The 68,210-nt window shown below is 34.5% G+C and overlaps 10 protein-coding genes across 16 annotated transcripts in view; 5 read left to right on the top strand and 5 right to left on the bottom strand.

Moving 5' to 3' along the window:
• Window positions 1-3,914, bottom strand: part of LOC102613063 (uncharacterized methyltransferase At2g41040, chloroplastic) — a 3,983-nt gene extending 69 nt beyond the window's left edge. The window contains exons 1-9 of one of the 2 annotated variants that reach the window (XM_015529101.3): window positions 3,604-3,914; window positions 3,358-3,461; window positions 2,882-3,022; window positions 2,614-2,695; window positions 2,141-2,334; window positions 1,905-2,016; window positions 1,009-1,113; window positions 119-253; window positions 1-30 (exon numbers count right to left, since the gene is read on the bottom strand). The exon at window positions 1-30 is cut by the window's left edge and continues 69 nt beyond it. In XM_015529101.3, the coding sequence (XP_015384587.2) occupies window positions 125-253; window positions 1,009-1,113; window positions 1,905-2,016; window positions 2,141-2,334; window positions 2,614-2,695; window positions 2,882-3,022; window positions 3,358-3,461; window positions 3,604-3,738 (1,002 nt within the window). In that variant the 5' untranslated portion in view covers window positions 3,739-3,914 and the 3' untranslated portion in view covers window positions 1-30; window positions 119-124. Of the gene's footprint in view, window positions 254-1,008; window positions 1,114-1,904; window positions 2,017-2,140; window positions 2,335-2,613; window positions 2,696-2,881; window positions 3,023-3,357; window positions 3,462-3,603 lie in introns of both variants that reach the window. The other variant, XM_052434394.1, reaches the window with a different exon arrangement.
• Window positions 3,915-11,128: 7,214 nt separating this feature from the next.
• On the top strand, window positions 11,129-12,724 carry LOC102614430 (protein CHLORORESPIRATORY REDUCTION 6, chloroplastic). Of its 2 annotated transcripts, none has more exons than XM_025097222.2 (4): window positions 11,129-11,442; window positions 11,748-11,934; window positions 12,062-12,270; window positions 12,403-12,724. In XM_025097222.2, the coding sequence occupies exons 1-4, from the start codon at window positions 11,434-11,436 to the stop codon at window positions 12,598-12,600; spliced, it is 603 nt and encodes a 200-aa protein (XP_024952990.2). In that variant the 5' UTR covers window positions 11,129-11,433; the 3' UTR covers window positions 12,601-12,724. The 2 variants fall into 2 exon arrangements, with proteins under 2 accessions (XP_024952990.2, XP_006473934.2); XM_006473871.4 differs by having other exon boundaries at window positions 11,133-11,442; window positions 11,803-11,934.
• A 4,663-nt stretch (window positions 12,725-17,387) lies between these two features.
• On the top strand, window positions 17,388-19,459 carry LOC102614714 (uncharacterized). The gene is made up of 5 exons (XM_006473872.4): window positions 17,388-17,743; window positions 17,890-17,951; window positions 18,071-18,158; window positions 18,730-18,800; window positions 18,938-19,459. The coding sequence occupies exons 1-5, from the start codon at window positions 17,674-17,676 to the stop codon at window positions 19,124-19,126; spliced, it is 480 nt and encodes a 159-aa protein (XP_006473935.2). The 5' UTR covers window positions 17,388-17,673; the 3' UTR covers window positions 19,127-19,459.
• Window positions 19,460-26,266: 6,807 nt separating this feature from the next.
• LOC102615017 (ubiquitin-like domain-containing protein CIP73) lies at window positions 26,267-34,577 on the top strand. Of its 4 annotated transcripts, none has more exons than XM_006473873.4 (16): window positions 26,267-26,534; window positions 27,417-27,552; window positions 27,796-27,913; window positions 28,282-28,362; window positions 29,357-29,457; window positions 29,567-29,638; window positions 29,981-30,142; window positions 30,290-30,359; window positions 30,448-30,620; window positions 30,817-30,981; window positions 31,070-31,141; window positions 31,224-31,353; window positions 31,750-32,169; window positions 33,028-33,455; window positions 33,659-33,736; window positions 34,190-34,577. In XM_006473873.4, exons 2-16 carry the CDS (start codon window positions 27,439-27,441, stop codon window positions 34,196-34,198), a joined length of 2,193 nt encoding a protein of 730 aa, XP_006473936.2. In that variant the 5' UTR covers window positions 26,267-26,534; window positions 27,417-27,438; the 3' UTR covers window positions 34,199-34,577. The 4 variants fall into 4 exon arrangements, with proteins under 4 accessions (XP_006473936.2, XP_052289437.1, XP_052289438.1 ...); XM_052433477.1 differs by having other exon boundaries at window positions 26,277-26,534; window positions 30,523-30,620; XM_052433478.1 differs by lacking the exon at window positions 27,417-27,552 and having other exon boundaries at window positions 26,278-26,534.
• A 4,611-nt stretch (window positions 34,578-39,188) lies between these two features.
• LOC102616092 (probable protein phosphatase 2C 27) lies at window positions 39,189-42,303 on the top strand. The gene is made up of 4 exons (XM_006473876.4): window positions 39,189-39,621; window positions 40,497-40,703; window positions 40,899-41,110; window positions 41,337-42,303. Exons 1-4 carry the CDS (start codon window positions 39,451-39,453, stop codon window positions 41,896-41,898), a joined length of 1,152 nt encoding a protein of 383 aa, XP_006473939.2. The 5' UTR covers window positions 39,189-39,450; the 3' UTR covers window positions 41,899-42,303.
• Window positions 42,304-42,386: 83 nt separating this feature from the next.
• Window positions 42,387-45,136, bottom strand: LOC102615792 (putative glycerol-3-phosphate transporter 5). Its single transcript, XM_006473875.4, has 2 exons — window positions 43,645-45,136; window positions 42,387-43,155 (listed from the first exon to the last, which is right to left on the bottom strand). Exons 1-2 carry the CDS (start codon window positions 44,591-44,593, stop codon window positions 42,611-42,613), a joined length of 1,494 nt encoding a protein of 497 aa, XP_006473938.2. The 5' UTR covers window positions 44,594-45,136; the 3' UTR covers window positions 42,387-42,610.
• A 135-nt stretch (window positions 45,137-45,271) lies between these two features.
• LOC102615488 (110 kDa U5 small nuclear ribonucleoprotein component CLO) lies at window positions 45,272-50,990 on the bottom strand. 2 transcript variants are annotated; one of them, XM_006473874.3, is made up of 11 exons: window positions 50,741-50,988; window positions 49,718-50,478; window positions 49,255-49,323; window positions 47,947-49,140; window positions 47,739-47,837; window positions 47,478-47,636; window positions 47,269-47,354; window positions 46,968-47,166; window positions 46,650-46,760; window positions 46,270-46,476; window positions 45,272-45,633 (listed from the first exon to the last, which is right to left on the bottom strand). In XM_006473874.3, exons 2-11 carry the CDS (start codon window positions 50,462-50,464, stop codon window positions 45,535-45,537), a joined length of 2,970 nt encoding a protein of 989 aa, XP_006473937.2. In that variant the 5' UTR covers window positions 50,465-50,478; window positions 50,741-50,988; the 3' UTR covers window positions 45,272-45,534. The 2 variants fall into 2 exon arrangements, with proteins under 2 accessions (XP_006473937.2, XP_052289118.1); XM_052433158.1 differs by lacking the exon at window positions 45,272-45,633 and adding an exon at window positions 45,664-45,810 and having other exon boundaries at window positions 50,741-50,990.
• A 6,834-nt stretch (window positions 50,991-57,824) lies between these two features.
• LOC102616381 (uncharacterized) lies at window positions 57,825-62,023 on the top strand. The gene is made up of 6 exons (XM_006473877.4): window positions 57,825-58,038; window positions 59,149-60,132; window positions 60,572-60,742; window positions 61,284-61,426; window positions 61,566-61,676; window positions 61,822-62,023. Exons 1-6 carry the CDS (start codon window positions 57,919-57,921, stop codon window positions 61,895-61,897), a joined length of 1,605 nt encoding a protein of 534 aa, XP_006473940.2. The 5' UTR covers window positions 57,825-57,918; the 3' UTR covers window positions 61,898-62,023.
• Window positions 62,024-62,169: 146 nt separating this feature from the next.
• Window positions 62,170-65,211, bottom strand: LOC102616671 (uncharacterized). The gene is made up of 5 exons (XM_006473878.4): window positions 64,320-65,211; window positions 63,366-64,181; window positions 63,193-63,272; window positions 63,036-63,107; window positions 62,170-62,780 (listed from the first exon to the last, which is right to left on the bottom strand). The coding sequence occupies exons 1-5, from the start codon at window positions 64,641-64,643 to the stop codon at window positions 62,396-62,398; spliced, it is 1,677 nt and encodes a 558-aa protein (XP_006473941.2). The 5' UTR covers window positions 64,644-65,211; the 3' UTR covers window positions 62,170-62,395.
• A 539-nt stretch (window positions 65,212-65,750) lies between these two features.
• On the bottom strand, window positions 65,751-67,183 carry LOC102616965 (probable E3 ubiquitin-protein ligase RHY1A). The gene is made up of 4 exons (XM_006473879.4): window positions 67,026-67,183; window positions 66,561-66,761; window positions 66,281-66,399; window positions 65,751-66,161 (listed from the first exon to the last, which is right to left on the bottom strand). Exons 2-4 carry the CDS (start codon window positions 66,753-66,755, stop codon window positions 65,852-65,854), a joined length of 624 nt encoding a protein of 207 aa, XP_006473942.2. The 5' UTR covers window positions 66,756-66,761; window positions 67,026-67,183; the 3' UTR covers window positions 65,751-65,851.
• Window positions 67,184-68,210: the final 1,027 nt, after the last annotated feature.

Raw genomic sequence — 68,210 nt, 5'->3', positions numbered from 1 at the left:
GGAATTGCTTATTTTGTAAGGTCTATTAAACTGTAATAGATTATAAAAACAAATCAATGCCGACCATGACATAATAACAAAGCCAAGTATGGAGAAAATATAATTCAAATGAGCAAACCTATTTTCAAGGTTTCTGAGCAGCAAACATTATGAAAGATTGTTGAACTTTGCTTGTGTAGTTGGTAAGACCGCATGATGTGCACAAGTCTTCAATCTCTTCTTCTGTCAAATAATTATAGTTCTGCAGAATCCTCTACAATGCAAATTGGTGTATAAAAACAGTATAATCAGTCACAAGATCCCTTAGAAAATTAAGTTGACAAACTCATAACCATGGAAGCTGAGAGAGTAGCGAGTAACTGGGGTGGGTCCGAAATTTATTTCGATTTTCGATTTAGTTCAGTTTGACCCTAAAAACCAATTGAGTTGATAATTGAAACCCGATTGGATTTAAATACGGTTTAAATTTAAACTAAACTGAACATCAAACCCGATTGAGTTCCATTTAAAAAAAAAAAAAACTCTAAATCTAATTAAAAAAAAAAAAGCTCATTCCTCCAATTGCAACCCAAACCGAATTTTGACCCGAAGTTATAACTTGAACCCGAGTCGATTTTGAATGTAAACCAAATCGAATTGAATTTGAGCAGTGAGCACGAACCAACCTGATCTGATCTAAACTAGTTTTTGAATCCGTTTAGGTTGAATTTTCAAAACCGAACGGGCTCCAACCCAAACCAAAACCTATAAAACTTGAACTGAAACCCAAAATGCCCACCCCTACCTAGTAATAATGGAAGCTGAGAGAGCTATACTTCAACCAAAAAATAAAACAAATGATTCCAGATGTTTGGGTAGCAGATCACTCCATATAATCACTAGTGAAAAAAACCTAGTCTTTATCTCTACATTTATTCTTTCAGTGCATTATTAATCTTAATATGAGCAGAGTGGCAAATAGAGTGTACATTTGGATAGCAAGTGGCTTTTAATACGAATCAGCATTACCTCTCTCAAAACCCGTCCTGTCAAAGAAGTGGAAGAAGTATATCGAAGAAAAGTGGTACCAACAAAAACGCCACCACTTCGCAATATTCGACTGATTTCAGCCACCTGACAAATAGATGAGTGCACAATGTCACTAGTAGAACAGTTATTAGTATTATTATTATTTTGATAGAAGAACAGTTATTACCATCTATTCAACTAGTGCAATTGACACATGAAAATATTATTCCAGTTGCATGAATCAAGTATTGATCATTCTAATTTGAGAGAGAGAGAGAGACAGAGAGGTGCTGCAAAACATCATTTTGAGCACAGCAAATGTCGCTAACTATCTTTAAGGCCTACCCTAATTCTTGCAATTTTCCCAAAACATCCAAAAAGAGAAAAAGAAAAAGAAGAACAAACAAATCAGATGAAATTAGAGCAAGAAAATTTAATAAAAGAACACAAAAGAATCAGATGAATCAAAGCAAGAAAATCAAATATCCCCTATCGGAACTAATGAATTAAAGTTCCCAGCAACTGCAATTTGCCACATGATCTGCCTTGTCCCATGCGGATCAATGTTCTTCTCCTCACCACCGGCTCAGCCACCAAACACAGTTGTGTAGACTTCTAACGATATTATTGCAGTCCAGACATAATTTTATAAAAGAGTTATGCCCCACTGAATTATCTATCGAGACCTCGGACAACCGTTTCCACTAAGAATATGTTTCTAACACAACTCTCTCGAAAAAGACAGCAGTTCCGGGCTCCTGCCCACTGTTATTTACTTGGCCTCGCCGTGGATGGAGGATTAGATTATCATTATCCAACTCAATAATTTTAGTATATCTAAACTGCAGTAGATAACAAATTGACAGAAGAGAATAAGAGGATGAGAAAACACTTGCAGCATTTGACGGGGATGGCCAACAGTGTAAGGCTGCACCAGCATGAACAGCATCAACAAAACCAGATGCAAAGGGAAGCCTGCAAACATCTGCCCGAACAAGAGCAAGATTGCTACAAATTACCAATGAAATGTGAATCAGTTAATCAGAAACAGCAACTAAAACTGTAAAGCATTGTAAATTTGATTTTATAACAACTTTGTTTTTGGGAATCTGATTGAGACGAAAAAACTTACGACGTCAAAATGGTATTATCTTGCTTGATGAAATCATAACATTGGCGAAGCATATTTTCCGAAAAATCAAGAGCAACAACTCCAGAATATGTCCCTGATTTTGCAAATTTCCTGGAAAACAAACCACTTCCACAGCTAACATCAACTAAAAGGCCACCCTGTGCAGATTTGAAGTATTCCTGAGCCATTTTGAACTGCATCAGATTAAAAAAAAAAATCACAATACTTGTCAATAGAAATATATTTTGTTAACTCCCTAAAATAATCCAGCAAGTTGAGGAAGGATAAGGCTCTACATCTGGAAAATGCCAGAAGAATGGACCATCTTTTCGTGTTATAAACAAATTAAGAACATGAAGTCAAGATTTAATAATAAACTAGAGATGTTTTCACAAAGAGACTTGTTCTTCTATAATTACATTGGTAAAGTTCCTCTCATATACAAGTTACTATCAGTGCTTAAGAAAACATACCTCTTCATCAGGACCAGGAAAGCCACTTCGATTAAAATTCTGACGCCAGCCCCTTTCATACAAAAACGATACAAATGGACTCCTACCAAATTTGAAAGCAGAAAAGCAAGACATCATCAATTCCATCAAATCATAAACTCCCAAAATCGAAATCATCGTTTACTGTATACTTCCTCATGACCCAATGGGGTCCTGTTGATTAACAGAAGGCATAAGATTCTCGAAATCAAATTTTTCATGGAAGAAAGCAAGGATAGCCAATACACACCGGAATAACTCAGTCGAAGCTGGTTTGACTTCAGTGTAGTCCTTCAATCCAGAAATAACAGTGAGATCAAGGTAGTTATCTTTACTGGAGTAGGTCTTGTTACATTTTCTACACTTGAAACCAGACCTATAGATTGCTCCCCTGCAAGTTTACCATATAATCAGATGAAAAACTTGAATATAAATGTCAAAGGGAGCACATTTCTGCAATCCAGATATGAATTATCACTTTTGAAACAATTGATAAAATGAATATCGAAAATAAAGAAAAATGGAGTCTTTTGGAGATTTTCATAAAATCATATCAAAACAATTGCAAAGAAGAAACCCAAAAACAATTGCATATTCTTTTTTTTTTCCTTATAAAAAAGAAATTTATGGGTGAAAAGAGGAATCAAAATAGCGCTAACAACGTTTTTAGATTGTAAATTTAAAAAAAAAATGAAAAAGATATTGAAAATAAGTTTAGACACATACAAAGTAAGGCCAGTAGGTCCTTTTCTTATGAGTGGCTCGTAACATATCGGACAAGAAAATAAGTCTCCTTCTAATTCCAGTGTTTGATTCCTCTCACTCTTTGCCTGCCGTATGTAAATAAAAAATTATACAATTTAACGACATTCATGCTCAAATTAAAGAAGCAATTTGGAGGTTGAAAATTAGTTAAGCAATTCAACAGCAACAAGATGAAGAGAGAATAATGAGAGATGTTATTATTATTACCGGCTGCAAAGTAACAGCGCGAATGGTAGAAGAGAACCGGAGAGATTGAGGCAAACGAGGAGAATTACGAGAAAGGCAGGGGTATTTTGGGAATAAAGACGAGGAAGAAGAAGCTGCAGCAGCAGCTATGGCCATGTTCGATTGATCGATTGATAGTTCGTTCGTTAATTCTGCTCTTCTCCGTGTGAATGTCTGTGCTGTTTATTGGTTACAATTAATTACGGGGAGTCGATATGTCCGTTTCGTTTGTCTGTCGATTTCTGATTTTGTGTATGGAACTGCCTACTCGAACGCGCGCACATTCTCTCCTTGTATTTTTTTATTCAATTAATTACATCAGCCATCTCCTTTACTTTTTTTTTTTTGAGGTGATTATTGATCATAATATTTATAATTATATAATTATTAAAATTAATTTATATTAATTTAATATGATATCACTTAAATTTTAATTCTCTTAAATATTTAATTTTAATATGACACCGCTCAAATTTTAAACCTCTCAAATATTTAAGGGACCTTCACTCAAATTTTTTTTAAAAAAAATTAAATTAAACTTCTGTAATATGTCTGCGGAAGTTCGAACTACTTCTCTTATAAGTGTAAGGGAGTGACTCTAATTACTGAGTCAAGCTCTAGTGTTCATCTCCTTTCCTTCATTAACTTACCTATTAATTACAAAAACAAAAACATGAGTAAATGTTACTTACCCCGCATGTGAAAACCAGATAGATAAATGAAAACAATATTTATAATTGTTCTCATAATTATCCATTATTAATTTGGAACTAGTATTTTAAGTTTATTAATGATAATAAAATAAATGAAGGTGCTAGCTTAAGTATCAGAGAACAATTATTTTGTGCTGACTGATTTGAGATACGTCTGCGCCAAACATGAATCTGGTTAAAATGAGCTTTGCTTAGTTAATCAGACCCACTTATCCCTTGGGCTGAAGCGGGTCGAGTCATTTTCTTTATTTCTTTGTTATTTTATTTAATCAAATAATATTATAATAAAATTTTTATTATAATTAATTAACTAATAGTTGGTATTATTTCTGGTAAGTCCTTCTCCTTGGATGCTTCTAACCAACCACCAATGGCCGTGATCGCCGTCACCGACCGCCCAGCTCCACTGCCTGTCATTATTTTTCTAATATTAGTTGACATCAAGTTTTAATATTTTCAAAGTTCTCATCACGAGCTCTACATAATGGTACTAATATATCTAGTAATGAAGCGTTCATTTGCCACAAATCTGTAATCAAAATTTTGAAATTTCAAAAATCATAAAAGTTCTGTTATCAAAGATATTAGTATACATATCTTAGAGGCAAAAACATGAATTCCAACTATTCTAAACACAATTTAATCAGATAACATTTATAGTTTTTTGGCTGGTTGTTGGTGGTGGTTGCAAAGATTTTAGTAATATTGTATTTTTAAAAAAATAAATTATAATAAACACATAATACAATCTATTCTACTCTAAATATAATACTCGATTAAAATTATTATTCCATAATACAATACAACACAATCCAATACAATTCAATATAACGCATCATTTCAAACGCACCCTAAATGCGTTCTATTTAGCAATATGTTATATTATATGATCATGATTTTGATGCTAAGGGGTAGCTTCAGATGAATTATTTTTAAAAAATAGGATTTGGTAATTTACTAATGATGACTAGAATTAAAAAAATGGTTTAGTTTAAGTACTGTTAATTTTGAGAATAACACTTATAATAACACCGATATCAATATATTGAGAATGATAAGATTTGGAAATTTGTTGAAAGTAGTGAGATTTGAGAATTTGCTGAGAGTAATATTGGTTTGATTGATCATTTGTTGAGAGTATTTGAACTCATCAAAATATTTATTAAACCATTTTACCATATATTTAATAAACCTATAAACATAATTTAAAAATTTATCTTTTACTTTATAAACCCACCCAAATACTTAATGTACCCTTATTAAAAAATAATTTTTTTAAAGATATTAAAATATAATTGAAAAGTGAAACCATCAATTATTTAGGTACTGTTAATTTTTGAATAATTCATGAAAATAAAACGGATCCCCCTATACATCTTCTCACATTAACAGTATATGGACTCCACACATGCATTGTTTATATGTGAGGGTGTATGAGGGTGTATCTTACATTACAGGTAAGATAACAATTGCCAAAACACAAAAGAAATTTCTTTTACTGCAAATTCATGACATGAACGTACTTTTATTTTCGTCAGTTCCGATACCTGTACTTCTGAGCCCATGAGCAAGAAGTTGAAAGATTTGATGATTTGCCTGACCATCTATTAATAGGAAAACATTGATAATTACAATAATTAAATTTGGAAATATGCTTAGTAGACGAGATGAAAATCTATAACCGCTCATGAATTAGAGTTATTTTCTTTTAGAGAAGATAATTCGAGTTTGTAAGTGTCAACATTATACTATCTCCAATAAATAACTTGATTGCATAAATCAAGCACTTGATTACTAGCGTAATCTTGGGGTTAGCTGTATACTTATTGTAAAATACCCAAATTATTGGGATTGATTATTCTACTTACCTTGTACAGAATTATTTTACAACTATAAGAACTGGTATGTCTCAACAAATGGGAGAACCGGTTTTCCAAAAATTATTTGTCTCTTTTGTTCTCTATTATTTGATATGGTATCAGAGCCATGCATGTATAAGAGAAAATCTTGAAATTTCTTATAACATCATAGCAAATTGTTGTGTTGTTCGCGGATAGAGATATCAACGTTCATTCGTGGAAATTGAGATCTTATTGTTGCAATCTTGATTGAGAGTTTCAATCGTGTCGGTGGGACATCTTGGGTAAGTGAACATTTTCTTTATTCTAGTGTTTAAAATGTCACAATCAGAAACCTTGGCTATCAAATTAGATGGGAAAAACTATTTCTCTTGGGAATTTCAATTTCACATGTTTGTGAAAGGAAAAGACTTGTGGGGTTATGTTGATGGATCTGATTCTAGGCCCCAAGAAGGAACTGATAGTGTGAAAATAAAGGAATGGGATTCAAATGATGCTAAAATAATTAGTTGGATCTTGAGTTCTGTTGATGCTCGTATTGCTCTTAGTTTGAGGCCTTTTCGTTGTTCTAAGGATATGTGGAATTATTTAAAAAAAATTTACAATCAAGAAAACTCTGCTAGACGTTTTCAACTTGAATTAGAGTTATCTGAATATAGTCAAGGGAACTTGTCAATACAAGATTATTATTCTGGTTTTTTAAATCTATGGGCTGAATACCAAGAATTGGTTTATGCTACTGTTTCACAAGAGGGGCTGTCTACTTTGCAACAAGTGCATGAAGTGTCTAAACGAGATCAGTTTCTTATGAAATTAAGGCGTGATTTTGAACCTATTCGTGCCAATCTAATGTCCAGAATTCCTTCTCCATCTTTGGATATATGTCTTGCTGAACTTCTTCGTGAAGAACAACGATGTATAACTCAATATGTCCTTGAAGTAAAGAATAATCAGGTATATAATCCAATAGAGGTGGCATTTGCATCGCAAGCACATGCAAGGGACATTAGCAAAGTGCAATGCTATAGTTGCAAAGAATTTGGACATATAGCCAAGCAATGCAAAAAGAAATTTTGTAACTATTGCAAGAAACCTGGACATGTGATTGATGAATGTCGACGACGGCCTCAAAATAAAAGTCCTCACGCCTTACAAACTACTAGCTCAAATTCACATTCAGAACCTAGTTCCACAAGCCTTACTCCTGAAGTGGTACAACAGATGATTTTTTCAGCATTATCAGCTCTTGGTGTTTCAGGTAAAAATGCTTCTTCATCTCATTGTTACATTGATTCTGGTGCTTCCAACCATATGACACCTTCATCCACATCTCTTGTCAATGTGAAACCATCCTTGGGAAATTTAGAAATTCAAACAGCAAATGGAGAAAGTGTTCCTGTTAAATCAATTGGTGATATTCCACATACTTTGCCTTTAACTAATGTATTTCATGTGCCTTGTTTAACTTCGAGTCTTATTTCTGTTGGGCAATTGGTTGAAGATAATTGTACAATCTTTTTTTCAAAATCTGGTTGTATTGTACAGGATCAAGAAACGAGGAAAGTGATCGGGAAGGGACCTAAATGTGGAAGATTGTTTACTCTAAGCTTGCCTGGCTATCTCAAGAATAAAGCCTTGTTCTCTTCACATGATTCTACTTTCAATTCTCTTTTTCAATTGTGGCATAAACGTTTGGGTCATCCAAATACCAAAACTTTGTTATCGTTGATAAAGAGTCGATTGATTTCTAATAAAGATTTTGTTAATTCTTCAGATGTGGTATTTAATTGTGATACCTGTAAACTTGGTAAAAGTAAAACACTACCTTTTCCAGTACATCAAAATAATGTAAAAAATTGTTTTGATTTGATTCATACAGATGTTTGGGGACCATCTCCTTTTCCTTCTCATTCTCGTAAGAAATATTTTGTTTCCTTCATTGATGACTATAGCCGTCACACATGGATTTATTTTTTACATAATAAATCTGATGTATTTGATGCCTTTAAACGTTTTCTTGCATATACAAAAAATCAATTTTCCACTTCTATCAAAATCTTAAGATCTGATTCTGGAGGGGAATACATGTCTAATGATTTTCAAATTTTTCTTCAAAATGAAGGAATAATATCTCAAAAAACTTGCCCAGACACTCCTCAGCAAAATGGAATAGCTGAAAGAAAAAATCGACATCTCTTGGATGTTACTCGTGCTTTGCTTCTTGATGCATCTATACCTTCTCATTTTTGGGTGGAAGCCTTGTCTACAGCTGTACACTTGATTAATTGTATGCCATCATTTAACCTTTATAATGAGTCTCCATATTTCCGTTTGCATAATAAACATCCTGATTACACTCAATTACGTGTTTTTGGCTGTCTTTGTTATTGTCATCTTCATGCATCAGATAGAAATAAATTGACTGCACAATCTGCAAGATGTGCATTTCTTGGGTATGCATCTGATCGCAAAGGTTTCCTTTGTTATGATCCCAAAGCTCGTCGTACTCGTATATCTCGGAATGTTATTTTTGTTGAAAATATTTATTTTTTTCAAAATACCCATGTCACTACTTCTTTATCTCCATGTTCTAATCTTCATGAATTTGATAGTGATATTCTTAACAAGGCAAGGTTTAATCTTGGGATAGAAAGTGAGCAACGAGACAAAACTAACAGTCAAGAAACAGAGGGTCCTCAGCGAGAATCTTCCTTATCTCTTGATCCAAGCCCTGAAACACATGATCCAAGTCTTGAAACACATGAGTCAAACACAATATCCACTGCACCTTCATTACGAAGATCTAGTAGACAAATCAAACCACCTGACCGCTTGTCTCTTATGGCCACATTGTCACCTATGAGTATTCCAAACTCTTATTCCCAAGCCAAACAATATTCACATTGGCAGGTTGCAATAGATGAAGAGCTAGAAGCATTAAAAAGAAATCATACATGGGATATTGTCTCTTGTCCCGCTGGTTGTACACCAATTCGGTGCAAATGGGTTTACTCTATCAAACAAAAAGCTGATGGTTCTTTGGATCGTTATAAAGCTCGTTTGGTTGCTCTTGGGAATTGGCAAGAATATGGTATAAACTATCATGAGACCTTTGCTCCAGTGGCCAAAATGACCACAATTCGCATTTTGTTAGCGATTGCGGGTTCACAAGCATGGCCTCTTTTTCAAATGGATGTAAAAAATGCATTCTTGCATGGAGATCTACAAGAAGAAGTCTACATGAAGCTTCCGCCTAGAGTAAGCTCTAATTCAAAAGCTCAAGTATGTCGTCTACGACGTTCTCTTTATGGGCTTAAACAAGCACCACGTTCATGGTTTACAAAGTTTGGTCAAATACTGCATCAGTTGGGTTTTCACCAGAGCTCTAATGATCCTTCTATGTTTATTCGACGTTCAGCTGCTGGTATCATTATTCTTCTTGTTTATGTAGATGATATAATTATTACGGGGACTGACACATCTGGTATCCAGCAATTTAAGGAGTCTTTGCATTCATATTTTCAAATGAAAGATCTTGGCAATCTCACTTATTTTCTTGGCCTTGAGGTATATCATTCAAGTGAAGGCATCTACGTCCATCAGCATAAATACACAAAAGATTTAATTGCTTTGGCAAGACTTGAAGATTCAACGGTCATAAACACTCCACTTGAGATCAATGTGAAATATTCGAAAGATGATGGCGACTTGAATTCTGATCCTACACTATATCGGAAACTAGTCGGGAGTTTAATTTATTTGACGATTACCCGACCAGACATCTCTTATGCAGTGAACTTAATGAGCCAATTTATGCATGAGCCTCAACATTTACATCTTTCAGCAGTTAAAAGAATAATCCGTTATTTGCTTGGGACTCCTAATCGTGGACTATTTTACAAGGCTGGCTCCCCTCTTGTTCTCAAAGCTTATAGTGATGCTGATTGGGCTGGGTGTTCAGACTCTCGTCGATCAACTACAGGTTGGTGTATGTATCTTGGGGACAGTCTTGTCTCTTGGAAATGCAAAAAACAAGAGAGGGTGTCTAAATCCTCTACTGAAGCAGAGTATAGAGCTATGTCGGGTGCTTGTTCTGAAATCGTATGGCTACGACGACTTGTATCTGAATTGGGTTTTCCTCAAGCGTCTCCAACGCTATTGCATGATGATAACAAGAGTGCCATACAAATTGCTGAAAATCCTGTGTTTCATAAAAGAACTAAACATATTGAGGTTGACTGCCACTATATTCGAGATGCTTATGCTGATGGTACCATTCAATTACCTCATGTGTCCACAACATTTCAAATTGCAGATATATTTACAAAGTCCCTGACCAAGATACGGCATCAGTTCTTGGTTGGCAAATTGAAGCTTGTTGATTCACCAGCATCAATTTGAGGGAGGCTGTCAACATTATACTATCTCCAATAAATAACTTGATTGCATAAATCAAGCACTTGATTACTAGCGTAATCTTGGGGTTAGCTATATACTTATTGTAAAATACCCAAATTATTGGGATTGATTATTCTACTTACCTTGTACAGAATTATTTTACAACTATAAGAACTGGTATGTCTCAACAAATGGGAGAACCGGTTTTCCAAAAATTATTTGTCTCTTTTGTTCTCTATTATTTGATAGTAAGATAGGGTTTTTTTTTTTTTCCAAATTCTTATCCTTTGAAGTAATTTTACTTTAGGGTATTTGAGTAACAATATTTTAAATTAAAAAATGGGTTTAGAAAGTATATTTGGGATTTAAATACTCTCACCCAAAAATTAGATATTTCATTAGTTATGATAGAAAAAATTTAACGGATTAATTTTGAAAAAACCAAAAATATTTAGGCATAGTTTTGTAAATTTTCCCAACACATAGCAAGAGTAGTGAGTGGATAAACTGGAAAAACAGAACCAAACACATATTGTATTATATCTATTAACCGTCACATGCTTAATTACGGTAGATAAACCGTTTACTCCTCTGCTCATGCTCATCCTTATCCATGCCCATGGCTGCCACTACTACCATTAAACCCTTACTTCCACTCTCTCTTTCACCAAACAAAAGTTGCAGTTACAGTATACCCTCCTCATCTTCCTTCATTTCCTGCAATCCCATCTCAGATTCCACTGCTACTTTCTCCCTTTTACACAGCAATAGACCAAGAGGACAAATTTCAGTGTCAGTTGCATTCAATCCTCAAGGGAATTTTGACATCCCTATGTTCGAAGATGAAGGCAGTAAGTTATATCTTTTTCACTTTTTTAGTAGATATCAAATTCCATTTAATTCGCCACTCAATATCAGTTCCTCAAGGGAAATTATATTTATCAGATATAGTATCAAATTCCAGCCGAGATTTTCCTTTTTAGTTCTTTCTACAGGAAATAACTTATAGGATTTTGTTTAACAACCAAAAATTGTGATGATCAAATGTGAAAATATATAGGTGAAAAACAAACTGTTATGTGTTATATTATTGTACTGTATCATACTTGTCAATATTACCAATTCGTTTCTGTTTGAAGTTGCTTAGTTTATACAGTCAAAGAAGAGGGATTTTCAATCTGCTATAAACGGTGTCATGTCATTATCGACAGATTCATCTAAGCTTGAACCTCCAATGCCCCCAACTGAAGGCAGATTCGACGTAGTTCTTGATAACGATGCTATTCGCAGCCTTGATTTATCCCCATTTCACAGTGCCACTGGGATTACTTCACCTACATTAGGTAATTAATAATTAAACATGATATGAAAAAGCGAAGCTAAATTCTTTTGAATTTTCTACGCATATATATATATATCTATATATATTGCAAGTATTCCGGATAAGAAATTTTCTTTTAACTGGTGTAGCTGAGCCAAAGGAGTTTCTTGAACGTACAATCGGATTTACAATTAACTACACGAGAGAAGATCCACGCGATCCTCGAGAACTATCAGAATTCCCTGATATAAGACTTTGGTTTGTGAGGCTGGATGCTGCTTATCCATGGATCCCTGTTTTGTTGGATTGGCGAGCTGGTGAGCTTGCTCGTTATGCTGCCATGTTAGTTCCTCACCAGGTATTGTAATATACAACTATTATGTATAATAGGACATTTGTATTAATTAGTTCTAGTGGCTCGTAAACTGAACTAATCAAGGTTCAAAGAAGGTTTTATTAACATGTTCATTATTCTGTTTGGCTTTGGCAGATGAGTATGAAAATGGGGATTGTGTTTAATCCTGAGGCCCTGGAACTCTTTATCATGAATAAAGTGTTCGTTGTGTACACTTGGTTTAAGCAGCATAATGTTCAAAAGCCTAGATTGAAGACAAGTGACATGGCTCGTATGCTTGGATTTGGAATCGAAGATCGACTTTTTGATTTGGTTGATAGAGAGTCCTCTTGAGTCATCATAAAAAATGCCAGCCTGACCTAAACCCTGGATAAATTCTTTGCAATAGGACTCCAAAAGAGTATCAATGTACAACAATGACTCGCCGAATTCCGAAATAAATTTTCATATTTAATTACTAGTATCATGTCTGTAAGTTTAGAGCGAAGGGGGAAAAAAAAAGAGAGACAGATAAGACTTTTCGAAAACAAATAAGAAAAAATTCTGTGCATGCCCTGAATCTGCTGCTATTTTACTCATTCTATCCCTCTATATAATATATTATAAGCATAAGAAATAGGAGGGTGAATACCTGGGAGATAGTGCAATATACTTTCTGAGAAATAAGAATTGCTTTCCTATCATTGTCGGCAAACAATAATGAACATGTTTTATCGTCATTGTGGCCTCTGTTTCTCAGTAGCCAAGGCCCAAGGGCAAGGAGTTCCTAATGAAGGTCGTCAAGAGTTAAAGACAAACATATGCATGGAAAGTTTGAACATGCTGCTCATGTATAAGTAGAGTGGTTTAACTACTGCAGCTGCAAATGCAATGAATAAGTGACTGAAAACTGATGAGATCGAGAATTGATTCTTGAATATAATAACAATGACAATCCCTGAACCCCTGGGCCCTGGCACACATAACGATGAGCCTGAGCTGCTAACTTGGTGGGCGTACAGGTACTACAATGCAGCCGAGGGCAGGCTACAGGACCAAAGCCCAGTAGCTTATGGCTAAGATTGGTTATGATTTACAAGAACCAACAACCGAATGCTAAAATAAGGGAAAAATAACTAAGATTGGCTGCGTCTGCCAATTAAGGGAAAAATAAACGAAGAAATCAGCTGCATTGCTTAAGCTAAACTGTAAGTGTTGGCAGTGCTGTTGCCAAAATGCTAAAATAAACGGAGCCCAAGTCTCTGTATGTAACAAACAACTACAATATAATTCAAGTGTTTGGTATAATAACTCATCAAATATTTGACACTTGAATAATACAATCCCTTTACCTGTTGGTGATCGTGTCATTTGACAAGTACAGTTGCCTGTGAGTCATAATTTATAATCATCTATATCTATCTAGCTCATATATATGCACTTAGAGGTGTGACGCGCCTGCATGGTCGGTGAGTTTAGCAGCAAATTTGCCGGACAGTACATAAATCCAAAGACACCACAGAAGTCTAAAGAAATGTGTCGAGAAACCGGTAGCTGTATATAGGGCCTGTATATATGTGTGGGTGTGTGGCAGGGCTCACCACACCATGTGAAAATGCACCAGATAACATGTGAGATTAACTCATAGATATGACAGAAGACATTTAAAGGGAAACAAGAAAGGGACACGGAGTTAAAGCACATCGATCTATATATCTTCTATTTCTCAATATATATATATATATATATATATATATATATATATTAAAATGTCGTTGAACTTTTCAGTGTCTTTGCCACCAATTTTGTTTTCTTTTGTGTGAACAAACTGGATTCCTAATTTAATTGCTATATCAGATTAAAATTCTTTGTTCTTGGTTATTTGTGATTTGCACCAGATCATTAGTTGACATTATTGATTAACACAACTAAAAAAATTAACATATCAGGTGAAAGGATTAACCTTACTAAAAGCTCTAGTGATTCTCTTTTACAAATTGATGAGAGACAACTTAACAATCTAAAGTAATAATATTAATATGCTTGTTTTTATTAGCTTAATATATAGTGCGTTAATAAAAGAAAACGTAACTATTTGGGAAGAAATATAAGCTTGATAGAACAACACGTGTCGATGTGAAGTTTTATAACCATAAGAAATTACTTGGAAATATCTGGCCTATACGACATATACCTAATAGTCGAGCTAATACACGAGTTACCCCATGTCAGAAGCAAAGTGGACAAAGAAATTATCTAGAATATTAGCCGCATAAAATATCTTCATCGCCTAAAAGAGAATATTTGATTTGGCAGAATCAAATAAGTAATATCTTACTGGAAAAGAAGGGACAACTGTTTGTCACACCTGCAAAAAGTAAAGGACAGCACACTAAGGACAATGGTCCTTCAAACAGCCTCTATTGAGGTATCCAGGACCACCATACAGAATGTGCCAAATGTAAAAGAGAACAAACCAATCAAATAATGCCCTACTTGCTCTCCAAGCATGCTCCCAATACTCCAAATGAATAAATAGGCCAAAGGAATGGCATATTCTTTATAAATGACCAATAAAAATTCTCCAAGTGGCAAGCGACCAAGGCACTCTATATAAAGGCGCTTAGGTTCTATTTTTCTCACTCATGAATACTCACAACAATACACACACAAAAAAGGAGTCGAGGCTTGCTTCAACCTCCAACCACCATTGTTAAGGGTTGGCAAGCTCTTAACACCCAGAATATTGCCCCGTGAATTGACTTGAGTGTCAGAGTGTGGTCGTCGACCACAGCCGACTCCACCTCTAACCTCTATTCTTTATTTTGCAGGTTAAATACGGTCCATCAAGCCAACCCTCACTCTAGATCTAATCTCCCAAAACTGACTCATTTCCTCCCTTCACTCTCAACCTTCATCCAAAGTCATCTCAAATAACGCATTCTGAACTACGCAAGACACCCTTGTTACCCTCAATACAAAGTTTATTATGTTTGACTAGATTTTAGTTTCTTTTTCCTTCGTACCAAAATCTAGTTAAAACAGTAACTTAAATATTGAACAAGGAACTTGGAGTTTCTTGCTTGGATCTCCATGTATAATTTCAAACAAAAGAGCGTGAAGCCAAGGCACTAGTGATGAGAAATGAGATTAGATTGTTTGTCAGTCACGAGACACAATATCACAAAACATGGTATCCCCACATATATAAGAAAATGGAGGTCGAGCATTTTAGTGCATATATAGTATCTAGTGTATGGTCCATATTCTTCTATTGGCCCCTAAACCCATGTGATGTCGTCGTTTTGTCGGCCGATTTCTAACAAGGATTTATCTGACACGTGGTTTAAGCGTTGGTTACTCTACATAGCATACGTACCTTTTTCGTTTATTTTCGATATATAGTTTAATAGTTGACAATTTTATGCTTAACTAAGCTTCAGTTGATTTGATCATAATGGAATATTGCATCTTGTATTCACTTTACTACTTCTGGGATAAGATTCATCGTATACATATATTTCTTGCTTTTAGTTATCATATATACTACTTGATTATTGCAACTCTCTTGTGCTCTTGTGAAGCATATGTTTCACTTTCGAAGGTCATTATATGCTCTAGCTAGATTGAATTCTAGCAATTAATTATGAAAAAATAAGCAGTTACGCAAACAATCTTTGGCATCAAACTAAGATGAATTATAGATATATATATATATATATATATGTATGTATATATGTTTCCAAAGCGATTACCTCTCAGCATGTGGAATCCAGTGAATAACGCATGCAATGCACATCTAATGAATTATACATATATTTGTCTCAAGTGTAGCATAATTACAGGGATTCTCCCTGGTTTCTGATTTTATTACGTCCTTACTTCAAGTGTTTGAGACATCCGATCCTTAATCAATATTGTAGATATATATATATATATATATATATATATATATATATATACACAAGAATAGTAAACTAGCTCTTTGACAAGCTACTACCAATATCAAATTAATTTGCACAAGAATCCCATTCTCATATTGACAATATAATTAGAACTAATGAGTAATTGAACCCAGCAAGCTAGGTTGATTAGCTCCCAAAGACTGAAAGAAAGTAATAGACTGTGCATATATCGGTTACAAGCCGGTGGTGGAATTTAATAAATGAAAAGGGCAAGCAAACAAATTAATAATTAATTAATTAATTAGTAAGTAACAAGGCTACAGGGGAGGTCCACCAAGATGTTTTCTTGCAGGCCACCGAGATAGCATGCCACGTGAATCATCAATGTCCATCTGGCCTACTTACTCGCCACATCATCCAGCCTAGATGTCGACTTCCATATGGATGGTCACCCTATTAATTTGCCCAGCCGATTGACAAAATTACCACGTCAGCTGTAGACGCAGGGTCGCAGGCAAATGGTGATGACTTTCACCGTTGTTTGTCGCCGTCGCATTTACTCCTCTTGTTCCCTTATGATCCGGCCCACCGTGTTTACACCCGTTTAGAAACAGTTATACAAATTTATGTCATGTAAAGAGATTGATATAAAGATAAAAAAATAATAATAATAAGTAAAAATAGTTAATTTATGTGTTTCTTATAAATATTTGTATTCAATCAATTCATTTACATTGTCTATTTTATTTGTACAAAAATATTTGTTAAACTATTTATAACTGTATAAAACAGAAAGTGGCAAGCCGATATTGATCGTAATATCAATCAAAAGACAGCAAGCATGCATGTACTAAATCAATCAATAGATATGTTATGAAATGATACATCACTCAAAAAGGGAAATAATCTAGGGTTATAGGCATCTTGTATGATTACCATCTAAAAGTGAAAAGCTTGCTGATAAATATGACAAGCCAATTAAAAGCAAACTAGCAAAGTTGACATTTCTAATGATGATGCATGATCGCAACAAGATATACAGCAAGCATGCATGTACTAAATCAATCAATAGATAATTAGATATGTTATTTTGAAAAATGTGGGGGCCGCGTTCTGCCCCAAATGATTAGTCGTTTCCTTTTGACAAAGATTTTGCACATAACAAGGGAAGACAAAACAAAAACAAAGAAAGTGGGAGAAAAATCCTCCTGCTGTAAAAGTTGATTGTATTATTGCCAAAGAAACTCAATATATATGCAAGCATGGGACCCCAACGCCAACAGCATGCCCATCTAAATTTATATATAAAGAGAGGCTAGGCTTTTCCTTCCCTACAATATCAACCATCCACAATCTTTTTTCATTTTCAAGATTTTCGACACAAAAAGAAAAGAGAAAACCAAAGCTAGCTAGTTTTATCTCTTCTTCAACGTTTATTTAGGAGCTCTCCAAAACCAAACTGTTATATATAATCTCTTGAATTATATATCTTCCCAAGTTTTTTCTTTCTTTCTTCAAAACAATGAAGGCGACTTTTGCAAAAGTAGTAATCTCTATTCTGGTTGTATCTCTTCTCTTTACTGGGGCTCAAGGTAGGCCAAGGCCAATATATCTCCTTCCTCTTATAAAATTTTCAAGCATCTTTTTTTCCTTTTCCTTCTTCTTCTTCTTCTTCTTCTTTTTGCATATGTATGTAGTTAGGTTACGATATCATTTAATTTTGTTCCTTTTGTGTTAGGGATTCGCTTTAAGAAAAGACTCTTCTCATCTGTTGGGCATCATCATCATGAGATAATCCATGTAAGTATTGATTAACTTCTTTTCATATGTAGGGATAGATTTATATTCCATTTCACTACACATTATTCTAATTTTAATCCGCTCTCTTTCTATAAATTTATAATATATATGCAATGCAGAAAGAGAGAATTGCTTTTTTTATCAAAACAAGTGATGATGACAGCAGTAGCATTAAGGAAATTGTTCATTGCAAAGACTGCACCACAGGTACCTTGAAAATATCAGTTATTTCTGGAGTATCTAAGAAATCGAAACAGTACTGGCTACCTGGCATTCAAGAAGATCAATGTAAACATACAAAGCATAAACCCAAACACCATTGGTTTAAGAACTTCTTTTCCTAGCTTAACTATTGATTTACTCAAGTTGTTCTTAACTTGAGATTTTCACAGTACTGAGTGGATATGATTTTATTATTAGAAGATTCAAATTCAAACCCCTGAATTAATTGTGATTTACAAATTAATTAAACTTTTGGTTATTTTAATTTCTTTTCCCCTAGATGTTTCAATTCTCTAACTCTCTCATTATAGTGATCTGTATATGCCATTTGGGTTGTTCGATCTGTTCATATATACAGATAGTTTTTGTGTTAGATAATTCACTAAACTAAGTTGAATCAATTATTCACCCCTTCTGAAAAAAAAAAATTATGCACCCAAAAGATAGAGAAAGAGATCCCGCAAAATTAATGAACTTAGGGATACAAGTTGCGAATATACCTTATCTTAAGTATTTATAAATATCTTCATTAATTTTCACATATCTATTGTTGCAGGATCAATGAATAGAAAACTTATTTCCACAACCACTACCACCGCTACTTCTTTTTCTACCACCACTTCAAAGGTTGGTTGAAGTCATTAACTATTGATCACCAGCAAACCAAAATTCATTTAATTTACATATATATGTACAGTTATAGGTTTTTTCTTAACAAGATTACATTATTGATAATACTATATATGTATTACATCCATGTACAGAATGAAGTTAAACCTACATCATCTTTGGGGAAGCAATCTGGGAATTTCACTACTAACTCACCGCCAACTTCTGATGATGATCATGAGCAAAATAAGAGCTCCGATGATGACGATCACTGTGTAGACCTTACAGATGTTGCTGAAATGGACTATTCTCCAGCTAGAAGAAAACCTCCAATCCATAACTAGCAATTAATCAATTCTAGATCTATAGAAATATAGCTGGAGGGTCGGAGCAAGTTTATACTTTAATTAGTTAGGATAGTCATAAGTAGATTGAAGTTGGGACAGCATTACAGGAATGCTGCAGTTTTTCTAGCCTCACTTCAATTAGAGGTATGCTTTCGTTTATAGTACTATAATTATTATCTTCTACTGTCATAGTTAATGATTGAGTCAGAGGCACTTTTCATGGCAGATACGTCGATCTCTGCAGGTTTTTGTATATATATAAAAGAAGATCTCCCAAAAATGATCAAAATAATAAATAAATTCGACCCAATGTAGATTTTCTCTTCTTTCCTCTTTGGATTTGCACTTAGTGTTATTGTTAGAGTTAACAAAGAGAGAGAGCATAGAATTTAATGTACTAGTAAAACATAAAATGCAAGGTAAACTTAATTTGAAAACATATCCACTACATATTGCAAATAAGGTTTCGTAATTCATTTTATTAAAGTGAGGATGCTCTATATATGTGTGTAATAAAGGGAAACTAACATGGGGTGCGTTCAGCGACGTAGGCATGGTTCATTGTGTGACTAAGACCAACTGGTGTTTCTTTATCAGTTGATTTGCCCATCAAGGATTTTGAGAATTGGCTCCACCAGTGTTACACTAATTGATTGCAATTGCATGAATTGTCATCTACATGTGGGACCTTATGCTTGTATGTGTTTGTGGGCTCATTAACTCTCAAGACCAAATTACCAAAGAATAAAAGATTGGTAGCTATTTTTGATGATATCAACATCAGTCATGGCATGCAAGGCCTCTTGATTATTATGGACCGGATATGGTTTAATTTTTATTAAATATTATCCCATTTTATCTTCATCTTAAGTTTAGTCGTTTTATGTCTCATTTTAGCACTTTCTTGATAGCTTTTCTATCCTATAATTTTTGCCTGATACTTATTTTGATAAGTTTTTGTTATCTTCTAACTTCGATTAGACAAGTCGTAAATGTATTTATTCCTTTATTGTGCTATTTTATTGATTTGGCTCATCTCTTAAATACAATTTGTGTTGTACGTAATGTGTATCCACGACTTAGTGAGGAGTAACACACGTTCATGAATTTAGATGATGTTGAGTAACAAACATCATTAAGCCATTGAAAGACTGGGAACAAAAAACATTCTTCGCAAGCTTCTCTTTCACTTTCGTTAGATCATTGGCTGCTAGCGCTCCAAACTCTGGTTCTTTTACTTTGTTTTCATGAATAATTAATTTTGATACTTTCCAATCAATACCACAACTTGTTTAACATCATAAGGAAATGGTTGTACCGTCAAAAGGCTATCAAAGGCTATCCTTTATGTTAATATAATTGATTACTGAAAATCATTGACTCGCCAGTTTGAATTCAACTCATTTACGTTTCAATTTCTTCATGATTATTGAAAAGAAAAAAAAAAACTATTTTTTTTTTGTGCATACGTGTTTGTTAATTAACAATAGTGTATGGTTGAAAATTGACCAATTCGTATATCAATTAACCCACCAATCAACAAACATAGTGGTTTTATTTTTTTTTTGGTGAAGTACGAGGTTTTTTTTTTTTTTTAAGTGTATTTTGGGGATGGGCTACCTTTAATTTTATTTTGGTTTAACTAATGGTCTTTCAATTTTCAATTTTACAAATAGTCTCTCTATCCCCATGTACTAATATTATGAAAAAAATAAATATTTCAAATAAAATATTTTACATATAACACATGCAATTTTTATATTATAGGACCAAATTTAAAATGAGTCGAATGAGAGGTCAAGAGATTATTTAATTCCTGTATAAACCAAATTATATGTTCTTACTTAAGCGTGATTTTCAAATTAAGGTTTTTCCTTTAGCTCTACTCAAATATACAAATAACTTATTCTCGGTATTTTAGAAAACAAGCATGTAAAAGTATATGAATAATTGAAATAGTTATTATTTTATTTCATTATTAAAATGACGGATCATAAATTCATATGCAGCCAAAATTCAAATGACGGATCATAAATAATATGCACTATGCATGCAATTATACATTGTCGTTTCAGAAATAATGAGGTTGTGAGGTTGTTTTTCTAGTAAATGTTCAAACGACATGTCGTTTATTGGTAAAATGAAAATGAACTATCATCTTCTACATGCTTACTAATTAAATTTTAGAATATTGGATGTAAAGTCATACAAAAATAGAGAACTTATCATGTCCTAACTAAAATTTTAAAATCGTTATTTAAAAAAAAGAAAAATGGAAAAGTAATGTTAAAGGTTTTTTTTTGCAAAATACATTTTTTAAGTGCATTTCGAAACAAATAAGCTTCCTTTGATTTTATTTTTATTTAACCAATGGTCTTTTGATTTTTAATTTCACAAGTGATCTCTCTATCCCATATATTAATATTATGGAAAAAAATAAAATATTTCAAATAAAATGTATTACATATAATATGTATATTTTTTTACATTATTGAACCAAAGTTGGATTGAGCCTAATGAGAGACCAATAAATCATTTTCCTAGATAAAGCCAAAGTTTATATTCGTACTGAAGCGTAATTTTCAAATTAAATTTGTTTCCCTTAGTTTTAACCAAATATACAAATAACTTATTTTTTGTATTAGAGAAAAACTTGTAAAATTAAATAAATTAGTGAAAGACTTTAAATTATATATTTAGAAAATAATACTTATTAGTACTTAGAAAAATACTAAAGATACAAGTCTTAAATTTTAGAAATTTGACTTTTTTTAGCATAATGTTAAAAAATATTAATTCTTTATAAAGATCAAAACTTATGGCCTTAAATTTTCGGTGTCATATTTATTTTTTCAACATTTTTCAAATATATAACTTGTGAAATAAATATCGAAGCAAATAATTCAATCAATAACCTCTAAATACTATCACAATATAAACAAATAGTTAAAACATACAAGATGAGTTCAAAAATCATCTTCGGTTTGAATACCTTTTAGTTCCATGCATTTTAATTTCTATAGCGGAAGCCGCAATTACTTGTTTATTTGTTTGTTATTAACAATATCATATTCAAGTCTCTTGTGATACTATTTGACATTTCATAGATAGCTCTTTGAGGCATTTAAGTTTCACTCTATGCTGAAACCTCAAAATCTAGTTTGTTTCTCATTATTCTAAAGAGATGAAAATTTGACCGCAATGAATCTACACACAGTCGATGTTGAATAAGAGGAAACAAATATGTTAATCGTTCTGTTAATCACTTATGTGAAGTGTCTTTTGTTCATTGCTTTGGCTTCAAAGTAATATATACATAAGATATTACAATTCTTGATGTTAATACATTTTGTTCTAGTTATTGTAATGAAAATTAATGGCATTTGATAAACTGATATCTCATAACCTGGTACACTTTCTTTACAAAAAGAACTAAAATATAAAGACCATATAAGCTTTTACATGGTTGAAGATCCTACTAGATTGGCTTCAGTTGGAAGAACATTTAAAACTTGTAAAAATGAATGGTATCAAAAAGCTTGAGAAAGAGTGGAAAAAAGGCACCACAAATATTTTTAAATTATTATCACAACTTGATAGACATGGAAATGTATCTTACAAATTCCCCCCCCCCCCCCCCCCACCCCTAAGCATCAAAGAATGGGTGAGTGGTGACAATTTCCTCTCTTGGCTGCTATTGTGGTCGATCCCTTATACGAAAATAGGACAGGAATAAAACTTTAGAGAAAGATTTGCACACCTAGTTCTTTCACTCTATTTTGCAGTCTTTCGGAGTTTGGAAGATTTTCAAATTACTTGTTATGTAGTACTCCATAAAATATTTTCACGTTCTCCTAGAGAATCCTTTAAGTTTTTTTTGTGCACTATTTCTGATGATAGGATATCAGTAAAGAATAGAATGTTACGTGTGATCTGGGGACTATAATAATTTAAATAGATAATTTTTTCTATTATTTTTAAGTATTCTTATTTTAACTTATCATAGAAATAAAAATTGCCCTTAAATCTCTACACATTAAAATACCACACCCTATCAAATACATTAAAGACTCAATTTTAAGAACCTTAATAGATCACTTTTAATTGAGTTTAACCTTATGTGACAATCCACAACACATAATTATTCACACATAAACCCAATTTTAGATTAAGGATCCAACAATATTGGATTAAAGATCCAACAGCTTGCTCTTTTGACAATATTCATATAATTTCATCAATTTTTTTTAATAATAGCATAACGGTAAACCAATTTTCTCTCATATATAAGAGTAGGATTTAAATTACATATCTCATATTTTCACATAGGATTTGGATATAGTATTGAACTGATCTGTATTTAACTTTCATAATCTTTTACCACACATATATTTATAATAACATATGGTTAAAATTTAATTAGTTTTATATTTTTATCCAATAATTACTAATGGTATCTTTCTAAAAGATGAGTAAAAATGTCATATCAGTACTGAACCCAAATCCTTCCACATAATAGAGTTTATGAAGTGAACTATATGACACTTACATCAATTTACCATTTACAAGAATAAAAGTTCACTAAAACAAGAAAAGCAACCTAATAGTTTATAAATACGAATTTACCAAAAAAGCAATTGTCTGCAAAAAAATGTTATATGAGCTTTTAACTTGTCTGTCTTATTGTAAAAGAATAATGTATCATAATCTTAAAGAGGGTCATGTTAATTTATAGGGACAACAAAAAAATTCGGGTTCGGCCTACTTTTGCAAGATCTTAAAGATTTGGATTTGAAAAAATTTGGATCCACATATGTAAAAAAATGCAAATTCAAGTGTTAATATGAAATATCCATCCGAATCCAAATTCGGATACGGATGCAAGTACATCTGGAAAGTCGAATATCTAGATCAACATATTTTTTAGTTCAAATATTATTTATTAAATTAAAACTCAATTAGAAAATATATAAGTTTAATGACTTAATTGAAGAAAAATCTAACTTAACCCTAAAAGTAAAATACACTAGCTTGGAATCTACTTAGATTTATGGTGTTATTAGACTTGGATAGTTGGGTTTATGTTATTTTTAATGCTTGATTTATGTTGTGGCATTTTTATTTGTGAATGAATTTGTGGTGTTGTTGTATGTTATTCTATATGTTTTTTTATATTTGAATTTTTTAAATTTTTTGAATAATAATAATAATCATAATTATTACAATAAATAATTATATTAATGACAAGAGTGATAGTATACTTACTCAATTTGATACTCAATTGGGATAATTATTGATGTGGAAATTTACGTGTGTTGTAAAAATTATAAGATAATGATTAATAGCATGTAAATGAAATAAATGATTGGTGACATGTGATTAAATATCTTAATTAAGCATAATACTATTGTAATGACAGTAGTTAATTAATAATATTTTAATACATTAGAATAATTTATTCGATTCCAAGATAAAGTAAAGATATCAATGGTAATATAGTCTATTTCAATTCAAATTACTGCACTTCAAGCAAATAATTTATTTTCATTTTTATTCCTCATGTTAGTTACAACTCATTTCAATTAATAATTGGTAAATACATCATATACGTAATTTACATAGTTACATCAACTCAAGGGAGGAGGCTTGACACAATTATTTAGTTAGCCACTCGATGGCTTGAGTTTTAAATTATAGGGAGTTAAGGACTAAAAAATTAATGTAGAATTTACACACTTATATTTTATTTATGACTCCATTTGCGAGAAGAAGTTCAAGTTCCCCCTACAAATACATAATTGATCACATCTAGTGCCAGCAAATCTTAACTTGTAACCATTATGCTAATCAATACAGGTGGACAGTGGAGTTGGCAAAGCGGGTCACTAGATCGTGTTTATGTCGTGTCATTTTCATGTCGTATCAAATTTAGGTCAATTCAAACACGATCCATTTAATAATTATGTCAAAATATTGGGACCCAAATCCGACATAAAAAATAAACAAATTACTCAATAACATATTTAATATCTATATATTTAACAAATATTACACATACACCCCCAAACTTTTACACATTTACAGTATTTAAAGTGTGTATATATATATATGTAAATGATATTATATATTGATATCATAAAATATACACGTGTATCAATATTTTATACACTTACACTATTAAAATTCTAAATTTATATAAATTTTTTTAAAATAAAACACTACGTATATGTCTGTCATCCAAAAAAAAGAAAAAGAGAATCATGTCAAATATTTGAGTTTTAATGATAAAAACTTAAAAATCAATTTTAAATAGAAAATATGATTGTGTCATTATTCGGGTAAATGGGTCAATAATTTTAATTCTAACCCGACACGGGAAAAATTGTGTCAACCTGAATCTGACTCATTTAATAATCGTGTCAAATTTGACAACTTATACATATTTATTCGTGTCGTGTTCATATTGGGCAATCAATGCGTCTCATATTTTGCCAAGACTTTTAATTGATATGGATGCATACATTATTAACAAAATTGTGATGTGAAAAAATCTTTATTCTATTCATATAATCCTTATTTTTCAAAGGGAAATTATCCACCGTCCACTCGTTTTTTCACTGTTTTTAAAAAATAAACAATTTTTTTTTTGCAGCGCTCCATCTGAAGTTAACATTTTTTTCATTAGTCCACTTTCGTTATAACACCGTTAGAACTTTACTGATATCATAAAGGTAAAATTATCATTTCACAACGACACAATGGTGGATAAGTGCAAAATAATATAATTTCAAGTGGAGTTCAGTAAAAAAAAATTAAAAATTGCGTATTTTTGAAATAATACAAAAAAAGATGGTCGGTGGATAATTTATCTTTTACATTTGAAGGTAAAAAAATTATTTATATAATATTCCGTTAGTTTTCTTTCCAAACAGAAGTGAACAAGTGAAAAGAAATGTAATTTACGGTGCATTTCAATAAAAAAAATTAAAAAAATGGATGGATGGTAGATAATTTTTTTTTTTCCCAAATCCAAATCAAAATAAAAAAAATAGCCATCTAATTGAGTCAGTGTTAAAGTAAATAAATAAAAATAAAATTCTTAAGATAAGTAAGAACCACAAAATCCGGCACAGTAAGTGAATACTCATTTCCCTCTCGGGCCTAAATTGCAACGCACTGAACACAACGAGAGAGAGAGAGCATCATACGGATACAGATACAGACTTACGGCCCGGCACGGGGCCTGTCCGGTTCTGTTAAGCTGCTCTTTCATAATTCATAGTAAACAAAAGACTACCGTCTGTCTCTGTACTCTATTGTTTGTTTCTTCTGACACTCATCTGGGGTCCCTCCTCCTCTCTCGCTCTGTCTTCTACATCTCCAAATCATTACTATCTGATCTCAGGTATTCTTTTATCGTGCGATTTCTTCATCCTTTTTCTTGCTGATTGTTTTCTGGTTTTAAGCTTAAGGTGTCCGCTTTCTGCCTTTTTTACCTTTCTTTCTTCCTTGGTCTGAAAAAACCCTAGCAGCTGGGACTCTTGTTTTTTGTTTTTTTCTTTTCTTTTTTAACGCTATCTGATGTTGATTATATTTGTTTTTTCTGCAAATGGCTGTTTCTATTTATGTGATTTAAGCCTCATGGAATTTTGCAATTTGGCAATTGTGATTTTAGTCACTGCTTTCCGTTTCCAACTTTGCGAGTTATAGATTAAAAAAAAATGAAAATTTTGTCTGGTCATCCGTTCAGTGGTTTCCCAATCTCAGGTCCATTCGTGTGCTTATTTTGTGATGGATTCTTAATCCTTTCACATTTATATCAAAGCTTTTGCTTGTGATTTCAACTTCAGCTCCTGTATCTAATTTACCCCTCAGTTGATTTTTAGTTATGGCATAAAATCAAGTTTTATTTTGGAAGAGTTGCGATCCCCATATACTATTTTGTTGATATCAAAGCTAGGAATTTGGCCATTACAAATTCAAACATCTATTTTTGAAGGGCTTGGGTCAAGGTCAAATGGCTTACCTATTTCTTGGATGCTGGAAGAAGAAGATCATTATCTTCTTCAAACATGCATAATCTAGCTTTTTACATGTTGAGAAGCAAAAATGTATTCTTTTTGGAGTATCACATACTGCATCATTCTTGATTTTAAAATTTTACATCAGTTTCTCGTTGCCATGATTTTGTAGTATTTTCTTATCAATGCATATATAGCTATTCAAGCACAAGAAGGTGACTCTTTTAGTAGTATTTTCTTTCTGTGCTTTTTTTTTTTTTAATTAGGTATCTGAACGGTCAGCAGAGAATGGAGAGTCGTGGTACTGTTAAAATTCCTGGGGCTGAAAGTTCTGAAACCACCATTGAAATTAAGATAAAAACACTAGATTCACAAACCTATACTTTGAGAGTTGATAAACAGGTGACTTCTGGTGCTCTCTTGTCATCATCCTACTTAAGTTCCTGCCTTGTGTTAGACTGCAGGTTTAAATTCTGTCCATGGATCTATGACTTGAATGTTCTTTTTTCTAGTTGATTTGTTCTTAGCACAATTGTTTCTTATAGTTAAGACCAGTAACGCATGTATATTGTCCATGGAGACATGTTGCTATTGACTTTTATGTTAGCTTTGTGATAGAATTAGTATTCTCTAAATGTTCTGCAGGTACCAGTTCCTGCTTTGAAAGAGCAGATTGCTTCTGTCACGGGTGTGTTATCGGAGCAACAACGTCTAATATGTCGTGGAAAGGTTCTAAAAGATGATCAACTCCTCTCAGCCTACCGTATCCTTGGTCTTTTAATGCTTATTTGAGTTGTGGAATTTTGGAGTTTTAGGATGTTGGCTGCAAAGGCTGGTGGTTGGGGAGTAGCTGTTGATCCTGATATAACTTATGCACTCAAATAAGAAGCGACTTTTGCACTTTTAGAATCAGTATGGGAGTTTCGTTTTAATAAATTTCAGAAGTAATAGTCATTTGGCCTTTTGAGCGGGATATCGATGAAGGATTTAACTAATTATACAACCACGCATACTGCCAGTAAACTTTTATATTTCCTTCATGTAACAATCTGTAGATTATAGCTTGCTTATCATTGTTTGCAGTATCACTCCACGTTCTACATTTTCCTTTAATTTCTTAACTTGCATTAGATGTTGAGGATGGCCACACCTTGCATATGGTGGTCAGGCAACCAGTTACATCATCATCTGATGGCACCCATAATCTTCCAGGTTGGATTCAATTAAGGATTTATGCTATTGTTTTAAAATGTTGTCTGTTCTACTTGTTCTAATCTCAATAAATTTCATGCTCCATGTGATTAAGATTCTTTCTTTCCCAGTTGATGGGTTGGCCCTGTGGCCCCATTGGGGGGGGGGGGGGGGTGGGGGTTGGGGTTGGGGTTGTCTGGTAAGGGGGAGGTGGGGTGTGGTGGTGGGAGTGGAGAGGGGGCAAATTCATAGAGGAGCATTTAGCAGGTGGGTGCCCTTCTTAAGGTGGTATTTTTATTTATTTATTTATTTTTTGCAGGAATTGGGGAAGGTGGGAAGTTTATTTAGTATTTGGTCTTATTTAGTGGAAAAAGATCTTTGAACATATATGTTTTATGTGCAAGTATTATTGTGACAGAAGGTTTGGATCACACAAGTCTTTCCTTTCACTTTTAGGATTAGTTGAGTATTTTCTAGGTACTGTGGCTTCGGTGCTTGCATGCTGAAGCTGTAGGTTCCATAGCAGAGGAATCTAGGACTGGGAAGAGTAATTCCTTTGTGTTTAATACGTTGTCCACTGTATTAGGGGAACAATCACACTTTCTGGGGACTGGGCTTCCTATGTGTACTTCCAGGTGTTTTATATCTGCAATTTACATTGAATTGGATATTTTCTTTGAACTGTCTTGTGCCATTCCATCCATGTTTATTGAATTCTTATTTTTCATTTACCTTTTTGCCCTCATTTACATGCATACCATTCCTTTTGCTATTGGCCTTCTCTTGTATGCTTCAAATTTATTAATTTTATATTAAAGATCTTGTCGGCCTGTCCTCGTCATGTACTGAATCATGATGCATTAATAACATTTCTTATGTTGTCTAAAATTTGCATTTATGTTTATAGTATCAATATGATGGGTGTGCGCTTTTGAATAAATGGTTTCTGTTACTTTTAAAACTACTGAGAGATCCAAGCTAAATCCTCTTATTTCGTGAAATTGAACCTGATCAGGTACAAGCCGCAGCCATGGTAGTCATGTAGCCCCTAGTGTTGTAATTGAAACTTTCAATCTTCCTGATCGAGGAGATGGAGTTCCTTCAGAGATCAGTCAGGTTAGACAGCATGTAGATTGGATTGGAATGGAACATGAATTTTGATTTCAAGCTGGTTGAATAATCTCTCCCTGGAAATTTCTCAATCTTTGTATTTTCTTCTGAGCAGATTGTGTCGGCTGTTCTGGGCTCTTTTGGTCTTTCAAATATTGGAAGTGGTGGTGGTGGGATAGATCTCAGGGTAAGTCATAATCTCAATTCCCTGAAACTTTAACTTAGATAGGTCGGTTGAAGTATTGTGTGCAATGCTGGTGGTCTTGAAAAGAAATAAGATTCTTCCTCTATCACAACCACAGCACCCTTTCCCTTCCCCCTCTTTCACACAAACTACCCCTGCCAAAAGTTGGGGGAAAAAATTGACACAGATATTTTTATGATTTCTTGATTGGAGGAGATAATTTGTTGAAGGTTTCCTAAAATTTAGGATCTTAGATCGCCACAATCGACTGATTAATTTGTATTCTTCTATCTACGTGCATTTATTATATTCATTTTCATTTTTCTGGGGTTGGGGATTTAGCAGGAACATGCAATGCAAAGACCCGAAAGGACATCAGATGCTGGTAGTGCATTAGACTCGGCCCATCAACAACCTGAACAAGGTGGCACACGGTTTCAATCAAATCGACCACATAGTGCTTTTGGGATTCCAACAGCAATTTCCTTGGGGACTTTGCAGCCTCCTGTAAGCGTAAAATTCTCGATTTGCTTCATCAATTTATGGTCTTGCAGTGTGCGGATTTACTTTTTATCAAGCTATAAGAAGTAAAAATTGAGATATACCTAGTAGGGTTATGTGACAAATTTTGGTAATATTTCTCTTTCATTGTAGGTAATACCTGATTCTTTGACAACCTTGTCCCAATATCTAAGTCAATTGAGGCACGAATTTGATGGAATAGGTCTGTTCCTATCACCCTTTTATACTGTAATATTCCACTGTGCTATACATGTTAGGCACTGCTATAATTCTTTGTTGATTTTGGGCAGGCAGAGGTGGTGGCAACAACACTGCTGCTACAAATAGTACCATAGAAGGAAACACTAACTCAGCTTCACATCCAGGGTCATTACAAGAAGGGCTTCCAATGCCTGCATCTTTAGCAGAAGTGATGCAGTCTACCAGACAAATGCTCATTGAACAATCTGCAGAGTGCCTTCATGTATGTTTCTTGTCTTACATCTTAATTGTTTGTTTTGGTGATCAATGTACGACCTTTTCCTTTGTTGACCATGATATTAACCAACTCTTTGAAGTATATTTTCTTTTTCTAGAATCCTGTATAATAACTCCAGTGGTCCTGAGATTCTGTTGATTAATATTTTGTGTGATTGGTATGTTTTCTTACATACTGATAGCAACTTGCGAGGCAACTTGAGAATCAAGCGAATGTGACAGATCCATCTTTACGGACAAGTATTCAAACAACTGCATGGAGTGCAGGTCTTCTACTGCATAATCTAGGTGCTTTTCTTCTTGAACTTGGTCGTACAACCATGACTTTGCGACTAGGTCAAACTCCGGTAGGATAATTCTGTTACCCTTTGTATGGCTTCACCTCGGTTCACATTACTTCGCCTAAGTTTGTCTTTGACTCATTTTCTTATGCAGTCTGAAGCTGTGGTTAATGCTGGGCCAGCAGTTTTCATATCACCTTCTGGTCCTAACCCTCTCATGGTTCAGGCAATATTCTCTGCTTATGATTAAATCTTCTTGTTGACTTCAAATTTTTCCTTTTACTGATCGTTGGACGATATGTGTTCAGCCTCTTCCTTTTCAACCAGGAACAAGCTTTGGTGCCATTCCCATGGGGTCTGTACAGCCTGGCTCTGGTTTGGTTAATGGACGTAGTGCTGGGTTTCTTCCAAGGCGTATTGATATACAAATACGAAGAGGTATCCTGCTTATTTTCTGCCTGTAATATTTAAAATTTTTTGGTGCATACATATCTGGACTTTTGATAATGACTAATAGAAGCTGTTCAGCATCCAAAATTATGCATTCATGAAAAACTGTCAAATATGTGTATTTGTGAATTTTAAATATTAACCATAATTAATTATGATCTGACTACTTTTGGATGAAATACTTATATCATGTAATGGCAATTGCAACCTGTGTGAGCTTCTTGACAACAGAGGTGGCAATCCTCGTTTCCCCACGCTTTTACTAGTTATATAGAAGTGGAATCTTCTGTAACTATACATGGCGTTCACACATATGGAAATGTGGCCTCAAGTGTCAGACATGTGCGTTTTTAAAGTTCTTACAATTGTTGATTTTACTGGAAGGTTCGTCAATGGTGGGTTCTAATGCTATTCAAGAGGAACGCAGTAATACTCAGCAGGCCCCAGGCCAAGGAAACACAGCAACAGCTTCTGGCACTGATAACCTTGGCAGTCAAGCAACTACAAGGAACTCAGATGGTTCATCTTCTGCTGGAGAATCTGGTGTACGAGTAGTGCCAATTAGAACCATGGTAGCAGCCGTTCCAGCTCCCTTTGGGCGCCTACCTTCAGATTCATCTAGTAATCCTGTCAGCTTATATTATCCGGTTCTTGGAAGATTTCAGCATGTAGCTTCTGGACTTGTGAGTGGTGAACAGGGACATCAAGTATCTGGTGAGCATCATCCTGCTGGACTGCAAACTGAGCAGCCATCAGTTCCTGATTCTATAGGGCAACAAAATGCTGAAGATCCTGCACGAAATGGTAATGTAACATTTACAATTATTTCTTGAAATCTTTGAATTCCTATAGTTGTTAGTTTCAGGAGGCTTGGTATTTGTTTGATTATTCATTTTAGTAAATGTTGATCTTGTTTTGATAGTAATGCTTGTACTACTGCTGATGCTATTAATATCCTTGGTAGTTGTGTGGTTTCTGTTTATCCAAAAGATATAACCAGTGACGATTCTGACCATGTATGGCAGCTTCAAACTTTTTGGTAAAATTGTCAGGCAGACTGAATTTGCCTGATTAATAAAAAAACATTGATAAAAACATCAATGCAAAATGTTTGCAGGAGAGCCTATTCTAATTATTCTTTCATTTGTATTTTAATAAATTGATATGAGTAATCATCTAACTGAGGACAACATTCATTTCTCTGTCCTGGAAAATAGAACTCGAGCAACTCGATTGATATATAAACTTTTCAAAAGGTAGTGGAAGGTAAAAGGAGTTGCTCATTTGGTGTGTAAAATGACTCATTATAAACTGAATGATCACTAGGTGCACCATCTTTTGTTTTTTAGATTTCTTTCGGAAGTTGGAGAACTCATCTGGGTCAATGGCTATTTGCATTCAGAGTTTGCTGCTTGTTAAATACATATTTTGAGCTTTAGTATGGCTATGCATGCATGTCTATTCCGTACGTTAAAGTTTGGTAGGGTTGTTATGCTCTAATTTGCTTGTTCTTCTAATAGATTGATCATTTATCGTGCATTGCTTTTGAAGTTAGATTTGGTTTCAGGACTGGTTTAATTTTTATGCAACTCGTCTTTATTTGTTGACCAAGACGGTAATCTTTCAGGAACTGAATCCTTCAAGTGGTTTTTTCATTTGTAGGATCATTGGCAAATCCAAACTCCAGACAACAGGAGGCATCTCACTCACACAGTGTCAATGTTGGTACTCTGTCAACTGCTGGAACCCAAGACAACCAAGAATCAGAGCGACAGATCCGTTCTGGTGTTCTTCAACTTCTGAGGAATCTTTTTCCAGGTGGTGAGATCCATGTAGAAAATGGTGGCTTACATGGAACAGCTTCTGATTCTGTTCCGGAGCATGCAGCTACATTTAGAGATCGTGTAGTTTCATCCACTGGCTCTTCAGCAGCAGAAGCAAGTGCTACTGATGAAGGGATTTTTTTATCTAACTTGCTTCATCAGATAATGCCCTTCATATCTCAACATTCAAGTGCAGAACCAACTGTTACCCCTTTGGAGGACGCGAATGCATTTGAGCATAGAATGTCTCAAGATTCTTCCACCCATGTAAGACTGCTTAACCAATTACAATTGCAATGGCTTTTTATGCCTCTGGTACGGCTAATCCTAGATTCCGTATTACATTGTATTTTTAATTTCCTTTTGGTTCATGATCAAATATACTTCCACCTTTCAAACCCTGCCCCAGTCATAATCACATCGACTTGCATGCATATGAGAGAATACGCTGAAGGATGATATTTTTGCAGGCTGGTAGCTCAAGTGTTCGGACATCACGTCGACAAAGTGATTCAGAACCAAGCGCACCGAATCCAAAACGTCAAAAGGTGTAGTTATGTTGCTGCCTGAAAGTCCTTAATTTTGTCAACTTTTCCTCCTTTCATCTTTCTTCCTCATATGGTTAAAATCCATGACAAGCCAAAACTTGATGGAGGATTGAGCTTTTCCATACATCTTTAAAATTGTTAACAAAATCAAATAAATTATGTTTCTTCATGAATGTGAATCATCATCTACATTTAATCTGTAAGGAGCTCCTTTTCTATCTATTGTTGACATAGCTGGTTTGGTAAAGTGGAACCATTAATGTAACATGTTGCATGTCATCAAATTTACTTAGCAATATAATATATTGCACAATGACACCATTACAGTTACCCTTAGTAGTGTGCTGCATATCATACTTTGAGCTTGTTCGGTTTTATGCAGCATCTGATGTACATTGAGTAAATTTTGTTACAATAGTAGTATAATATAATACTGCGGTTCCCTTGATGCAGATGGAGTGATTAGTGGTATGGCAGGGGACTCATTTATCTGATGGAATTGGATGATTGATGATTGTGGGCAATATGAATAATGTATTTCCCTCAGCATAGTGTTCTACAGAGGAATGGCGGCAATCTCATCTAGTCAGATGTGATGAAGTCCTAATTTCTCTCTCTCTCCCCTTTTTTTTAATTTTAAATTTCCATCACAAATGGAATGTTTGTGACAGACACTACTACGATTGAGTTAATGTGCTGCAATCTGTTCTGGCATACGTGGGGGGTACATGCTATCTTCTTCGGACTTGTATAATGAATGTCCATACCATACTTAAATGAATGCTTGTTAGGGAATAAAATATTTTCAGGAACAAGCAAATCATAATGATTTTTGTTTCTATTTCCAGTCATTTTTTGATGTTTTGCATTGAATTTATCAAAATCTTTTTTACAACATAGCCCTTTTCTTGGTAGGGGTGGGCATATCTTAACTGAACCAATCCAAACCGATCATTTAGATCAGTTTGGATCGGTTTCATTAGTAAAAAAACTGGTTTCGGTTTATTGGATTGTAAATCGACATCACTCGGTTTGGATTTCGGTTTGGAAGGATTTCAAATCGATTCAAACCGATCCAATCTAGAAATATTATATAATTACATTATATTCTAAGTTAAGCAATCTAACTAATTATATTTATCATTTTATGTAGATTTTGACAAATCAAAAGTAATTGGGCTATAAGTTTTGATGGACAAGATGCATAATATTTTAATTGTCAAACGTTGTTCAAGTTTATTTTAATTTTGTGAGTTTGTTTTGAATGAACAGGTTAAGAACTTCTTTATTAGGATGTATTATGCTGTAAATTTGTATGAATGTATCTTTGAATTGTTATGTAGATATTAAAGTAGATATGAATAATATAAAAGAGGTATTAATTTAGATTACGGACACAAAAAAATAACAAATAATTTAAGTAAAATAATATAAAAGAAATGGGATTTTAGCTAATAAGCTCAAACTGAGGATCCAAACCGATTCAGTTGGTTTGGATCGGTTCGGTTTGAAAAAAATTTAGATTGATATCAGTTTGAAAATATTTCAAATCGATAAATTTGGATCGGTTTGAGAATATGTCTCAAACCGATCCAAACCGAATTTGCCCACCCCTATTTCTTGGTATCTTTTAGTAATTTTGCACTTATTCTTATGAACCAATGTAATACTTACGATTTCTCCCAAAATCTCTCACCCTTCAATTAAAAAAAATTAAAATATCAATAAAAATAATAAAGAAAACAGATTTTCTCGAGTTTCTCTCGCCTTTCTATATGCCTAGCAACACTCGTTACAAATATGCATGTATGGAAAGGAATATCATCAATTAGAAGCTTGGAGCTTACCCAACTGGGCCGAGGGTGTGAATAATTGGGCCCAAAAATAGGTCGAAGCGGATAAGAAGTTATGGACTAATTTAATAATATTGTAGATTTTAAAATAATTGTTATTAATTATGTTGTAAAAATAATTAATTTTGAAAAGAATTAAATAAATATTTGATAAAATTTATCTTTACAAGTGTTGTGAGCTTAAAAAAAACTGTATGTATTTGGTAAATCTTATTGTTAAACTGATACAAAATGTAAATGACTGAATTAGTATAATATTAAATAAAATTTATTTACAAATTATAAATATGTATATAAAATAATTTTAGTTGTGTATATATAATAATTGATAACTAGTAAAAATATTTTATTATTTTATTTTGTTAGTTCAATATAATTGATAAAAATAATAATCTCTTTAAAGTATTTTATTTTGATTGAGTTATTAATATCTTATTGATATAAGATAAAAATGAAGAAAATAAAGTAAGGTAGACCAAAAAAAAAAAAAATCTTGGAACCGACCCAATCAAAACTGAAATCCTTCTATTCTTGGTGAGAATTGAATAAATCATACTTTCATAAATATCTTAATTAAATTCTATGTAATGATCAATAAATTAAGTTGTATTTTATACCTACACATGTCAAAATCCTAACATTGAAAACCAGAATCATTTGTAATTAATAAGGCTAATTTTAGATTTTTTTTAGTAGATGTGAGGATATATATGAAGTATAAAAATAGTTCTCAAAATCAGATTTTGAAAAATTATTCTTATCTTTTTTTACTTCTTTAAAAAATTTACTGTAGGGTGGAGGGATTTTACTTCTTTAAAAAATTTACTAAATACTAAAATTAATTTTAATTTTTAAAATTTTTTTTTGAGCCTCCAAAAAATCAAGGCTAATCCATTTGTTTATATGGAGAGATATCCTAGGGCTGATTTATCCTATCTCCGACTGAGCTTGATCAGAGTGTCTGCTATTTCTTTGATAAATAAACAAAATATAAATATTAAATGGCAATGGCTATGGTGGAGCTATTCTATCGTGAAGCATTGATGATGACCATCATATCATAACAACAATTATAGATTTAATATTTGTTTCTATAATCGTACAATTATCAACAATGCTCTATTATAGAGTAGTTATAATATAGCCGGACTCACGTTAAATAAAGGCAGGATTGGGTGACTTCATGAATAAGTGTTTGGCCTTTCCTTTACTTCAAGTTGTGATATGGTATGAGGGCCGGGTTGAGTCGACAACAGTGGCACGTACTGGGGATTGGATCTTTTATTTTTATTAGAACCTATAATGAAGAGAATTTGAAACTAAGAGCTTAAAGTTAACAGAGGAATCTAGACCTCAGCAACTCAAGTGAATTTTAATGTCAAATAACTGCATAATCCTTTATTCATGTATTTCATGACTTATTTAATAATCAAATACAAACTAAAACTAGCTTACTGATCAAATCCCAAAGAAAAAGGAAAAACTAAGTCTTCCCACAAGATTTGGTCTAACCTAACAACCAATGACTCACCAGACTAACCCACTAACCCAACTCTTGGACTCATAATTAAAAATAAAAAAAGCATTGAAAATGAATAATAAAAGACCCATAACAATTCCCCCCTCTTAAAAAGCAACCTTGTCCTCAAGGCTAAAGTATCATTGTGCATCAGCCAATAAGATTTTATATTGTCTTGCCTGAGAGAAGTTACAAAGTTTCCATTCCCCATGGATGATGTGATTTATATAGTGCAACATGCTCTAATTCCTTTCGCATTAGATGATGGAAGATTCACTTTGACTTTGGGATATTTCTCATAGATTGCTTATGTATATAATATAATCACTCTTTAATTATTACTGTGCATTTTTGCTGTCCATTGACGTTCTTGGCTTCATTTCTTTGTCTTAATAATTGGTGGTTCTTTTTTTTTTTTTTTTTGGGTAGTGGCACTTTGAATAAGTCAATCTTGAGCCTTAATGGACCAACTTAACCGCGCATAAGTAAGTGAATAAATAATTCTTAAGCAAGAATGGGTGTGAATGACTCAGCTTAGAATTTACATTTATGGCACAAATTGTTTGGGCAATAATGGCATAATGCAACGGCTCCACTAACATCAATTGGAGGACTACAAAAGGCCACATCAGACTGCAACATTTAGGTCAAGAATCAAGCAACCAAGCATATTCCTTTGCATTGCCAGCTATACTTGACAAGATATTCAATCACCCTTTGGCTTGACTGTTTAAGGTACTTTTGTTGCATCGAGGCAAGCTTTGCAATCAATCAAGATATGGCAATTTTAATAAAGTAAGAAAAATAATAATAAATTGCGTGTCTTTTTTGACCACCCAAGTGAAAATTAATGAAAGTATAACTATGATTTTTCTTTGCCTCGGTTTTTTTTTTTTTTTTAATTTTTGTGAAAATCTGGGATTGAATCCCCAACCCCAAGTGTGATTAGTATGTTAATGTTTTATAGTCATCAAAATGAAGGAATTCCAATCTGTATAATTGGGGTTGGTTTTAGTAGCAACCCGCACCGCATTTGGGTTGCAAGTAGTAGCTAAAAAGATCAATTAATTAAGAGATTCATTGACCAAACTTCGCATTTTGTGCAAATGGGGGGGGGGGGGGGGGGGGGGGGGGATTCCTTTTCATTCCTTTTACAAAGCAAAAGGACAAGTATTGTGGCAGAATGAAAAGAAGCATCCTTTTGGTTTTGCTTGGAGACCAATGTTGAAACTTTGAACAAAAGAAAAGATATTTTATCTCTCATGGAGTGAGACTCACCACCTTTTGTGAAAGATCACCCGTTGAGCTTTATTTATTTTATATGTCATTGTCATTGCATCATCTGCCTTCCCATCAATTCCGTCCAAAAGCATTTCCTCTCATTCACACTTCGCCAATCAAAACTTCTCTTCCAAATCTTTTCGATTCGGTTATTTACCAATTAAAATAACAAAAGCCAATTTGTCATTGATCCCAGATTTGATCGAGCAAAATACACAATAATTTGGGTGCCCTTTTTCGTTGAAACGCGGAGACACTGTGCTGATTTAACTTATTATTCTTCCTCTTCCATTTTTCGCGAGTGTGCCATTGTCACATCAAGTCATCAATGATTCGAAGGCCAATTGGGTATGACTGTCATTTTCTTTTATTGATGATGCCAATAAAAATGGTAAAAATATGTGCATCTTATAATATCATTTTACCAACACGTGATATTAGATTATTGGCAGAGTCGTGCAATTTGAGCGAACACTTTCTTATAGAAAAGAAAAAATAAAGAGAATAAAGTATTAAAATGAACTCCAACATATTTCAATCTCTAGCAAAAGGGAAAAAGATGAAAATTAAAAAAAGTAAATAAAAAAGCCACTTTTTACATAATGATAAGAAATGAAAATATTACTGAAAGCGGAAATAAGCAAAAGGGTAGTTTGACAATAATTCCAGCCAGGTTTTGCCATAAAAATATTTCCATAGAGTAAGAACAAAATAATAATAACAAAACAAAAGGATTAGTTAAAGAAAAAAAAAAAAACAAAAACAAAAAAGATGATGAGAAAAATGAAAAGAAACCCAACTAAGTGATATTTTGAGCCACGCTTTTAATAGAAAAATCTGGAATTTAACGGCTACCATCATCTCTCTTTCCCAACAACCTTTTAATAACAAACAGGACCAAGAAGCCCCCACATTTTATCTCAACACAGTCTCAATAATCTCCTCTTAGACCACCCCACATTTAATTTTCATTTGATTCTCTGCTTCCGTCTGCCTTTATAGCTAAAAACATCATCAAAAAAGTTACCCTATTTTCAACCAACTAACATAACGACAACATCATGTGTGTTCAGGATGCTCAAGAAGTGGAGAACCTGAACACTAACACCAACAGCGTTTCTTCTTCTTGGCCTTTGCATTTTGAGCTGTTACACCACCAGATGGAGAATTTGGATAAAGATTCTTCTTTCACCAGTTCTAATGTTCAACCCACCATTGGCGATTCATTTCCGGTAAGACTCCATTTCTTACTCGTTTATTTTGTCTGAAGCTCATTTTTTTTTTCCTATGGAATTAAGTTTAGGGGATCCCTCCTTTTCTTTTCTTTTTCTTTTCTTTTTTATCTTTTTTTCATAATTGCAGGTTGGTGATTTTTTTTTTCTGTAAATTATGGAACTTTGTGAAGTATCCATTCAGCTTAAGCTCATACCGTAATCATTAGTCTGTAGAGTTTTATCCAGCTTTGCTGGTTATTCAATTCAGGACTTGCTGATGACTTTCGTTCCGATTCTTTTTTCCCTGGTCATACAGTGTTTCTTTCTTTTTCTTTTTCTTTTTCTTTTTTTTTTCTTGAATAAACCTCGAGAGAAAGCTTAAATTAAAATGATTAGAAAGTAACATGCAAATGAGGGGGGAAAGGGCCTAACCCCTCAATAAAACAAGTTAAAATTACGTCAAAAGCACGAATAGAAAAAAAAAAAAATTAGAAATCAGCTGAAATAGTAGTATACGGTCAGCATGATAAACAAAAATTAGATTTAAGCGACGCCACTAGCTGCTATGAATAAAGAGCGGCTAAAGTGATAATTTTTCGTATTAGAATTTTCTGAAGATATAATTTCTTTCTTGTGCCTGAGCTTCACTGTTGTTTAGAATTCTTAAGCACTCAAGAATCTTCTGTCCTACTGGAACTGGTTTAAAACTCAGTTTGTTTTATACTTTTTTGCTTTAATTTCTGACATATATTTAATACTTTCCCTGTTTGCAAATCCTAGCTGATGCTTTTCTCAAATGTCATTTTTTCGCCCCCAAGTTTTCCTGATCTTTCTGTTAACTTATTATTGTTCTCATTGTCACTCTTAATCTGATACCTTCCTGATGCATTCAGCTGGAAAGCATTTCTGAGGATACAGTTTCAACTGTCGCTGAAAGAATACAGAACATGTTGACAAATTTTGTCCCTGCCTTGCGATCAGGAGAGTGGTCTGACATCGGTGATCGCACATATATGGAGGATACTCATGTATGCATTAGCGATTTGGCTAAGAAATTTGGTAACAAATTACCGGGTCAAGAAGCCATTTCATTTTATGGGGTAAGTTTGTATCGTAATTATATTGTTTGTTTGCGCTTGGTCGAATTGTAATTCATTTGTACCAATACGTCAGAAGATTTACTTTTATTCATGTATGTTTCTCCTTTAATTTGTTGCAACTTGCAATCCTCTCATGAAAGATGTAAATGTTGTATTCTCATTTCTTCATATGAAACAACTTGCTTTGAGGAGCAGGTGTTTGATGGCCACGGGGGAAATGGTGCCGCACATTTTGTCCGTGAGCATTTGCCAAGAGTTATTGTTGAGGATGCTGATTTCCCTTTAGACATTGAGAAAGTGGTCACAAGATCATTTATAGAGACTGATGCGGCACTTTTGAAGTCTTGCTCTATTGAGTCTGCTCTGTCTTCTGGCACAACTGCGTTAACGGCAATGATATTTGGGAGGTAAGCTCCTTTCAATTTACACTATAGCAAACATAGAGTGATGACTCAGCATTAATGTATACATACGTGTAGTCAATATGTTTTTTAGTAAAGTCGGTCTGGAAAGGTGAGTACATAAGCATCTTCTCATGAGAATCCTTAGATTGCATACTTATTTTGAACATAAACTTTGAGTTACATTTATATTGTGTAATTTGTCTGAAAAATACGGTCATCCTCTGAACAGGTCTTTGCTTGTGGCAAATGCTGGTGATTGTCGGGCTGTATTGTCGAGACGTGGTGCTGCTGTAGAACTATCAGAGGATCACAGACCTGACTGTACAAAAGAAAGGATGCGGATACAGTCATTGGGTGGATATATTGATGATGGTTACTTGAATGGTCAGCTAGGTGTCACCCGTGCATTAGGCGATTGGCACCTTGAAGGAATGAAGGAAATGGGAGGAAGGGGTGGGCCCTTGAGTGCAGAACCAGAACTCAAACTGGTCACACTGACCAATGAGGATGAGTTTCTTATCATTGGTAGTGACGGAATATGGGATGTGTTTACTAGTCAAAATGCTGTAGGTTTTGCCAGGAGGCGGCTCCAAGAGCATAACGATTTGAAGTTATGCTGCAAGGAAATGGTCAAGGAAGCAATAAAGCGAGGAGGGACGGACAATCTGACAATTGTCATGGTGAGTTTTCATTTGGAGCCACCTCCACATGCGGCTGTACAAAAGGCAAAAGTTCATAGAAGCATTTCTGCAGAGGGGCTTCAGAATCTGAGATGTCTGTTAGAAGGATAGTAGCTTTCTTCATTGGCATACCTCTTTTTTAACCTTTTAGCAGCCAAAGGATAGTAGTTAATAATAATAATAGTTACCTGTTCTGTAGAGTCTTTTTCTGTAAATATTGATTCATCAAGGGAAACAGAAAGCTGGTATCAGTCATGAGTCTTGAGTACCATGAAGGAAAGAGAGGAACTTTAAACACACCAAAACTGTGGATTACGATAAATAATATCACACACTCTTCTTTCTCCTTCTCTTTGTTGGAATCCATTGGATCTTTAGGTTTAATTTAGGATAATTGGAGAAAGGAAACCACGTTGTATAGATGGGATAGGATTTGATTTGTACTGACACAGTTTCCGTTGTTGCTCTACGCTCCCGTTTGATGTATAAAAATCACACATATTTTATTTTTCTTCACCTGTTTGATTATTGTAGCCCCTTAAAAAGTTCCCGCAATTTACATATTGACGGAAGCAATTCATAAACCAAAAAGGAGGAAATGAAGAATTTCATCTGAGTTAATATCACTATGCCGTTGCCAGTACATGTACAACAAAAAAGAGAATTGTTTATTCTGAATGTGACCCAAACCCAAAAAAATAGAACATATCTGATTACATGTAAAATGGCCTCAGAAAATTCATCTATGTGCTGTTTTGTATATGAAATTCACTTCTCTTTTGTAGTACAAAAGTAGGTATAGCCTTAACTATGAAACTCTCTTTCATTGTGTGGTTATGCTATTCCAATGCCATTTTCCCTCGTTAAGCTTCTCTCTAATCTCAGCCTTCACAATACGAATCAAGAACATGCCTGCAAAGAGTATAGAAACAATAAGCATAAAGAACACGCTGTTCCATCCGCGGGTTGAAATATAGCCAGCCAAAAGCGGGCCAAGAGCTGCCCCTACAGAACCAGTCCCATCTATAATGGCAGTCACAGTTGCCAATGCTCGTGAATTCCCTTTGATTAAATCCTGAGTACCCAGATCAGCTGCGACAGCTGTCGTAATAAGCGAATAGGGACCATTCACTAGCAAGCCCGAAAGAAACATCAGTGGGATGTTGGTGATCATTGAGATACTTCCATATGTACGGTATAAAACTAGGGCTGGAATTGATAGTAACAAGAATGCAACTGAAGTAACTGCCCGAGCTTCAATCATATCAGAAATGAGACCAGCCAAAATTCCACCAAAAACTCCACCAATATCGAATATGGTAGAAAGTATGCCAGCAGTTTTGTGTGACAAATGCACACCAGCAACAGCTGCATTTCATCAAGAGTTCAATGAATATTCACCACTAAAAATAATCAGATAGCTTTCTAACAAGTTCCAAACAAACAAAATGTTCTTCAGTAAGGAAAGCAATATAAGAGATAAATGCATCATATATGATGGAGCAATCAAAAGAAAGCCGAAGCATTACCACGACAATTTTAGCGAATGACACTAATTCCCAATAATATTAGATGCCAGGTAAAGAAAACAGTTTCAATATCCAGATCCATTATCTACGGCGCTGCAACTGAACCTCGACCAAGGTCCCAACTAATTGTATAACATCAGTTTCACAAAGTTCAAAAGTTACACCATCACTTGTGCCAGTGAGAGACTCTCTACAATGGCCCAATCAAGTTGATATATTGCCACACTAACTCATGCATCAAACAAAATGTCACTCAACAGATACCAACAAGCAACTTTGAAATTCACCTTGCAAGCATACATTTAATATTAGAAGTAGAAACAAGTACCTGTGTGCCTTATGTAGAATGGCAACCAGTATAAAAATGTGTAAGCCACCAGCTTCGAAAAGAAAAGACAGAATGCAAAAGGAGCCACACGAGGCAACTTCCAAGCCTCCAAGAATCCAATTGCTTGCAAGGAACCTGAACTCCCTGATTCAAGAAGCCCCACTTCCTCATTTTCGACTTTATCCCCATTCTCCACATTCATCAGCTCAACCTCTTTTCCTGGCAACTCGAACCCTAAATCCTCAGGCCTCACAACAAGAAACAGAAACACAAAAACCCCAACAAAAATCACCAAAAAACCAGGCAGCACAAATGACCAACCCCAACCAAACTCCAAAACTCCAGAAGCCAAAACAGACCCAATAATGTTACCAATTGATGTGTGAGAATTCCATACTCCCATTATCAACCCTCTCTTTGCTTTCCCAAACCAGTTCCCCAGAACTGCGACCACACAAGGCCAACCTATTGACTGAAACAAACCGCAAAAAATCTGTACACCCACAAAATAGCCTAACAAATGAACATTCAACCAATAGGCCAAACCAAATATTATAGTGAACAAACCACTCCCCATCATTCCAAATACAAGAAACAATCTCAAATCAATCGTATCACCAACATGTCCGGCAAAATACATCCCAACTGAATATGAAGTAAGAAATGCTAAATCAAGCTCACCAAGCCTGTGGGTCCCGTCTGGGCCGTTAAAGGGGGCCCATCCGGGATCGTTTGAGCGCAGGTTTGAGCCATCAAATGTGGGTCCAAGAACGCTTTTGACAATGCTAGGCGGTTTACGAGAAGCATGAAATGAAGCGTAAGCGAAGAAGGTGATGACTAGGGCTGTGATTTGGTGAAAAATTAGGGTTTTGTTTGGGGGTTTAAGGGTTGGGAATAGATTCAGACCTGGCGCTAGAGAAACGGTTTCCTGGTCCTGGGGTTGCAGCATTTCTCTCTAAGGTAGTCAGTAGAATAGAATAATAAGGGGATCTAGGGTCGTCGAAAAGATTTGATTCACACAATTTTAACTGATGCTTTTCTTTCTCCGAAACAACACGACACAAAAATGCCTTGCGGATTTGGTATGATCATCAGAATAACAAAAATAACAAATATTCACCTTTTAAGTTTTGCTTCCGGGTTCCAAACAAGTTTAAGTTCTTCCCGAAGAAGAAGGATAATTTAAGAGTGTGTTTTTCAACCGATAATGTTTACAACACAAGAATAATAATAACAAGGACACTAAAAGAAATTGAAGCGTGTGATTTACAGAGGATGAAGAAGAGGAGAAGCTGGACAGATTTTTGACTTTTAAAACAAGTGTATGGAAAATGACAGTTTGGTCATGTCTCGATGTCTGAAAGACAAGAGTTATGTTTTTCCCAACCTGCCCTTCTGACCAAAGCACGAGATCTCCCCCAAATCTCTAATCTCATGCCCTCTCACGGGCGTTGGGTAAATAAATAATGTCTCGTTAATGTGTTGTAGGTAACTTGACTAGTTGGCTCATCATTATGATTAAATTTGTCAAGGATTCTTCAACGTGAAGTAGAAGTGATTAGAGTTTAAAAACGGGCATCCCAAAAATATAATCTAGCTAACCAGACTCAAAAATTGGGAACACAAGTACAAAACATGCCGTTGATACAGCCGTCACTCGCATAGAATTGAAATCATAAGAAAAAAATTTCCAATTTACTCATGAAGATCAATGATACAATCAGCCACAGGACTTCTGGAAACTGAGGTCTGCTCGGGGGTGTTGTTAACCATGTTTATAACCAAGTAGCTTGACAACAGATAAACCATTATCAGTACCACTTATACATCTGGGCTCTTAGGAGAAAAAGAACTTGATAAAATTGAAGGAGGCGCCTAAGTATGAGCTCATCAAATCATCTGCTGATGAAGATCAGCTGCCTGCTGAGCAAGTTCCACCACCATGGCCTCATCAAAGAACTTGTTGATGCTCACATCTTCACTCATACCCTGCCAAATCCAGGGCAAAATCCAAATGATTAGTTCTTCAATTCAGGATCAATTTCTCATTTTTAAACAAAATTCTTCTCTGAGTCTGAGCTGCTGATTTGTTTCACTCCCTATCCTCGAGGACAATCTTGAATGTATTTATGGCATCCACCTTTATGATTTTCTAAAATTCATGTGCTGGAAGCAGCAAATCGATTGGCAGATTAGACAAAATCCAAATCATTAGTTCTTCAATTCAGGATCATATCTCAATTTTTAAGCAAAATTATTTTCCGAGCTGCTGCTTTTTTTTCACTCCCTATTCTCAAGAACAATCTTGAATGTATCCATGGCATCCACCCTTATGATTTTCTAAAGTTATGTGCTGGATGCAGCAAATCCATTGGCAGATTAGAGAAAATTCTAAAATAGCACACCCAACAACACCAACCCCCCCCCCCCCCCCCCTCTCTTTCTCTTGAAAAAACACCAAATTTTCCATCCAATATATATTTGCCAGTTACACCTAATCAATGGTCTCAAAACTACATGAATGTATAAAAGGACAATGCATTCTCCATCCATTTTCTTCCTAGACCCTTACAGAGCGGATGCAGAAAAAAAGGGGGATAAGAGAGATTGGAGTTTGAGCTGTACCTTTCTACGCCTTGTCTTGACCATAAATTCACGAGCAAGGTGCTGGATTGGTGCAGGTTCAAGCGGCCGCAGAACTATGCTCTTGTCAAGGGGATCTCCAGGAACTATAGCCCAATGATCAAAGACTGAAAGGGAAAATGCTTGCCCTTGAGTATGGTACCTCAAGTCCGTCTCAAAACCAAAACTCTCAATCACTGGTAGAAATGCCTGCAGTCAGAAAGAATGAAAGAAACAAGGATTATAACAAGCATAGAATAGGCAGCATTGGTGTGAAGTAAGCAGAAGGTATTTGCTGCCAGCCAAATAGACCAAGCTAGCAATAAGTCTATCTGTAACACTCATCTAAGAGACTATACTATAAAAAGTTTTCCTAACCGAACCTTAACAATATAAGCTGGAGTTCCTGGTTGAGGAACATCGGCAGTAACATGTCCACGCCTTCTAGATAACACCGTGTAGATTGCAGAGACACAATCAATTGGAGTTTGTATCTGAAAAAACAGCAGCAACGATGATGGCAAAATCAGAGCAATGGCAATAGAAATCGCACACACAAAATGAAGTCAAAAAGACTTATCATGTAAAATAGATAATCAGAGAACTCTCCTCAGGTTACACACACTCGTACCATTCACTTCCACTTAAGTTATTCGGTACACAGTCTCATTTTTAACATGACAGAAAGAGCATGTATTTACCTCAACATAATACACCGGTTCCATAAGCCGAGGGGTAGCCATAAGAAAAGCTGAATAAGCCACACGTCGAGCTGTGGGAATGATCTGACCAGATCCTCGATGCAGCGGTTCAGGTGCAATCCTTGCATCGACTATTTTAAACTTGACATTTCTGATAGGTTCATCACAGAGGGGTCCTTCTCGAGCACCCCACTGAAATCTGTTCAAAAGATGATAAACCATTCACGATGAGCCAAAAAAAATCAACAATAGTAGGAAAAAAGAAAAGAAAACAAACAAAAGAAGATATTATTCAATTTACCCTTGAACAATGGAATCCTTAACAGCATTCAGCAAGCTCTTGTCAACTTCCGTTGGGAGTGTGTCATCTAATAAAATATTAGGTCCCTTTGGGAGCAAAATACATTCAATGCATAAAGTTAGGCTCTCAACAGAATAGGAAATAAAGATATCTTGCCAAGATTAATTTGGAAAAAATAACATATTACGACCCTTGAAAGTATATCTTACCTGCTTATCAGGTCCAAATGCCCATATAGATCGTGCTGCAAGTAAATCCCAGTCATATTTTGTTTTAAAGAAATCACCAAGTGTCTTCCGACTCCAATCAATACTTACAACGCCGTTCTCAATATCCTCGGCAAGTCCTCTCTCCAATGGTTCTGCAATCTGCCAAATGAACAGGCATTTAATAGGCCTTCTTACAAAAACTTAATCATTTGCAAGTCCCAAGAGCACCAGGATCAAACAAAAATTAGATGGCTTCCCTACCATGGTTATTTTATTTTTCTTGTTGGGAGTTTCAGCAAAACACTTCATCGATGAAGACTCCACCACTGTTTCACAGAATGAGACAACAGGATCTGCCACCTACAATTTAAGCAAAGTACACACACTATGACAAAAGTATCCAACAGAAGAAGACCATAGGGATCTTTGAATGATTCCAACAACAAAAAAGGTTTAAGAAAATAAGTACCTTGACTTCAACTTCAGAATAGAGCTCTCTCAGATCTTTCATAATTGAATCCAAATACAACTCTCCAGTACCCAATATAGTATGCTCTCCAGACTCCTCAACTTTAGTGATGGCTAGAGGATAGCTTTTGCTAATTTTCCTAAGACCCTCCACCATTTTAGGCAACTCACTGGGGTTTAGAGGCTCAGTAGCTGTTTTCACCACTGGAAGGGTATTGAATTGAAGAGGCCGGAAGATGTAAACATCTTCATCATACTCTAGGTTACAGAGAGTAGCGGATTTCATAATTGATGCATCCACACCTTCAATAAGAACCCAAGAACCAGGAGGAGCACTGCTTATGGGTATCCTATCTCGAGCTTGATAAATCCATAATTTTGTTACTTCTTTAACAGTCATGTCTTCCTCATCCTCTGGGGAATAGCCTTCTCCCAATACACGTACACTCTGTCCTGTCTGAATAATACCACTATAAACTCTACCAAAAGCATCAAAGACACTGCAATCAGACTTGGGATACAGCTTGGTCACATTGACCATAAGGGGGCCAGAAAGATCACAATCTACCATCGCCTTGTAAATCGTAGAGTTCTTAGGTCCTGTGTATATATGATCTACTTTTCTAGCTGCAGCATCCTTGGCAGAAGGAATAAACTTAACCAGCATATCAGTAAAGCCTGAGGCTGAACCAAAAACTGAGCTACAGGCCAGCCTTAGCAGAGGCCTGACATTCAATCTGTAAGTCGCATTGCTAAGAGTGACACCAAGTTCAGCAAGTGTTGCCTCCACACTCTTCTTGTGTTCTCCAATCACTTGGCTATATATTTTGTAGAGGGGTTCAAGCACAAATTGGACAAATGATCTTTCCCCTCCACTAGCAGGGGGTTTCTTCTTGAATACCCTGGTATCAGGATGAAAATACATGTCTCCCCAAAGACGAGAAGCAAACTTCTCAGCGTCAAATGGGACCCCATGGAGTTTGACATATAACTTCGCAAATGAATGTAATGTGAATGACCATCCCGCACTGGCACTAGCAAAACAAACATTCCCAGCAGCTGGATCTATAACTTGAACATTTCCAGCCGTGGTAGAAGCAGCAGAAATGTGGTTATTGATTACTTCAATTGTATGCCTCAGTTTGTGGTAAGCATCTTTGGGCGGGAGTTTAAGTTCTGTTATTAGCCTGTCAACCTTTAAAGAGATTAAAAAGAAAAAAAAAATCAGGAGGTGTAAATACAACATTGGAGCACCAGTTCATAATGAAATACAAGCACGAGATTTGAGCATGAGAAAATGGATATTTACCTTATTAACTACAACTACAATAGGTAGGCGCTCCTGGATAGCATGACGTATAGCCCTCTCTGTATTCACCTGTGATTCATAGAGTACCATAACTTTCAGACCAAGTAGCCCACAAAAATAATATGGTTCACCAAGATGTTCAAATACACTCCATTAGAGATAAGAGAAAACAGCAACAAAATCGACTTAAACAACAGAATCTAAAGGCAAAGCATAGGTCACCAGAAATGGACATGGTTGAACCTAATAGAGATTACGACTTTCTAGATGCCCAAAGAGAGATACAAGCAACCTCGGTGATTTCAAACTTCACACTTCAGTCCAACTTACGTTGCTCATGAAAACCAAAGGCATACATAGGATTTTTACAATCAGGGGAAAAATAGGTTCCAGCCAATCTGTGGGCATAATTAGATTATCAGAGAGATGAATATTTAAAGAGTACAACGAATGCAGAATTTACCATCACTCCTTCAGCAGCATCAACAATCAAAACGGCACCATCAGCAAGCCTGAGAGCAGCAGTCATTTCATCAGAGAAATTAACGTGACCGGGAGAGTCCATGATGTTACACAGGTAAGATTTTGAGTTGCTGTCTTCCAGAACAAGAGACATGGGAACAGCCTTGATCGATATCCTTCTCTCTTGTTCATCAATCCTTGTATCCGTGTACCTCGTGTGCTTCTCACTATTAGGATCAAAAGTAGACATATGGTGTGTCTGCTCAATCAACATATCCATGAAAACAGTCTTCCCATGATGCAAGTGCCCCACAAGAGCAACATTCCGCACCAAAGTAGGGTTTGACATGAGACCAACAAGAAACTGGGTCGACACGTAGGTGGAAGAATCTTTGACCCCAACCTCAAACTTGATATTCTTAACAGGTTTAATTATAGGTTGCTCAAGAGGTTGTTCGTCCTCGTCCATAACCAAAGTCTCCACATCCTCACCATAAACCTCTTCTGCAGTCGGATAATACTTCTTATCCTCAGCAAGGACAATCTGGTTATCCATATCAACATCATTAGAAGCAGTAATCCACCCATTGGAAGCAGTAGCTGCAACCTCACGATCAGAGGCATGCCCGTCTTCGTCTGCCTTGTCTGGAAGGTCTTCATCCTCATCATCGTCTGCCTCACTCTCTCGATCCGACTCAATTTCAGGACCAATATAGTTCCCAAACTCGTCATACAAACTGTCATCCATATTATTTTTAAAATCTAACACGGTAAAGACAAACAATTAGAAAGCAACGCAATCGAGGAAAACAACAGTTTAGTAAAAGTAAATACTTTCATATGGATAACAATCAGAAATGGGGAGCCTTAAAAAGTAAATCTAGGAACTGGGTGCGGGTATCAAGTATTAAATAGCAAAATTAAGTGATTTACAAAAAAATAAGTAACACAACGTCCATCAAACACTTGTAATTGTATTAATTACATTTGAAAAGGAAAAAAGAAGCTGAAGAAGAGAAACTACCTTCAAATTACAGGTTCCTTATCAGCTGGGAAGTAGAAGAAGTTGCTAATAAGGGTTTAGGGTTTAGGGTATTGAGAATTGAGAGCGGGAGAAAGAGCCGAGAGAGTTCTCTACTGTTTAATTTGGCCTAAATTTCCTTCGATGGGAAAATCCGGATTCGGGTAAATCCCGTGCGGATCTCCGGAATCCGCAAAATAGGTCTCTGGCTAACACAGAACCGAGCCGAATCTGACCCGATTATGTACTTCCATCCTTGGTCGGTTGTACTCACAGCAAAAAGTTTTTTTTTTTTTAAATTATCATTTATATATCCTATAATTATTTTATTATAAAAAATATTATAACACTTTGAAGGTATATCAATCGTCCATTGTAAAGTTGACAAAATATATATGCAGTCCACTAAACCGTTACTTACTGTTTAAATAAGATGACGCTAGAGGAGTAATTTGATATTTTCATATGATACAAGTGATAATTTAAGGGTATACAAATAATAATAAAATAATTTAAAAGTATACAAGTGATAATTTTCCTTTACTTTAATTTAAGTTTCAAGGTAAAATCGTCAATTCACTATAATTTCGTTAATTTTCAAACAACATCTAACGGTTTGGTGGTTAGTGGATAAATTTTATCAATTTATGATGGATGATTGATACACCCTCAAAGTGTTGTAGTATTATTGATAACGGAGCAACTATAAGGTATACGATTAATCATTTCCCTTTATTTTTTAACTTTTTCTTAATTGGAAAAAGAAAATATTTTTAATATGAAATATAAAAATTCACATTTTACGATAATTATAAATTAACTCATAATTTTATAGAAAATATCTACAAAATTATCTAATTACAAAGCCGCGAGCTTCCATATTTTTAATGCTTCAAAAAGTAATTGCTATTAAATTTGAAATCCATTTTGTAATTTGAGAATTTATTGCTTTCTTGAAAACAAATGTAACATTTCAACTTGATCATTGTTTTCATTGTATAATTAGAAAAAAATATGTAAATATTTCAGGTTTAAATTTTTTATTTTCATCTATATTTTTAAAGAATTGATTATTTATCCAATCAAATTATTAATTTATTAAGTCTGCAATAACGATTAAAAAGAGTAAACATTATATCTAATGCTAGATGTTCTAAAATTTTTGTTTGCAATGTTTGACATGATTTATTCATTAGGTGCCCATTTGGTATGATTTATCTAATAGTTATAAGCTCCTTTCAAAATTTTTATTATTGTTTGGAGGTATTTTGAGTAGAGCTTTTGTAAAATAAATAAGTTATTTTGCCTCTACTAACAAATGCTCAAATTTAAGTTTTTATAAGTAGAAGTTGAAATTTTTTTAATATTAGAATGCTAAAAACATCTTTTTTATGTGACAATCTTATATCATTTCTTTGAGAACACAATTTTAAAAACTTGCCTACTAAAATAATTTTATAATTTTTAATCAAAGCTATCATTGATAGCTAAAAAACTAAAAATTTTTAGTAAAACTTCTACTAACAAAAGCACTAATTAAATGGGCTTTATTTGAAAACATATACTAAATGGAGCCTAAGTAGATAAAATAAGCTTAAAAATTTCAAGTGAATTTGTTGCATTAAGCCTAAGCTATCAATCATATACATGGCCTGAAATATTGCTTATGATTTACGTATACATTAGTAATTGAATATTGGCCAATTTGATATAATCAAAAGACTCTTCCATCGATAAGTGACATGCATGCATAAATCACGACATGTGATTAACTATTATCCGAAAAGATATTGATATAAAATAGAAGGTATGAATGAAAAGAAGGGGGAACAAAAAAAGGAGTTTTCAGCATTAAGTATCAATCAACATAACATGGTATTCATACAATAGTTGATGAAATCGATAATGTAATTAATCAACATAAGTAGTATGAATAGATAGATTATTTATACTCTAAAATATATTTTGAACTCTATTATTTTAAATACTCATTTAATAAATTTTAAAAAGGGTGGAGCTATTTAAACTAATTAAATTTATCTCTACAACCATTTTAAAAAATAAATTCATCATTAAGAATTTTAAATTTAAAATCTCGAAATTATCCTTCACTAATATCTTTCCCTACCCTCACATTTTGCAAACTAAATATTAATTTCACTTTCTTTCTTACATTCATTTTTTGCCTTTCTTACGGTATCATAATCTTTATTTTATACTTTCTAAATATAAGAATTTTTTTTCCTGGTATTCACTAACTTTTGTGATTGGTAAAAATTAATTTTTTTTTATATTTTCATTAAGTTGCTAATAAAAATTTTGTTGATGGGTTTTGCTCCACTTAGTTTATGACATAGCCTAGAACAAAACCAAATATTTAAGGTTGAAAGAAAATATATAAAGGAATTGATGAGAATTGAGGAACTAAAAATGAAAAGAGAAGAAAGTGTTAATTAAGTAATTTTAATAAAAAAAAACTATTTTAATAATAAAAATATTAATTAAAAAGATAGTGTAAAGAAGAAATTAGTGGGTTCAAATAGTACTACGCTTTTAAAAATAGATATTTATTTGACACTCTTTTAAATACCCAAATAATCATGAATCAATCTAATTCATTAACTATTTTATTTATTTTATACACCTGTTCAAATATTCATTTCACTTCAATCTTATTTTCTCATCAAAATCTCAAAGATAATAGAAATTTGAAAAAGTCATAACTTTATTGGATTAACTTCTGGCTCTATCTTGCCCCGTGGGCACCATACGACCTTTATTCACCTTGTAGTGAAGTTGCCATTAAATGAGAAAGAGTAATATCGTGCAGGTGCGAAGTAGCCACGTGCCACGTGAAGCAAACTGGGAATACAGGTCATTAGATGTGAACTATTAGTGTTGCAATTATTTTGTTTTAAGGGAATAAGAAAATGTTGTTGAATATAACAATAAATTAGTTAGATGAAAAAGTAGTTGTTGAAGCAAGTAGTTGGTGAGGATAGGAAGATGTGGGAATTTGGTTGTTGCAATTGGCATAAAATGTAGGTGATTTTAGCGGCATATAAGAAGTGATTGAATTACCAAAACTACAACGTTAATGAAAGAAAAAAATGAACCAAGAATGAAAGGATAGGAACATGTGGGAATTTTTTTTTTTTGAATACTATTTATACAGGACTGTAGGTATTACAATTAATATTTACACACAGATTCTACAATTGGGACCTTCATCGTGGCATGCACTCCTCTGAAGCGCTGCCCAAATTCTTCAAACCCTCTCAAATATTCGAGGGCTGTCCACTCTACTCACATTTCGTGAGGAATAGACTGGCTCCACTCAATTATGTGATAATTGAGGAAGGATTGTAAATAAGCCTCATAAATACTTTTATGGAGGCTCGAACCCTTGCACTCATTATTCTAAGTGCAAAGGCTCTCCCACTGGACCAAAGGCCCATTGGTGAACATGTGGGAATTTAAGGGTGTAGAATGTGGTCCAATATACTGAAAAGCAGCCAGGTCACACGGTGAAAAAAGCAGCATGTGGCATATATAGAATAATGGGTAATGCAGTCATGAGAAGGGAACTATTTTTATAGAAAGAAATGTAAACATGACAATAAAATCTCAATAAATTAATAATTTGGATTAAATTATGATTTTTTTTTGACAAAGTGATAAATTAATAATTCCATAAATTTCAAAAATACTAGTTGTTTGGGGTGAAAATTCATTCTAACCAAGCATCTATGAGAAGGAATGTGCTCCCGTAAGCCAAAAGCAACTCCTCGTGGAAACTCATTCTCGAGGAGTCGTCTGCTGGTCACTCTAATATTTCTGGACAGGGTAGACGTGATGTGAGACCCTAGTCCTGTTGGATCAATACATGGGTTTCTTCTAGAGAATTTGGGCACAAAACCTACTCAACAACTATTGCGACACCCATATATCTATATGACTTGTGCTAGAATAAAACAAAATCCATATGATATATCTACATGACATGTGAAAAATATGTTCTCAGCAATGTTTGCTTCTTTTTTAAATTAATTCCAACTTAGATCTCATCTTTGTCTTTTTGTAATGTGAAAAAAGCTATAGTTGGGTATTGTTTCTCAGTAACAAGAAATTATTCAATGTCAACATCATCTACTTCTTTGTTTAAAATGGTTCGTATAGTAGAATTATTATCTTTAACATGAAAATAAAAACCGTATAGTAATCTTATTACTATTAATATAAAGCAGCTAACTATTAAAAAATCTTCTTAAAAGAAAACTCTTATTCAAATAAAACATAATAGATATCAACTCTTAAAAAAATATTTTTTAAAAGAAATTTTTTTTATAGATAGTTATTTTTTGGACTGAATCAATATTTAAATTTTCTAATACCTTTTTAGATGTAATTTTTTAACAAAATTTTTTGATAACTGAATATTTCTTTCTCTCTCCTTTTTCAACATGATGCTTGTTTTCTCTGCATATATAAGTTTCTTTTTCAAATGTTTATCATACTTGGCTATTGTTAGCCTGTTGAATACTTGTTAAACCGCATGTATTTGTCTTTTTTTTTTCCCAATGATTTATGATATAGATTTGAATTTGAGGAAAGTTTTTGTGCTTATGGTCAGATAATTGTTTGAATGTTTTCAGAAAAAAAAAAGATTTATTGTGTTCCTAAACGGTGTCAGGGTTTTCAATTGACTTAAATTCAATTGTCCATTTCAGTAAATTACACTAGAGACCTTTTTATAATTTTTTAATGAAAATTTGGGTGTCCAAAACACATTTAAGAGTATAATATCCATTATGAATACGTATATTACACTAGAGATCTTCTGCGCGCTTACTTCTGTAAAGATCAAATTAAACAAGAACTTAATTTTATTTTGCAATAATTTCTCTGCCAAGGATTACACAATGGATAGAGGATCATTGGACATTCAAAAACATCAAATTTTGGAATTAGATGGAGTATGTGTAATGCTAAAAAATTAAAAAAGTAGGGTTATTTGAACCTACTAAATACTTTTTAAATACATTTACTATTGAAGCCCATTATTGAAATTTATAAATTAAAATTTTACTCTACATATCCACATAAATACAAATATATCCTTAACAACCAAATTCTATCCTAATGAGATTACTAAATAAACCCGGTAAACATCATTAACCTAGAGATATCAATTGGTTGCATCTTTCAATTTAGCTTAATAAAAATATGAAAATAAAATTTAATCTAAACCAATCAAACAAATTTTAATTTTTGGAACTTTTCTGCTAAACAAATATGTGTAGTTTATTACTAATTAATGAAATCGTATTGGGATTGAATCAATTTAAACAAATCAAATAAAAGTTATGAAAAATAACTTTCTCTCTCTCTCTCTCTCTATGTTTCTGTCTCTAGCCCTCATTTTTAGAGTTATTTCTAACCAAATAGCAAAATTAAAATGAGAATTGAAGTCATCGTTTAAAACTATAACTTAGGTTAATTATATGAGATCGAAATCCATTTTTAGCTGTTAAAAGACTTGAAGCCATTGTTTTGCAATTAGCCACATAACTTGAATCCCTTTACCCTTAAAAGTTGATCTTTGCCAACTAGAAAATCAAAGATAGGAGGTTACTACAACTTAGAAATCTCAATCCAAGAATTAGATTTATTTCATTTAATTGTATAGTTTAATAGACATTCGTAAAAATAAAAATAAAAATTAAGTCCATATAATTCTAGGGTTTAAGAGATGAAGATGGATGATAAAGTAAAAAAGAGATGGGCATATAGAGTACATTATTTTATTTAATTGCATAATTTTGTCCATAATAGTAAATTCATTAATAAATATTTTGATGGGTTCAAAAAAACCCGCCTAACTTAAAATCATTTTGAAATTTTTATTAGGTGTATTTAGAAACGGGCCGGGTTTGAATAGCATCACTCTCCGTAAATATATGAAGGCCGAGAAACCATCTTTTTCGGGGCATTGGGCATGAATGAGCCCATTATCACGACATTGACCGTCTTCTTGGTCAATTTCCAAGGCTAATTTGGGAGGCAAGCAACGAGGGGGTAGGAACGGAATTGACTGGTGAACCCACTTGAGCCATACGTCATTCGGTCTTCAGGTGTTTTTATAATTTACTTTGCAACTCATTTTCACTTTTCTTTTTTTTTTTGTTTTTTAGTATTTTCTTAATTTTCTTAAGGCAACTTATTTCACTCGTTGAATATGTTATGTTTTTCTTATTTTGGGCACATTTTAAGCTTCTTTTACTGCAAAAATCACTTCCAAAACAAGAAAATTCCAAACATATTTACCAAAATAATTATATCATTTTTTTTTTGATGCGATGGGACTCGTTAAAACGAGTTAGACAGGAACAAAGCGGGGTTGGGTAACCCCAAACAAATCTTTCAAAATAATAGGATAGATACTCACAGGAGGATTAGGGAAAAAGTGCAAGCCAAGAGGGGCTGATAATTATATCATATTTTGATCATCAGCTTTAAATTTAGACAACCAAACCAAAATATTTTATAATAAGATCATTTTTCTCGGCTCAACAAACTTAATCTATTTGTTATTTTGAAAAGAAAAAAAAATATGTAGAATTTGCTTAAATTGCACACTCGTGTGTTTGACAATAACAATGGAAATTGCTAGATCAACACCTCACCAAACCAAAAAGTCTTTACTTAAACAAGGGACACGCAACTAGCCTCCTACCCTCTCATTCTTCATAAATACATATACACGTACATACATACATACATTATATCCATTAAAAAGTAACTTGAAAACACAATAGAACCCAATAAAAAAATAAAGGTTTTATTGGTTTCATATATATATATATGTGTGTGTATTCAATAAATATAGGAAGGAAGGATAACAGTCATACGATTATAAATATTGAAATACTTGTATGTATGTATGTATGTATGTATGTATGTAAAATGAATATGTGGGAAACACACACAGGCACACCTAATGTTAAATTAAAATGTACCCTCAACTCAAAAAAAGACAAAAACGAAGGAAACGAAAACAAAATGCACCTACAAAACTCAACAAAGTAATTGATAACATTTTTCAAACCTCATAACTCACAAAACACTTCGAAAACCAAAAAAAAAAGATACTTTCTCTCTCTACACTCTACAATTCTCAAATGGGTTCAGGCAGCAGTAGACTCGGGTCGGGTCAAAGTCGTACCCGTGTCAATCGCCGATCGAAACTACTGCCGTCTCTGTTCTGTGGGTGCTCCTCATCTCGAACCGCTGCCGTTGAGGTATTTTACCACCGTCGTCTTCGTCATCAGTTCCGGTCAATTCACCCTAAATTTTTCAACTTTTTATTTTATTTTGATTTTAATTTTTTTCTGTTTCGTAATTTATCGGTGCTCGAAGATCGGATTAATCTAATCCACCCATTTCTGTATTTTCCCGAAATTTTGCATTTTCTTCCCTAAATTCTTCCCCAATGTCTTTGACTTTGCCTAAAGTTGTATGTTGCTGATTAGAATTTCCTTCCAAAGACCCGTCTGTACTGTAATCTCCGGTTCTGCTTGGCCGCAAGCGCTTGACTTTCCCTGAAACCATTCCTGATATGCGGACCTCCTGCACGTCTCGGTTGATTTCTTTTTTTTCTTTCTTCTATGAGTTTACTTTGTTATAGAATTTTATTTTCTAGGGTTGTGCGTGGGTAGTCTTATTTGTTTGTGCTCGTAGAAATATCATTAGCATAATTATTGAAGAAACTGCGAAGAATTTGAACCAGTTGTGAATGTGGGTCCCAGGTTAGTCTTGTGAAATGAACTGTTCAGGTATCATATCTTCATTGTAGTGAACAGAGATTCTAATTTAGTAGGATTGGATGATTACATGGCTTGATGGTGGATCATATTTTCTTCAGCTTGGAATTAGTTTTGTTAATCAACATTATTTTTAAATTGATGAAAGGAGGTTCTGGCAGAACCCTGATAAAGAATGGGTTTCTTTCTGACTATAAATGTTGGGAATCACTGTGGCATTGAGGGATTATGGGTAACTCTTGGGGTTACTTATTTTAGAAAAGCTCCTGTATGCCAATTATCATTTATTTTTCCTTGACTTATCAAGTTTCTTTATGGTTTATGAGTGCTCCTGCACTAGTGATTTGATCTATTTGCACCTTGTGGTGCTGCTTGGTGCTTAGCGTTAGATGGGTTTAGCTGATCTTGTTGGCATTTGTCACATTTAGTGTTTATATGACTCGTTCAGTTTTATTGCTGAAGTTGGTTATATAGAGGATGAAAGTTATGATGCATCACAGATTATCACCCACTTGACTTTCTCACTTGGTAATTCTAGCATCATGTGGCAGAGGGTTGATATATTGAAGTTTTTTTTTTCATTTGTAGATGGAAGAGTATTCAGATAAAAACGAGGTGAGCTCTTCAGAATGCCGTCATCCTCTCATCAATGCAGCCCAAAACCCCCCAGTATCTTCTTTGGTATCTAGTACAGGAACACAGTTTGATTCTGTAACTGGAGCCTCATCTGGAAGCAGTACTGCAGTTAGTGATGGTACTTATGCTGAAGATGGTAGGAGAAATGGTGGGCCTGATAATCATGGGAAAGGATTGGCTGATAGCAAGGAGTTAGTTCCTCCTTGTCTGGTAAGTGATGATTCTAGTCCCAATGAATATTATAGGGATAGAAGTGGTACTACAGCTAGTACTTCTTTTAAAGACCAAGAATCTTCAGAATCTGTCTCTGTAAATGATTCGGCTAACAAGAATGCAGTCAATGGTATTGAAAATCCAGCGGAAGGTGTATCTCAGATTGGTCCTGAACCAAGCTGTTCGTATTCTCAAAGCCTTGAAGATTCTGCTTCTGCTGAGGTGTCTGTAGAGACTCATGAGAGTGAAGTGATACCTGTGCATAATTCTCATTCTGATCCTGTTTCTCTTGCCTCTGATATACCGGTAGCTTTTCACTCACTCGGAGAGGAATCTATTAGAGGGGCGTTGCCTGGAGGTTTAGGATTTCTCTTGTCTAATAGGGACCAAGACCGAGTTGATGGAAATGTGCTACATGTTGATGTGGTTAGTATCTCCTCCAACATTCTGTCTCGTGGAAATGCTGATACAGATAACCGTGAGGCCAGAAGGAATAGCAGGAGAATGTTTCGGGATGCCTTTTCAAGACGTAGTTCTAGAAGGCTAACTGATTCTCCAACCATTGTTTTCTCCACTGACGATACTGGGGATCTAGGATCCCATGACAGATGGCTCCTTGATTTCAGTGGTGACTACTTCGATGATGGTGTAGGAGGTGATTCAGGTTACTTGGGCAGGAGAGTTCATAGCTTGAATGAGCGAAGAAGGCATTCAAGATCTGAGGTAAGGTTTAAAATGCATCTTTTACACAAAGATTATGCACTGACTTGCAGTCTGCATTGTATGTTGCAGCTGTACTTCTCCCCCCCCCCCCCCCCCCCCCTCTTTCATAATAATTATAAATTTGTCAATCGGCCATATTGTTAAGGATTTTCATTGTGATCATAGGTTAGTACCATTTTTGGCTCATTTCAGTACGAGCTATATTCTCATTTCAGTTGTTAGTGGGTTGATGGAAACTACGCATAATGATTGATGATCAGTTTTCCATTCCCATAGTGTCAAATAACTAAGGGTCAGCTTTTCACCGTTGATATAGTTTCTTCTCCGAACTTAGTCTGTTGACTTTTTTAAGTTAATAATGGGAGAATGGAAATCGCAACAATTTTTCTTTCAGCCTCTTTGGTAATTTTAATGTACTGCTTTATGTGAGGTTTCTCAGATTTGGGAAAGACTTCGAGCTGGCCTTGATGAGAATAGCCGGCGAACTACATTCTGTCCATCTGGACTCCATCCTGATGGTACATGCTCATGTGAGTCATTCGTGATGAGTGAGGATTCTGGTACCCGTGCAATATCACGAATTGTCATGCTTGCTGAAGCTCTGTTTGAGGTAGTCTTCCTTAAATGACTTGCGTGTTCTTTACCTATGTCACAAAATCATGTTTTTTCATCTATTCATGGGTCAATATATTGCATAATCTGCATTTTCATCATTTGTTGACTTGTTAAGGAGAATTTTGATTTCAGTCCAAGGTTTGTGTCTGTTACGATTAATGAGAGAACAGAGGAAACTATGCTTCTACCATGCTTTGGTTTAAAAGCTGTTCCTTAATTATTTCTTTGTGTAGCTATGAAATGTCTTATCTTCTGTATTTATTAATCTAATACCATATTTGAAACTGCAATTTTAGCGCCATGATTGGTTTCTTTTCAATTAGATTTAATTCTCAGAAAATTTTTGTTTCCTTCCAAATATGCCTCATGAGAAAAGCAGTATACTCCTGTGAGATGAGTGGATTTTTGCATATCCTTGTTATCATTGACCAGTAAAATTCTATATGGTTTATAGTTACTCATGCATTAGAATTCAAAGATGACCATATTGCTTCACCAGTGGATTGAGTACCTTTGTTTTAACATGAAATTTGCAGGTCTTGGATGAAATTCATCGCCAGCCTGTGTCACTTTCCTTATCCATGGTCTCACTTCCAGCACCGGAATCAGTTGTTGACTCATTCCCTATCAAGAGTCACAAAAAGGGGGATAAAGCTGAGGGTGGGGTTGAACCTGATCAGTAAGTTTCTTTATGAATCAATCCTCTACTCTGATGTGGTATTGTGTGTGTGGATCGATGGTTTAAGTTGCAGAGTGATTATAATCTTTGAATGTTTATGACTATAACTGATTCCTTACAATTGTTTGTTGTTTGCTAGGTGTTACATCTGCTTGGCCGAGTATGAGGAAGGGGACAGAATACGGCTTCTTCCTTGCCACCATGAGTATCACATGTCTTGTGTTGATAAATGGCTAAAAGAGATTCATGGGTAATTTCCTTACCATGTTCTACTTATTTTCATATATTCCATATTCTTTCCCTTCCTGAATAAGATTTACCATTGATTGGTCCTTTTTTTTTTTTTTAAATATTAATGGTTTTCTTTACTGTTCCATTGCACTTGCTGCTTACAGGGTGTGTCCACTATGTCGGAGAGATGTTCGTCAGGGTGCCACTGAATCATCCAACTCGGAAATTCCATCTGTTTGAAACAATTGTGCATAATGATGTAAATAGTAACAGATTTTTGCTACATAAATGTTGTGTACCAATATTTACTATAAACCTGTGCATGAATTTTAATATTGCGATATTAAGGCTCCATGTATTGTAGAATCTTTGCCACATGATGTTTTTTATTTTTATTTTCGGAAAGGTAGTAGCTATGTGGAAGTTTATCCATAGGTGAGTTCAGGAAATGGCATTTGCTGGCATCTTTGTACTATCCTGTGGTAATTTATCATGTTTGAAAAATACCCCACTTAGAAAATTATTGCCAATATTTGAAAGGCCCCAAAGGAGAGAAATTAGATTAACAACCAAAAGCAGGCTTGAATACCCAAAGTATACAATAGTAACTTTCTTTTACAATACCAAATTACGCGAAATAAAAGGCTTGAAGAACAGTATTCTTCTAAAATTGTTTATAATCTACAAAGAAGCAAAGCAAAAAACTAAGACGAGAAGTACAAATCTCTCTACAGTCTACTATTTCGGCAAAGGAGAGCCAGTCGGGCTCCAGAATGGATTCTGATGTTCGAGATAGGCGGCTGCAGGTTTCAGGTTGTTTCCATTTTCTCCGTTGTAATCATTGAAGAGGGGATTATTTCCAACGTTCTTAGAGCTACCACTAGTACAATCTTCATGCCCAGAAAATTTTTGTTGCTTGAGTGGAAATGAACGATCCTTACGAGCAAAGAGATTTGGGTGACCATTTTCATCATCGTCGTCATCAAAAGTTGTCCATCGCATTGAGTTGCTGTGCTTCTTCTCCCTCGCTGCATTTCGCATACTCTCCATGTCTCCTACGTGATCCTTGAACTCTTTTTTCACCACATCCAACACAACATCTCCATAACGATCAGCCCATGACCTTGAACATTCCACAAGAAAACACAGTTGAGAAATGAGATCAGCTAGGAAAGAAATGACTTGTCCATTCAATTATACTTTTGACTGCCCTTTTTCTTTTTTCCCTCCCCCAACTAAAATTAGGTCTCATTAGGATTGCACTAACACCATACTTATTCATTTTTCCTGAAGTTAGGTCTGATTAGGTAGTGGCTTTTGCACAGTTATTAGTGCCTATATTTATATTAACCATAAGAAAACAATGTAAAGGACTCACTTTGGGAAAAACTTTTCCAGGTCAGCCTTATCTACAGGAAGCGTGGTGGAAATTGCTTCGATTTGATCATTCCTGTTGGAACCCGCATCATACATAAGGACGTAAAACAAAAAACAAGTGCCCCATAAATACTCAAAACACGGTTGAAAAAGCTTACGAAAATTTCAGATTGGGGTTTGTAGTACAGAGTTCTGACTGAATTCGCGACAACTCCTTCTTTATGTTGTCTCCTAAAACCTGTAAATGCAAAATTTATGTAGACAACATCATGAGATGAAAATTAACACTATTTGTCTGAAGCACAAGATTAAAACTCAAAGCTCATTACACCTTGTCAATGAAAAAATCTGACGGAGAGCCATTTGAATGCAACTTCTTCTTGATCTCTCTAGTATTTGGTCCCTCTCCAACAGGGCTTGAAACAAGATTGCATGATCCCGAATAAACTTCACTATCTGACCTTTCATTGATAGGTAGAGGAGCAGTCTCATCCTCGGAATCATTTCTCTTCCATTTCTTAAAACCCTCAAAACCCCATTGCTTCTTTGCTGATTTCGATCCTTTCTCTTCCAAATCTGGACCATTTTCACCACCATGATGTCCCTCGCTATGGAATAAAGTCCTAAATGGTTTTCTCTTAGCTTTACCAACACCACCACTTCCCTTGACGGAGGCTTCATTTGTTAAGCTTTCTTGCATGAGAATTGATCTTGTCTCACTTTCATTTTCCTTCAAATGACTGTTCCAAAAAGGGTTTTCCCTGGAACACATGATATCATTCGTATTACAAACGGAGAATTGTGATTGATCAATAGTAAAAATGCTCTTCTCTTCTCTGTGTTTCTTGTGAGATGAAGCAAAGCTAAAAACTGAAGCTGCTTCTTTAATTTGCTTCATTGCAGACTTGTTGTTCTTTAACTTGTTCCTTGAATGAACGTTCTCTTTGTTGTTGTTAACCTGCAATTTCTCATCCTTCAAGTCAATGACCGACCATTCTTCTTCTGCATTCTCTTTGGTATCTTCCGGAATCGCCACAATCACATCCCTAGCCTCAATCTCGGCTCCTTGAACAGCCAATCGCTGCAACAATGGCCTCTTTGATGAATGGTACTCATCTTCTGATATGCATTTTGCATAAAGCAGCTCCTGCCAAATCCACAACCCCCGATAACGATAAATAATAAAAAGAACTTGCGAAAGAAAAGCTAACCTCCACTAGATAACTTACAGTTGAATGAAGCTTAATAATTAAGGACTAGAAAATTGAATCAAATGAATTAATACCTGCAAGAACACCAATTTATCTCTCAATATAACTGGCTGCTCATGTTCAGCCGGAGAAGCAATGAGGGTGTCGAGCAAATTGGATCTAAAAGCAGAAAGCTGAGGTTCATCTAGAATCCCTTCTTTGTGCAGACCCATCAAGTTCAAGATTTGGTGGAATGAATCCTGCTGCCACTTGAGATTATCAGACTGTAACTTGGCCAGCCTGTGCTCTGCCGCCGCCAACCGCTTTTTCTTTAATGAAAATGGAAGAATAGTCTTGCAAAGAGAGGTGATTGAATCATGAAGCGAAGTATAGTATGTGGGTGTGTATGTATACACCATTTTCTTAGATTTTTTCCTTGTTTTGGTGACTTTTTGTTGATTTTGAGAGATTTTGCTATCTGGGTAAGATAGAAGACTGTTGCTGTGAGTTGCCAGCGCTTTCGGATTTGAGTTTCTTTTTTTTTTCTTTTTTTTTTCCTCTCAAAAAGATTGTCTGTTTGATTTGTGTTGTCGTGTAAGTAAGAGTCTGAAGGAGACGGTTCATAAGAGTTTGAATCTTGGGAAAAAACTTAACGGTCACTTGAAACTAGCCGTTGTGGGGGGGAAAAGATGTACTCTTAATTATTTGTGGAGTGACACGGTGTCGTTTTACGGTGGACAGCCTGTCCGTGATAATGCGCCCGGAAGAACCAAGCCATGAAACCAACCAACCAGATCAAATTGCACGGAGATAGATATACTAACATTGTTAGCCATTTTAAATTAATTGGGAAAATAAAATTTTCTCACGACATCTTAAAAAAATCTAAAAAGAAAATTGTGACGTGCATTTAGCTCAATAATTGAATGTAAAGATCAAGAACACTATACGATTGTAAGTGATTCATATTAGTGGGGGAAAATGATATTCCACCTCTACTAAAAAGCAACATTATTTATGCCTTTTACATTTTTTTATGTGATACAAACCATACATTTATATTTTATGTGACAACCGTTAAAAAGTTTCTAGCTAATCTTTTGATTTTTTTTTATTTTTTTTAATCTTGAAAAGGAATCTGTTGTGGGTCACGATGTATCATCAAATTGATCGGAAGGAACAAATATAAATTTCCCACCTTTGGATTTGAGATATTGATTGGCCCACTTGAAGACAGGTGTGGAGCATTATTTGATGAAAATTCAATTCAAGGTGGGCCGCAAAACAATGAAAAGATAATGATCTCCAGTGCTATATGGATCGCTTACTTTCTTATACAAACTACAAGTACTTTTCAAGTCATGGAGTGAATGATACAGAGTTAATTATAGCCAGGTCCCAGGTGTCTGATATTTATTTTAGAATGGGTGGTAGTGCCGCCAACCCAAGAAGCCTTAATCGGGTTATCAGTGAGATAAAGATAATACGTTGAAAAAATTAAAAACAAAAACAAAAATAACACGGGATTGTTAGCTAATTAAACAAAAGTAGTCTTGCATATTCATATATATATATAGACAAACAAGAATTAATCATAGATGCATATTGCGCAGATGATGATAATGAATTAATCTGCTGATGAAGCTGCAGGGTCCAGGATTTGCATTCTGCAACAGGGGCAATTATGAGCATTGGTGGCAAGCCATGGCAACAAGCACCTTGCATGAAACCTATGAGCACAAGGCAAGTGCACCAAGGTGTCACCAACCTTGAATCTCTCGAGGCAAATTGCACACTCTTCTTGCTCACAAGCTTTCCAGCTCAACTTGGACCAACTAAACCTTTTTGAACCACTCTTCTTTGATCCAAACACTTGTGTATGTAACACCGTAGACTTATTAATATTCATCAATACTGAGCTCTCTTTGCCATTTTGCCTGAATATATTCACATAAATATATATCCAAATAAACAAGGTCCATATATTAATTTTTTTTTTTTTTTTAAAGAAAGGGTAGAGAGAGAGAGGGCTTCTGGGCATCTGGAAGTATTTTACCTGCTATTGCTATCTGAGGATTTCCTTTGAGTTCCGAGTCTCTCATCTAACCTTTCTTTAGCTTCTCTAGCTACTCCTGCAAGCTGCTCATCTTCACACGCTTGGTTGATTATGCTTCTCTGGTAATAATTTGACAAATCAAAATCATCGATTTAAAATAAATAAACAAAAAAAAGAAATAAAAAATGTATAGATATTTTATAGCTAGAATTAATTAAAATGAATAGATATTTTAGAGCAAGAATTAATAACTAAGAGGCATATATATGAAATAAAATACCAGAGAAGAGATAGAAGAAGTGTGATGAGACTCGTGGCTGCTTGTGTATAAACAAAAAGAGGACCTTCTGCTCATAGACATAGACATAGAAGACCACGTTGGCGCCAAGCCATCTGAGGCTGAGCTGCACCCTCCTCCACTTTGATGAATCCTTCTTCTTCTTGCACATTCAACTCCAGGTAGCATACCAGCCATTACTAGCTATAATGAAAATTAAACTAAGTAAAAAATAAGCTCTCTCTCAACTCTTGATTGGGGGAAAAAAATCAACATAATTCGAAAGAAAAAACTCTTGATATGAAGCTAGCTAAGCCGCAGATAATTTCCATATGACACTTTGACGGAAGAATTATGAAACAGCTATATTTATATGCATAAATCAATACGAATTCAATACATCATGGTTGGGGGAAAAAAAAAACAGATTAAAAAAATATATAAATGAAACTGTGGTTACCAACTTACCCTGCGCAGTGAAGCTAGCTCAGCTCCAGTAGGAGACAGAGGAGGGTCCACAGTCAGTCTCAGTCACCCACACCATCGATCTTGAATTACATCGATACAAAGGAACAACCAAAATCTGAATCATTATTGCCCTTGTCCTCAAACTTATTATGATATAGTTAAGTTGTGTAAAGAAAACAGAAGTTTTAATATTGCAAGAGTTCCTTTAATAAAAAAAGAAAAGTCAAATTATGGGTGTATGCACCATTGAGTTTTGGTTTAGATTATATTTGATGATATGTGATTTCATTTGCTACCATTTTTGCTGAATCCTCCCTCAGTACCATTTTCATTTCACCATGATCACGTGATATAGATCATTGTTCTGATCCTTTCCTCTCTCTCTCTCACTCTCTCTCTCTATATATATATATATATATATTAACTGTAAAATTATTTATAAATACCAAAAGTTAAATTGACAATTGTGCTTTTTTTTTTGAATACTGATTGACAATTGTGTTTTTTTTTCTAATACTGATTACACATCAAATTACTGCATTACACAGATATTTACAACAACTGCTATTATAACAGATATATTACACTGATATTATATTAAATTCTATAAAGTACATGCCAAGACAAATAATCTCTCACAGATAAGAGATGTCCATACTCCACTCACATTTCGCAAGGGAGAATGATTTATAGATATTAAGAATATTTAGCCTCCACAATGGTTTTGTGGGGGCTTGAACAATTGTGCTTTTTCTTGATATAGACCAAGGCCGAAGTGGCTACAATTGTGCTTTTTCTTGAAACATTAGAAGAAGAGTGAAAAAGTAAAGCAAAAAAATTATGTATATAAAGAGTAAGTTGCATGATTTATCAATACAAACCTTTTAAAGAGCTCGATTTAGACATTTAAAATCTCCAAATTTTATTCAAAAATCATATTGATAGAATTCCCAACTCGACGGCTTAAATTTTTGTGCCTTTTTCTTGTAAAAAATGGTTCAGAAAATATTCCAAATTTTATGTACGTTGCAAGAGATCTTGGAAGGCTATAAGGTAAATGAAAAATATATTTAATGTTTGAAAACGATGACTTTGGATTTATGGGGTTCGTTACAGAAGTTGCACCTGCAAGTGAAAGCGAAACTGTCCCTAATACATATGAAAAGACTTTTTGAAATGAATGGC

This window comes from Citrus sinensis, chromosome 9 (genome assembly GCF_022201045.2).
Source record: "Citrus sinensis cultivar Valencia sweet orange chromosome 9, DVS_A1.0, whole genome shotgun sequence".
Taxonomy (NCBI): Eukaryota; Viridiplantae; Streptophyta; class Magnoliopsida; order Sapindales; family Rutaceae; genus Citrus; species Citrus sinensis.
Note: the sequence above shows the minus strand (reverse complement) of the source record. Positions and strands in the feature narration are given on the sequence as shown.

What these genes read in the sequence shown, in the direction of transcription:
- LOC102614430 (XM_006473871.4), top strand. Translation starts at nt 11,205, where the DNA reads ATGCCCATGGCTGCCACTACTACCATTAAACCCTTACTTCCACTCTCT. An exon ending in GATTACTTCACCTACATTAG is followed by an intron (nt 11,935 to 12,061) that starts GTAATTAATAAT and finishes TAACTGGTGTAG; the next exon opens with CTGAGCCAAAGGAGTTTCTT. An exon ending in CCATGTTAGTTCCTCACCAG is followed by an intron (nt 12,271 to 12,402) that starts GTATTGTAATAT and finishes TGGCTTTGGCAG; the next exon opens with ATGAGTATGAAAATGGGGAT.
- LOC102614714 (XM_006473872.4), top strand. Translation starts at nt 17,674, where the DNA reads ATGAAGGCGACTTTTGCAAAAGTAGTAATCTCTATTCTGGTTGTATCT. An exon ending in TTGCAAAGACTGCACCACAG is followed by an intron (nt 18,159 to 18,729) that starts GTACCTTGAAAA and finishes CTATTGTTGCAG; the next exon opens with GATCAATGAATAGAAAACTT. An exon ending in TTTCTACCACCACTTCAAAG is followed by an intron (nt 18,801 to 18,937) that starts GTTGGTTGAAGT and finishes ATCCATGTACAG; the next exon opens with AATGAAGTTAAACCTACATC.
- LOC102615017 (XM_006473873.4), top strand. Translation starts at nt 27,439, where the DNA reads ATGGAGAGTCGTGGTACTGTTAAAATTCCTGGGGCTGAAAGTTCTGAA. An exon ending in TTCCTTCAGAGATCAGTCAG is followed by an intron (nt 29,458 to 29,566) that starts GTTAGACAGCAT and finishes TCTTCTGAGCAG; the next exon opens with ATTGTGTCGGCTGTTCTGGG. An exon ending in GTGGTGGGATAGATCTCAGG is followed by an intron (nt 29,639 to 29,980) that starts GTAAGTCATAAT and finishes GGGATTTAGCAG; the next exon opens with GAACATGCAATGCAAAGACC.
- LOC102616092 (XM_006473876.4), top strand. Translation starts at nt 39,451, where the DNA reads ATGTGTGTTCAGGATGCTCAAGAAGTGGAGAACCTGAACACTAACACC. An exon ending in CCATTGGCGATTCATTTCCG is followed by an intron (nt 39,622 to 40,496) that starts GTAAGACTCCAT and finishes TGATGCATTCAG; the next exon opens with CTGGAAAGCATTTCTGAGGA. An exon ending in ACGGCAATGATATTTGGGAG is followed by an intron (nt 41,111 to 41,336) that starts GTAAGCTCCTTT and finishes TCCTCTGAACAG; the next exon opens with GTCTTTGCTTGTGGCAAATG.
- LOC102615792 (XM_006473875.4), bottom strand. Translation starts at nt 44,593, where the DNA reads ATGCTGCAACCCCAGGACCAGGAAACCGTTTCTCTAGCGCCAGGTCTG. An exon ending in ATTCTACATAAGGCACACAG is followed by an intron (nt 43,156 to 43,644) that starts GTACTTGTTTCT and finishes GATGAAATGCAG; the next exon opens with CTGTTGCTGGTGTGCATTTG.
- LOC102615488 (XM_006473874.3), bottom strand. Translation starts at nt 50,464, where the DNA reads ATGGATGACAGTTTGTATGACGAGTTTGGGAACTATATTGGTCCTGAA. An exon ending in ATTCTGAAGTTGAAGTCAAG is followed by an intron (nt 47,838 to 47,946) that starts GTACTTATTTTC and finishes CTTAAATTGTAG; the next exon opens with GTGGCAGATCCTGTTGTCTC. An exon ending in AACCGGTGTATTATGTTGAG is followed by an intron (nt 46,761 to 46,967) that starts GTAAATACATGC and finishes CTGTTTTTTCAG; the next exon opens with ATACAAACTCCAATTGATTG.
- LOC102616381 (XM_006473877.4), top strand. Translation starts at nt 57,919, where the DNA reads ATGGGTTCAGGCAGCAGTAGACTCGGGTCGGGTCAAAGTCGTACCCGT. An exon ending in CTCGAACCGCTGCCGTTGAG is followed by an intron (nt 58,039 to 59,148) that starts GTATTTTACCAC and finishes TTTCATTTGTAG; the next exon opens with ATGGAAGAGTATTCAGATAA. An exon ending in GAAGGCATTCAAGATCTGAG is followed by an intron (nt 60,133 to 60,571) that starts GTAAGGTTTAAA and finishes GAGGTTTCTCAG; the next exon opens with ATTTGGGAAAGACTTCGAGC.
- LOC102616671 (XM_006473878.4), bottom strand. Translation starts at nt 64,643, where the DNA reads ATGGTGTATACATACACACCCACATACTATACTTCGCTTCATGATTCA. An exon ending in AACCCCAATCTGAAATTTTC is followed by an intron (nt 63,108 to 63,192) that starts GTAAGCTTTTTC and finishes GGGTTCCAACAG; the next exon opens with GAATGATCAAATCGAAGCAA. An exon ending in CTGGAAAAGTTTTTCCCAAA is followed by an intron (nt 62,781 to 63,035) that starts GTGAGTCCTTTA and finishes GGAATGTTCAAG; the next exon opens with GTCATGGGCTGATCGTTATG.
- LOC102616965 (XM_006473879.4), bottom strand. Translation starts at nt 66,755, where the DNA reads ATGGCTGGTATGCTACCTGGAGTTGAATGTGCAAGAAGAAGAAGGATT. An exon ending in CTTCTTCTATCTCTTCTCTG is followed by an intron (nt 66,400 to 66,560) that starts GTATTTTATTTC and finishes AATTATTACCAG; the next exon opens with AGAAGCATAATCAACCAAGC. An exon ending in TCCTCAGATAGCAATAGCAG is followed by an intron (nt 66,162 to 66,280) that starts GTAAAATACTTC and finishes GAATATATTCAG; the next exon opens with GCAAAATGGCAAAGAGAGCT.